Genomic DNA, 72,089 nt, shown 5'->3' with positions numbered 1-72,089 from the left:
TGGGGAGCACAATGTGGGGCTCAGTCCCTTCTCCTTGGGGAGAACCTCTGCAATTGTGATTAACCTCCCATTTGTGGGTCATCTACCCAGGGGTTTAGGTCTTGATTATAATGTACCTTCACCCCTGTTACCCATCTCATTTTGGTTCCTTCTTTATCTCCTTAGTTGTGGAAAATCTTTTCTGCTTGTTTTCAGGTCATTCTCATAGATAGTTGCTCTATAAAAAGTTGTAATTTTGTTGAGTCCATGGGAGGAGGTGAGCCTATGGTCTTCCTAGTATACCATTTCAGCCACTCTTCTCCATTCATCTGTTGTTGGATATTTAAGTTATTTCCATGTCTTGGCTATTGTAAACAATGCTGCAATTAACATAAGAATGCAGATATCTTTTCCAGATAGTGATTTTATTTCCTTTGGATAAATACCCAATACTGGATTTGCTAGCTCTTATGGTAATTCTATTTTTATTTCTTTGAGGAACCTCCATCCTGTTTTTCATAATCACTGTACCAATTTACCTTCCCACCAAAAATGTAAAATGATTTATTTTTTTCACATATTCACTAGCATTTGAGTTGACAAATGTTTTGTGTAGATCACTGTTTTGCCGAAAGACTTACTTTTAGCTTCAGGTTCAGAGGATTCACTGGCAAAATAACCACTCCACACTTTAATAAGCAAAAAATAAGGAAACATTATATTAGTGGTAAGTTACAATAGAGAGAGAGTTAAATGTACATACATCACCAAATTGGGGAAGCACCTACATCCAGATCCAAGCAACGTTGGGAAGTTCCTGGAACAGCGATCTGGAGTCCCAGTTGGAAGGTCCCGGGCAGTGCGTCCATCCCACGGGTGAGACTTCAGAGTACTGCTCAAAGGAGTCCTGCTTTTAACGCTAACCCACAAGCTGATAATCACCAGCTTACGTACAAATATGCAGCTCTGGCTATTATCAGAAATGCTTTGCTCTCTAGCCCTAAGTCTCAGAGTTTTTGCTGATCCCTGGGAACTGGCCAGATTCCTAAGGTCCAGGAAGCTTCGTGACTTACTCCCTTCTTTATCTGTTGGTTCTCAAGACTTGCTAGTGCCATTTCTGCTGACCTGCACATAGTCTAACAGTTTGGCACATAGCTCCCTTTAAGGTCTTTTTCTGGTCAAAGGCCTATTATTGCCTCTGAAGCCTGAACAACACTATTAACTTCCACAACAATCACCGTGCTAGATTCTTTGGGGGATTCAAGAGGAAAAAGTATTATACCTACCTTCAAAGAGCTTCCAATTCAATCAGGGAGAAACTATTCACAGAGCCATAATAGTCAAAAATACTAGAGAGCAGAAAAATATATAATCACTGTATATTACAGGCTAAAATATATTTAGGGATTCTAAGACAAGGTATATCAATGAGGGTTATAATTTACAGTGGAAGATCACAGAAGAATGCTGCAGATTAGAATTTTAAAGTTTATTCTAATTAAGTCTAGCCATTCATCACCCCACAATTACTAAGCTGGGAAAAGAGAAACATAATCTTATGGTTGCAAAAATACTACATGTGAAAAGAGCTATCAATTTATGCATTCTTTTTCTAATTCTCTAGTAAAATATATGCATTTTTGCAAAATATATACAGAAGAGATATAGTTAATTGTGGAAATATATCAGTGACTGCATAACTAATGTTTGTAAATATATAAAGCATGTTGTAAAAGTTTTCTTAGAAATTTAAAATAAATTTTAAAATATACTCATCTAGTTCTAAACAACTTAACATATACTAGACTTATATAAGCAAATATTATACTCAACAAATAGTATTACAGGAAATAAATATTGAATCAATCGCATACATATATACAAGTGTGAAGATGTGTGTGTGTGTGTGTGTGTGTGTGTGTGTGTGTGTGTAGTGGGGACATGCCTATCTACTGTCAATAAAATATATGATACACAATTTAGGATTTTAAAAAATACTTTATTACATAATAAAATAATATAGTCATATACTTTGATTTTGCCTGAAATGGACCAGGCATTGATACTAATCACTGGGTAATTAATCTATGTGGCTGTCATAATTCTATTTGTTTGTTTACCCAGTGCTATCTCACTTAAGACTTGATTATTGTGAATCTGCTGGTTATATAAGAGCCACAGTAAAAAAACATTTTTTTCATCAGATTATTCCTTCAATAACATGCATTACTTAGCAAGGAGATTTCATTAATAGTGGGTGTATGCAGGGAAATTGAGGATTATTGTCTGGTGTTTGCAGAGAAAATTATTATAGGAAGAAAATACAGGTATGTATAAAAATGGATTTACTATGAATGAATGCATATAACTTCTTTAACGTAAAGAAAACTTATATTTGACCTCTGAAATAAATAACACTTTGTCTCAGATAAGCAAACAAATCAGTAATTCCAAAGATAAAGGGATGAAGATATCCTTTGGTGTTGGAATATTTTTTCTCATCAAATCAAGTTATGCATAAATTTACAGCTCAAATGGTCTCCAACTTTCCAAAAAGCCTTCTGTAGTAATAGTGTACTTCTGGAATTGTGTGATTTTGTTAATTTATTCGGTGTGGCAGAGATTGCGTACCTGATCAATATAATTGCTTCCTTTTCCTCTTGCATAGACAGATCAGTTAGATTTCCCAGGCTCTTTTGCAATTAGGTATTAGTACTACTATGGATTGAAATTGAGTTCAAGCCAGTAGAATGTGGCCATAAATGATGAATGCAACTTCTAGGCATGCCTCATAAAAACCTCTCCCATGTTATTATTCACTTTCATTTCCCACTTCTACCAGTGGGACCTTGACCTCCGGGGCAACCTTGGAAGCCAATTATGGCAGAGCCTTCGTAATTATGGGTTCCAGAATGATCGAAAATAATAAGACCCTCTCAACACTTGCTACCAATTAGACTTTACGTGAATGAAAAATAAGTTTCTTACCTATTAAGCCACTAAGATTTCAGATGTATGTTAAAGGAGCTAATGTTTCCACAACCAATGCATTATTTTTAAATTAATGTCTAAATTGAATTTGGTACTGTGCCTGATTTGCTATTTTAATGCTATTTCCCCTGGCTAAAACTTAAATGTAATCAAGACAATTATTTTGAATGGACTATTTAGATTGTAGATAAGCAGTGCCATGCTGGTAGGCCTTTTAGCCAACATGAATACACAATAACAAAATATTTGTTGAGTAATCACTATGTCCAGACATGGTGTTGAGACATTTTGCATCATTGTCTCATTTAACCCCCTACTAAATACAGCTTTATTCCCATTACATAGATATGGATACTGAGTCAATTAAAAGCTAAGTTCGAGTCCAAACTTTTGTAATTAGCAAGTGGCAGAGCTGTAATGTGAAACCACTTTACTCAAAAACTCAAGTTTTGACTATGGCACTTTATTTTCAAAACCTAAGTGTGTCTTGCTCTGAAAAACAAAGATAATTTTTTGGGAATTCACTTATCTGTAATTCATGGTGATAGGAAATAAAATTGAATTAAAGTTTTTGCTTCAAAAATGATGCAAATTATTTGAGTGAGTGAGATTATGTGAGGAAATGTTTCATATACTTAAAGGAACAAGCCCCTTTTGAATTCCAGAGGCACCCAATTATATGCAAGTGAAAATCTTATCTAGTTATTAAAACATATACACTTACTCTGCCAAATAGTTAAGGCAGGAATATGCCAGATGAGAAAAGAGAGGCCCAGAGAAGTCATGATTTTTCACAGGTTTATAGCAGAAATTTATACAACTAAATCAGACCTAAGAGAGGCATGCCTGGAATATACATTTACATCAGGAGAAATACTCCAGTTATAAGGAAATATTCATTTTTGTTTTAATTATTTGCTTTGTTTATATACGCATTGCTTTATTTTTGTATATAAACATGACATTTTTAATGATATAAAGAGAAACTCTGTTTTTCCATTCATAAACATTTCAACACCAAATATGTGTATGTTTTACCCACACCAACCAATTTCCCAACTCTCCAGACACCAACTGAGTGTCTTACAATTCATTTATGACACTAACTACCTGGAGTTAGTGCAGACCCCATAGATTAAGGGCTCAGTCCCACAAGACTGCCCTCACTTCAAGTGTCAGACACAAGTCTCTGGTTGTCATCTGCACATCTGACCAACTACCTATAAATCAGGGGTCCCCACAACCCCCTCCTCAGTTCGGATTATTTGCTATAACAATTCTTAGAACTCAGGCAAACACATTTAACAGTTTATTATGAAGGACTTAATAAAGGATACAGATTAACAGCCAGATGAAGAAGTACATAGGGTGAGGTCCAGAAGTGTCCTGAATACAAAAGGTTTTGTCTTCATAGAGTTGGGGTACACCACCCTCCCAGTATGTGGATGTGCTCACCAACCCAGAAACTCTTCAAACCCCATAGTTTAGGGATTTTTATGGAGACTTTATCATATAGGTATGATCAATTATTACCTCAATCTCCAGTCTCTCTCATCTCCTTGGAGGTTCAGGGGTGGGGTGGAAAATTCTAACCTTCTAATCATACTTTGGTTTTTCTGGTGACCAGCCCCAATCCTAGAGCTATCTAGGTGCCTCAGTCACTAGTCATCTCATTAGCATATGTGGCTGAAAAATGTTGCCCGCCATATTAGCAAACAAATGATGCTATGGCCATCAAGCCATCAGCCACTTCCACTGCCCCCACGGTGAGTCCTGAGGGAACTCAGTATGTAGACAAATTGGCTGCCCACTACCAAGTCCTCAGCCACTGCAGCCACACCCAACGAGGTACCATGAGGGGACTCAGATTGGGAAAGTACAGGATACTGGCTCTAGATAGCTAAGGTGCATATCAAAGAAATGATTTCAGTAAAACCAGACTCTTGCATCTTCCTATACATAGAAAAGCACTAAATTCATTAACTTGAGATGTCTGGTTTTCTTTAATTAACAGTAATCTTTTGATGTTCTGACTACTTGTATTTTTTTGTTTTTTTTTTTTTTGACTACTTGGTTTTTGTTGCAAAAAAACCCTGTATATCCTGGTTCCTCCCTCACCTCTTTGAAGCAGTCACTCAGAGCTATCTGAGAGGCTGCACCCTAGGCTTGAGTCCTCAGAAATTCCACCTGATAAAATATAATTGTCAACTTTTAGGTTGTGCTTTTTTTTTTCAGGTGACACAACAAAATAATTATAAAAGTCTAAAGATGCTGGCACATTAATAGAAAACTATGCAGTCATATTAATTACTCAACCCATCATTATTTCATACGAAAATGTCTCCCAAGATTAGGCCAATTAGGTTTGCAGGTTTTCAATCAGTCTTCTCAGGTTCCAAAAGAAAGCGTAGTCTCAGCAATATATGACTTCATCCTTTCAGGCATCTGGTATAAATGAACTAAGAGATAATATCATCTCTTGCTCTTAGCCTCTTTTGATGTGTTAATGTAATATCGAGTTTCCCTCATTATATAACAGGGAAGAGCCAAATCTGACTACATGTTGGACCTGTTTCTTTTACTTTAACCTTTGCTTTCCACTGCTTTTGTTCACTAAAAGGATACTGTCTATACATAATGGTCTGCCTTGGGGGAACCCTGCCCCTCTGCCTGAATGTTAAACCAAAGTGCCTTTGTTCAGGGAAACATACAGACTCTGTCCACCTGTGGATGGCTGCAATTAAAAAGAAATTAACACATCCCCTCCCTGAGGCTGGCCATTCCAGGGGATATTTGCAAAACTTATGGCCTTTTTATTTTACTTCCTCATCTCCTCCCCCTCTCTGTGCTATAAAAGAAACTGGCATCCAAACCCCGATAAGATGGTTCTTTTGAGACACGAGTCTGCTATCTTCTCTGTCTGCCAGCTTTCCAAATAAAGTCGTATTCCTCGCCTCAACACCTCATCTCCTGAGTTATTGGCCTGTTGGGCGGCAAGCAGAGCGAGCCTGGACTCGGTAACAGTTACATAACCCATTTATTGATTTATTTACTCTTAGCCACTATTTCTCTTAAACCAAACTTTTCTACCTTTGGGAAGAACATTAGGTTCAGCCACTGTGCTGGTCTATATTACAGGCAAAAATACTACTTCTTCTGATGGACATAGACATATCTTACTTTAATGCACCCAAAATTTTTCCGTAGAGATTTCTATAGGGTCATGCCCCATATAGGCATCCCTTCTCAATTGCCAAGTTTCAATTGCTCTTCTGCGTCACCATATGCCCAGGCCATTCGCCACTGTCCACGAGTCAGTATGAAGTAAGTCAGAAAGAGAAAAACAAATACAGTATGCTAACACATATATACAGAATCTAAGGAAAAAAAAAAAGGCCATGAGGAACCTAGTGGCAAGACGGGAATAAAGACACAGACCTACTAGAGAATGGACTTGAGGATATGGGGAGGGGGTGGGGTGAGATGTGACAGGGTGAGAGAGTGTCATGGACATATATACACTACCAAATGTAAAATAGATAGCTAGTGGAAAGCAGCCGCATAGCACAGGGAGATCAGCTCGGTGCTTTGTGACCAGCTAGAGGGGTGGGATGGGGAGGGTGGGAGGGAGGGAGATGCAAGAGGGAAGAGATACGGGAACATATTGTATAGGTATAACTGATTCACTTTGTTATAAAACAGAAGCTAACACACCATTGTAAGGCAATTATACTTCAATAAAGATGTTTAAAAAAAAATTCAAACAGAGGAACTTTCATCACTGTTCAATCATTCCATCTCTGCCAGGAAACAGAATGCAATTTAGCTCACTGAACTAATTTGTTTTTTGTCTTCTTCAATCAGTATTTCCATCCACTGGTCTTAATGTGTAGCTTTCCAAACAGGAAACCATTTCATTCATCTTGGAACTGCTATCTGTAAACCAAGTAGCTCTTTGTTGGTCAATCAAGAGCTGTTCATAGGGTACTGTTCATGTGGTAATCAGTTTTGTAAGCTCCTCAGGTAATTCCATAGTCAATCCTAAAGTAAAACAGTCTCCCTGCTAATTAATATATCTTCTTTGCTTTCCCTCACTAGCATGATATTGTATTAACCATTTCCATTTTATTCTGGAACTCTTCTGGACATTGTCCTTTCCATTAGAGTGTTTTTCAGTTTCACTCAAGACATCATTGGTATTTCAGGCTTCAAACTGGTTTTATGTCTTTCAGTTTTAGGGATAGTTTTAATTAATGTCCAATAGCAAGCTGATTCTTCCTCAAATGGAATTTCTCTCTTTCAAAGTCCCAGTAGCCATAGCTGAGAGACACAGACTTGTGCCATAAGTTTCAGTATAAGTTTTACACAGGGATGTTGTACAGAGAATTTGTTTTTATCAGCACTTAAGCTTCTATTCTACAATGTGTAAACTCAGGCAATCTTAATGGTCTCCAGTTACCATGGTCAAATAATATTGCTTGAAGAACAGGTTTATATATCTTCTGTTTTATACTAGGTAGGGGAAATGTTCCCCAGTCAGACACACTACTCATGCCCATAATACATGCAGGTAAAAGAGGCATTACCACTTCATATAAAGCCTACTCAAACATACCAGTTCCCCCAAATTTTACCTTAATCCCAATAAACCTTACATCCTAAATGTAACCTTCATTGTGACTTCATACAACAACTTTTAGTTTTACAATATCCATTCCCATAAAACATTCAGGTAAGAGAGACACAATTTCTTTACATAAAGCCTGTTTAAACATTCTAATTTTAATAATCCTATCAACTCTTACATTATCTCAATCTAATTGTAGCCCACATCAGGGTTTCATTAATAGTTCCACAGTGCATGAGGCTGCCATATCAAGGGGTCCCAGAAATGTATTTTCTCTACTCCCCAACCATTTACCCACTTGGTTACATAAGGCTTTGGGTTCCCAGCAGGGAGTTGAGCCAAGGAAACTTGGCTCTTTTGTCCGTCTTTATCTTGGTAATCTGCCTGACTATGGTCCCAAGATATAACAGGTCAGGTTTATCATTGTAAGCTTTCCCTTCCTGCTTATTAAATTTCTCCTAACTGGGGTAAATGAAGTGCATTTCTCTGGGGCTCCTTAATGTTGGAGAACTAACAGAGAGTCCTTTGGCCTGCCCAACTTTAGGTGGTACTGTATTAGGACCGTTGTTTCAACTCCATCAATATCTGTTTTGTCGGGGGGAAGGGTTGGTCTCATTTCTTAATAACCATCTAAAGACTTTCATCCTGCTAGGATGAATCTCCACTTTCTTTTTCCTCTTTGTTTCACCTCTATCAACATTTTCTTTATTAACCTTATTTCTTAATAATCATTTTAAAATTACCACTTTGCTGGAACAAGACCTTTGATTCTCCTCTCTGCCTTTCTCCATTCTCTTATTAATTAACCTAATGTTTCATTAGCTTCTGTAAAACCTATGAGGGAAAGTTGAAGCACCAACTTCAATAAGGTTTCTAGAACTGTGGCTTAAGTTTGCACAATAAAGTTATGACGGGGTTTAGGACACGCTACCCCAAAACATGGCACTTTGGCATACTGAATATCTTAAGTTAAAGACATTTGAGAAAACAAAGAAGCAAGAAGATTACTCTGACCTCCCCACCTTGTCCTTCTTCCCTGAAAGTGCGAGATAAGTCTCCCATGTGAAAGATACCCTCCTTGTACCAGGAATAAGGAAGATATCTTTATCATCAGAGATAGAAAATTTAGGGCCAAGAAGATTATATAAACAAACCTTGTTAATTCTTCATTATTTACTTCCCATTGCCCATACCACTTTATCTTGTCAATTCTTCACATATTTATTGTTTCTTTCCCTAAAAGGCATAAAAGCTTCCTCCTTTGGTTGCTTCTTTGAGTTTTCATTCTCTTGTATAGGCTCCCATGTACATGTAAAAATTCAGTAAAATTTGTATGCTTTTCACCTATTAATCTCTCTTATGTCAGTTTCACTCTTCGGCCCAGCCAGAGTCCCAAAGACAGTAGAGGAGGACTTATCCTCCCCTATAGTTCCATGGGGTGTACATTCAAAAGGGGTCTCCTTAAGCACAGCATTTTTTGTTTCAGTTTTATTGAGATTTACTTGGCATACAGCTCTATGTAAGTTTAAGGTATATAGGTATACTGCATAATGACTTGATATACATACATTAAAATGTTTATAAAAATAAGTTTAGTTAACATCTATCTTCTCATATAGTTACAATTGTTTTCTTTGTGATGATAACTTTTAGGGTTTAATCCCTCAGCAATTTTTAAATATACCATGCAGCAGTGATAACCATAGAAATCATACAATACAATACATCACCAATACTTGTTTATTGTATAACTGGAAGTTAATACCTTTTAACCACCTTCATTCAATTCCCCCACCTCTCAGCTCCCATATCTGGTAACCATAAATATATTTTTCCATGAGTTTGATGGGGATTCTTTGTTCTGTTTTGTTTTGTTTTTTAGATTTCACATGTGAGATCATACAGTATTAGTCCTTCTCTGTCTGACTTATTTCAATCAGCAAAATGCCCCCAACCCCAGCCATGTTGAAACTAAGCAGGAACCTGTAGGTCTTCCCCTCCTGGGCACGGGAAGCCTTTCTGTTCAGCCTCCATGACATTCCCTGAGTTCCAAAGCACAGATTCGAACAGTTGCTAATCCAGGAAGAACAGGGATGCAGAGTCAAAGGAGGAAGAGTCAAGAAACAATAGTACAGCCTTGGGGCAGGGTCTTGGTTCCACCTCAAGAGACACATCGTTTTCGAGGGCAGGAGCCCACTGTGTCCCCCTTTGCCTGGCAAAGCAATAAGCTATTCTTTTCTACTTCACCCAAAATTCTGTCTCAGAGATTTGATTCGGCATCAGTGTACAGAGGCTGAGCTTTCAGCATCAATTTTGGCACCCAGCATGGGGCTGATTTGGGGATGGTCCCAGCGAGGGGGGATGGTCCACTCGCTTGATTGGATACTCTGCTGTTTTCTCCATGCCAGCCTCTTTTGAGAGAGTGGAGGGTTGGAGAATTCCTTAGAGGTCAGATTGCCTGGGATCCTTGCCTGGAAAAGCCAAGCCCCAGTCATACCCTATTTAACATCCAGCAGCTGGAACTCCAAGGCAGGAGTAGATGGTGGAAAAAGGGCTTCCCTAGCAGCTGCCAAGGCCATCTTTGCCTTGAGGACGTTCCTCTTTTCCTCCTACCTGTACTGCCCTGGACTTCCTACTCCAAGGAATTATTTTGGGAGAGCAGAAAAGTAGCATTTGGGATGTCACAACACCTTGGCCAGCATTTGGATAAGTCCCCTGGTGTGTACCCAAGGCCCCTTTGGCCCTGTCTGTTTCAGGGAGCCTTGGTTCCCATTTGGGGGATTTCCCATTCCAGGGAATCCCATTTTGAAGGCGTGCTGCTTGGACAGAGGTCATGGGCTAATTGGGGCTTGGAAGCCAATTTGAGGCTTGTGTTGCTTGGTTTTTGGTTTTTGGTTTAAGGCGTCCGTTGCTGGCAAGGATTTTGATTTGTTCTTGGTCCACGTGTGAGTGTTCTATCGATCAAACATGGAAAATGCTTCTTTAATCCTACCTGATAGCCTCCTGGGGAAAAATTTGTCAGGTTGGTCAACCTATAGCTATGAATCTATGATTAAAAAGAATGAGATTCTATTGTAATTCTGTTTGGCCAATGTATATTCCTAAAAGTGAGGAGAGATGGCCTTTGTATGGTAGCCTAAATTATTATCTTCAGGTAGAATTGTATTGTCACAAGAATAGAAAGGCTGGGAATTCTCTCCGCTCCATCTGGACTAGCCACTCTGTGTTCCCTGAGAGCCAACTCTGGGTTTGTTCCCTTTCAAGAACTGAGCCAATATGTTTGAAAGCCTCTGTCTGGGAGTGGAAGTGGAAATTTTAGACTATGCCTCTGATTTTCTGTCTGTGAGGCCATAGCCTATCTGTCATTTGTGGTTGTTTTTTGTGTGTATTGTTTTGGGGTGAGCCACTCTAGCTTGCACAGAGTGAGAAAACTCTACCCGCTCATTGCAAGCCACTTTGAGTCCTCTGACTGGAAATGGAAATGAAGTCTTCAGGCTATACCTTGTCTGATCTTTGGTTTGTGGGACCATGTTTTGTTGTTTGTATGTATGTGTGTCAGTACTTGCATTGACCGGTTGAGATAAATAACAGGGTTCACATGTGACAACACCAGGGTACCCTTCCCTATTGTGTCAGGCTTCGCCTGTGGCAGAATATTGGTTGGGATTTTCTGTTTTGGAATAACATTGTTATGGGTAACCAGAGCTCTGTTCCATCTTGTAACTCTCCCCCCTTGGGTATTTTTACAAAACTGGGAGATTTTCAGCTATTCTCCCATGAAAAGGAGTTGTTATTTCTCTCCTGCTGTACCTGGGCCCTCCAGAACACTTATCTTATCTAGACCATCTCTAGTTCCTGAGACTGAAGAAGAAGGTAAGGAAAGAAGGCCTTTTTAAACTCAAGTTGAAAAACTGTGAGATTTCTGATTCTGGCTTTATGTAAAACTTAACTTGTAAATGAGCTCTATTTAACTGGCTCAAAAGTAAGCACTTACAAATTAAATCTAAATATCTAGAAAATTGGCTAAGATAAATTTTAGGAGCACATGATCTGGGAAATGTTCAGTACTGAATTTATATTTGCTATTGAAGGTGGCTTAAGCTTGTTGGTTTGATTAATATAGACATGCCTTTAGTGTGAACAATGTTAAGTAATGCAAATGAGATAAGAGCTTTTAGGTAAACTCTTTAGGAATGATTATTTTAGGAATGTCTACTTAAGAAAATCCCTTCAGATACTCAGTAACTTAAAAATTTAGAGTTAAGTTAAATGATGGAAGGTTATTGAATAGGTAGGTCATTTCAAAATAAAAAGGAGGGCTTCCCTGGTGGTGCAGTGGTTGAGAGTCTGCCTGCCAATGCAGGGGACACGGGTTTGAGCCCTGGTCTGGGAAGATCCCACATGCCGCGGAGCAACTGGGCCCATGAGCCACAGCTACTGAGCCTGCACGTCTGGAGCCTGTGCTCCGCAACAAGAGAGGCCGCGATAGTGAGAGGCCCACGCACCGCGATGAAGAGTGGCCCCCGCTTGCCGCAACTAGAGAAAGCCCTCGCACAGAAACGAAGACCCAACACACCCAAAAATAAATAAATAAATAAAAATAAAAATAAAATAAAAAGGATACTGAAACATTAATTACTGAGTATTGGCTTCCCTTTGCAGAGAGACTAAAGGCATTTAGGAAACTAAAGGTATTTGGTGCCACCCTGAGATATTCTCTATAAGACAGCACATGTCTTTAGAAATTATTGGCATTTATGTTTATCAATCTACAGAGTCCTGGTGTAGAAGACAATTCATGGATGCTTAAGGAAAGTAGGATGTGTGTTTTGAACAAAATAAGTTATGAGGAATGGCACTGTGTTTGCTTAAAGGAAAAAAAATCAGTGATTTTTTTGCCCTAGAGTTGGTTGCTTTTGAATGGAAAAGAGAGGGCCAAAATAATATGGATACAGAAAGTTGTATAAGGTCTGCAGAAAAGGAAATTTAGTTGGGTAAATGGATTTTGTTGGGAGTGGGCTAGGAACAGATTAAATTTGGTTTCTCCCTCCAAACTTTTCTTGGAATGTTGCTTTTGATAACAGTTTGTTAAGTTCCTTTGCCTTTAAGTGATCTTCATTTGCTGTTGAAATCTTTTCTCTTTGGTTAAATCAGTAAGTATTGTTTGGCAGTTTCTAAAAATTATTTTGACCTCCAGCTAACTTTGAGATGCTTCAGAGGGCCCCTGAGTCATCTCAGAGAGAAATATTTAACTAGGATTATTTGGTATGTTAAATTAAATATAATCAGTTAAATTAAACGTAATTCCAGCTATCGTAACCAAGTTTCTTTACCGATTACATTGTAATCAGATGTTTAACCATACCCTCTTAAGTCTTTCTATCATTTAGAGATAGTTATTGTTGTATTCTGATGCTTTTTCAAAAGTGTTTTATCTTCAAGAAGATTTATGCAAAGGATCCTTTTGACAAATACAGGTCTCTGATAAATTTCACATCATTCCACTGAACTAGGTAAGAAATTTTAAAAATCTTAATGGAGAATCTGATAAATTCATAAAATGTTAACAAAAGGATTAGTTACTGAGTGAACTGGTAAATAACATTTATGATTTTCTAGACATAGGGAAGCCCTTCCTCTCAAGCTACTTATGACTTAGAGCAATTGGGTAAATTACACCTCTGTAGGTAAAATTGAAATATCTTTCTCTTCTCTCTGCCTGGCCCTTCAGAAATTGGAGACTCTTGGGTTATGAAGATGAGGGTAATTTTAAAGAAAAGGATTATGTTTCAATAGATATGAAATTCTAGTTCTGTTAATTGAAGTGTGTATTTATGAAAGTCATTGTATTAGCCACAATTTTGCCCTGATGTTTAGGAGGAAAGGAAAATTTCCTAGAGGAGTTATCAGAGTGTAATTACTCATGATGTATCGCTGCTTGTTTTAGGTCTATTGCTAAAAACACGAGTACAATGCTCATGTGACAATTGGGTATAAATGATAAAATGTATCACTTATAAAGCATATCCTCATTAACATACCTCTGAGCTTGTTCATGATACCTGATCAGTTTTCCTGCAAAGTGGATCGACAAGGCAAACACAAAGAAGACCTAGCACCGAGGGACATGATCTACACCTGGGGCAAACAGCTGAATCACCCCAGCACCAAGGGACAGATATTTTGATCATTGATGTCTTCTGTTGAAAGACTTGCAATCAGAAGTGGAAATGAAAAAAGAAATCTGCATGTATTGAGGTACAGGGAAGTCACTCTGGCCTATACATGGTTTAACTTTAAAAAGCGGCCTGTTTTGTGGCCTTTCAGACATACATTGTACATCTGCTTTGACAGTGAAGAGGGGAATGCATTTAAAAGTCAAAAAGGAGTAATTATGGTAAAACTAGGTGACCACTGTGGATGTGATTTCAGACGCATTCCTGTATTGTTGTACACTTGAATTTTCTGAGCTATGCCAGACTCGAGATGGCACAAGGATTCAAAAATTCCCCCACCTTCTCCAACGAGATTTTTCCTAAGATTTATGAGGATTACACCTGGATCAAGGTTGAGGAGAGGCCTTCCCAGCCAGAACGGAAAAAGCATCGGAAGTGACAAAAGCCCTTCTTAAGGACATTATTCCTAGGTATGGCCTTCCCTCTAACTATTCAGAACAACAATGGATATGCTTTCATTGTAGAAATAGCACTAACAGTAAAATAAAGCTTTAGGTATAAAATGGGAACTTCACTCAGCATGGAGACCCCAATCTACGGGAAAGGCTGAGAAGATGAATCACAGGCTAAAGAAAACTCTCGCCAACCTATGCCAAGAAACTCATCTAAAATGGAAAAAGCTTTTGCCAATTGCTCTCCTTCGTATACGGTGGCCCCTAGAAACGAGCTAGGATTGAGTCTTTATGAAATTATGTACAGGAGACCACACTTTGCTCCTAAGAGTAAACAAAGAAGAGAAATATTTCTAACACAGGAAGTAAAATAAATAAATAAAATAAACAGTATGTACAACAGGTTAATCAATTGTTAACTGCTATGCATAAGTTTGTGTCCCACAGGTCTCCCCCTCACCTGGAAGCTCCCTTGCATCCCTTCAAAGCAGGAGACCGGGTGCTGATGAAAGTTTGGAAAGAACAAGAAACTGAGCAACACCTGGAGGAAAAATGGTAGGGACCATACGACATCCTCCTTACTACTCACACCTCCTTAAAGCTGGATGGAGTTAAACTGTGGATATATCACACTAGAGTAAAAAGATTATCTGAGACCGACCAACTGAGCCTGCCGACAGCAGCTGAACAGACCTCGGGAAGTGGGCATCTCACCCACTGGGAGATCTTAAGGAAAAATGAGAGCTTTATTTCTTTTTTCTTTTTTCTTTTTTTTACAGGGTGATTATAGCAACAGAGGGGGCATGTCCAGGAGGCCACGGGAGCCAGAAAGAGACCGTCCCAGACACTTCATGGAGGAAGTAAAATGACAAAGGTCTAGAAAATGAAGAGAGGCTTGTTAGGTGGAGAGGACTGGCAAACGCAAGTGCACCGAGGGCTGAGGGTAGTTTTGCTTTGCACGCTGCATGGTTTGGTAGGTAGAAGAGAGTGGCTAGATGAGGTTATCTTAGTAGGATGGGTTTGTGAATGTATCACAAAAATAACTGGATTTTCTTTAGTAAATGATAAGATTTTATAAGAATGAAAAAAGTGGCAATCTATGGATGGGGTGGGTAGAAAAAAAGAATGGAGAAAAGGAGAAGTGATCCCTATACTCACCAAGATGAAAGTATGAAAATGGTTAATGGAAGCCCTCTTTTTTTTTCTAATTAATTAATTTATTTATTTTAATCAGTCATCAATTTTATACACATCAGTGTATACATGTCAATCCCAATCGCCCAATTCAGCACACCAGCATCCCCAACCCACCGTAGTCTTCCCCCCTTGGTGTCCATACATTTGTTCTCTACATCTGTGTCTCAACTTCTGCCCTGCAACTCGGTTCATCTGTATCATTTTTCTAGGTTCCACATACATGCGTTAATATACGATATTTGTTTTTCTCTTTCTGACTTACTTCACTCTGTATGACAGTTTCTAGATCCATCCACGTCTCAACAAAGGACTCAATTTCGTTCCTTTTTATGGCTGAGTAATATTCCATTGTATATATGTACCACACCTTCTTTATCCATTTGTCTGTCGATGGGCATTTAGGTTGCTTCCATGACCTGGCTATTGTAAATAGTGCTGCAATGAACATTCGGGTGCATGTGTCTTTTTGAATTACGGTTTTCTCTGGGTATATGCCCAGTAGTGGGATTGCTGGGTCATATGGTAATTCTATTTTTAGTTTTTTAAGGAACCTCCATATTGTTCTCCATAGTGGCTGTATCAATTTACATTCCCACCAACAGTGCAAGAGGGTTCCCTTTTCTCCACACCCTCTCCAGCATTTGTTGTTTGTAGATTTTCTGATGATGCCTATTCTAACTGGTGTGAGGTGATACCTCATTGTAGTTTTGATTTGCATTTCTCTAATAATTAGTGATGCTGAGCATCTTTTCATGTGCTTCGTGGCCGTCTCTATGTCTTCTTTGGAGAAATGTCTATTTAGGTCTTCTGCCCATTTTTGGATTGGGGTGTTTGTTTCTTTAATATTGAGCTGAATGAGCTGTTTATATATTTTGGAGATTAATCCTTTGTCCGTTGATTCGTTTGCAAATATTTTCTCCCATTCTGAGGGTTGTCTTTTCGTCTTGTTTATGGTTTCCTTTGCTGTGCAAAAGCTTTGAAGTTTCATTAGGTCCCATTTGTTTATTTTTGTTTTTCTTTGCATTACTCTAGGAGGTGGATCAAAAAAGATCTTGCTGTGATTTATGTCAAAGAGTGTTCTTCCTATGTTTTCCTCTGAGAGTTTTATAGTGTCCAGTCTTACATTTAGGTCTCTAATCCATTTTGAGTTTGTTTTTGTGTATGGTGTTAGGGAGTATTCTAATTTCATACTTTTACATGTAGCTCTCCAGTTTTCCTAGCACCACTTATTGAAGAGACTGTCTTTTCTCCATTGTACATCTTTGCCTCCTTTGTCATAGATTAGTTGACCATAGGTGTGTGGGTTTATCTCTGGGCTTTCTATCTTGTTCCATTGATCTATGTTTCTGTTTTTGTGCCAGTACCATATTGTCTTGATTACTCTAGCTTTGTAGTATAGTCTGAAGTCAGGGAGTCTGATTCCTCCAGCTCCGTTTTTTTCCCTCAAGACTGCTTTGGCTATTCGAGGTCTTTTGTGTCTCCATACAAATTTTAAGATGATTTGTTCTAGTTCCGTAAAAAATGCCATTGGTAATTTGATAGGGATTGCATTGAATCTGTAGATTGCTTTGGGTAGTATAGTCATTTTCACAATATTGATTCTTCCAATCCAAGAACATGGTATATCTCTCTATCTGTTGGTATCATCTTTAACTTCTGTCATCAGTGTCTTATAGTTTTCTGCATACAGGTCTTTTGTCTCCCTAGGTAGGTTTATTCCTAGGTATTTTATTCTTTTTGTTGCAATGGTAAATGGGAGTGTTTCCATAATTTCTCTTTCAGATTTTTCATCATTAGTGTGTAGGAATGCAAGAGATTTCTGTTCATTAATTTTGTATCCTGCAACTTTACCAAATTCATTAATTAGCTCTAGTAGTTTTCTGGTGGCAGTTTTAGGATTCTCTATGTATAGTATCATGTCATCTGCAAACAGTGACAGTTTTACTTCTCCTTTTCCAACTTGGATTCCTTTTATTTCCTTTTCTTCTCTGATTGCCATGGCTAAGACTTCCAGAACTATGTTGAATAATAGTGGTGAGAATGGACATCCTTGTCTCGTTCCTGATCTTAGAGGAAATGCTTTCAGTTTTTCACCGTTGAGAATGGTGTTTGCTGTGGGTTTGTCATATATGGCCTTTATTATGTTGAGGTAGGTTCCCTGTATGCCCACTTTCTGGAGAGTTTTTATCATAAATGGGTGTTGAATTTTGTCAAAAGCTTTTTCTGCATCTATTGAGATGATCATATGGTTTTTATTCTTCAATTTGTTAATATGGTGTATCACATTGATTGATTTGCATATATTGAAGAATCCTTGCATCCCTGAGATAAATCCCACTTGATCGTGGTGTATGATCCTTTTAATGTGTTATTGAATTCTGTTAGCTAGTATTTTGTTAAGGATTTTTGCATCTATATTCATCAGTGATATTGGTCTGTAATTTTCTTTTTTTGTAGTATTTTTGTCTGGTTTTGGTATCAGGGTGATGGTGGCCTCATAGAATGAGTTTGGGAGTGTTCCTTCCTCTGCAATTTTTTGGAAGAGTTTGAGAAGGAGGGGTGTTATGAGAGCTTTATTTCTATCTATTCTTATATTCCTGGCCTTTCCTCATAACACCATAGAAAATACCTTTTTACAATGGGCCTATTCATATACTGATTCTTTCAATTATTCTAACTGCTGGATATATATGGTCAGCTTCCTCTTTCTGCGTCTTCAGGATTGCCTTGGTGGGTTTTCACCTTACAGGGAATGGTTTGGAAACAACTTACTACAACAAGTCTCTCTGAAGTGCCAGTTCCAGACTGGATTTCAGACTTATTCCCCTGAATTCTTAAGGAAATGAGATCTATTCTGTCTACTAAAGTTCCATTTGTTACTTCTCTTACCTCTAACTGGGTCTGTTCCACTAAAGCAGCAGACCAAGTGGTTGAGATCTTAATTATATAAGACTCAGATCCAGGACTTGGAACTCAAATATTTTTAATTCACTATCCTTTCCCCCAAATTTAGGCAGGACTATGCTCCACTTCAGCAGGAATTAGACAGAACTGTCATTGCTCTGTTCCCTGAAAGATTTGGGGAAAGATAAAACCGAAGTGGGGGTTAAAACTGAGTCTCCCTAAAACCGAGTTTCTCTGCCAAGCTTATGGATAACATCTCTATCTAAAGTGATCATTCTTTATTCTTGTCCGACATCTGTTCACCTCAAGATTGAGGAGTATCAAAGAAAAAGGGGGGGATTGAAACTCAGTAGGACCCTGTAGGGGCTCCTGGGCACAAGGAGCCTTTCTGTTCAGCCTCCATGACCTTCCCTGAGTTCCAAAAGGCAGATTCGAACTGTTGCTAATCCAGGAAGGGAAGGGATGCAGGGTCAAGGGAGGAACAGTCAAGAAACAATAGTACAGCCTTGGAGCAGGATCCTGGTTCCACTCAAGGGACACATAGTTTTCGAGGGCAGGAGCCCACTGTGCCCCCATTTGCCTGGCAAAGCAATAAAACTATTCTTTTCTATTTCACCCAAAACTCTGTCTCAGAGATTTGATTTGGCATCAGTGTACAGAGGCTGAGCTTTCAGCATCAATGTTGTCACAAATGACAGAATTTTCCTCTTTTTTATGACTGAATAGTATTCCATTTATGTCACATTTTCTTTAACCATTCATCTGTTGATAGACACTTAGGCTGTTTCCATACCTCGGCTATTGTAAATAGTGCTGCAGTGAACATAAGGGTGCAGGCATCTCTCCAACATAGTGAATTTGTATCCATTGAATATATACCCAGAAGTGGAATTGCTGCATCATATGGTAATCCTATTTTTAGCTTCTTTGAGAAACCCCCATACTGTTTTCCACAGTGGCTTGTTAAAAGACAAAATTCAACAGAGTAAATTTTAAAGACTTTATTGGTGTACAGCATAGGAAATATAGTCAATAATAATAACTTTGTATGGTGACAGATGATAACTAGAATTATGGGGGTGATCATTTTGTAATGTATAAACATATCAAATCACTATGTCATACACCTGAAACTAATATGGTTTTGTAAGTCAATTTCACTTCAATTAAAAAAAATATTTTATTGGCTTTATGCAATGATTCATGAATCAGGTAGTCTGATGAATCTGCTAGTCTTCAATCTAGCAGACAGGAAGGAGCTCTGAGGAGCTGTACAAAATGAAAAACTTTTACAGGCAGAAGGGAATGGGAGCAAAAAGGAAAAAAAGCAGAATTGTTATGGCAAGGTAACTTTCCTTTAGGGGATAGCGGGAGTCGATCAGGCAGATTACCTAACTAGTGCTGATCAGGTGATTCCTGATTGACTGGATTAAGTTTACATATCTGGAAAAGGCCAAAACTGTGAATAAGTCTTGATTTGCTGACGTGAGGTTTAAGATAAGTGAATCCATTTTGGGTCTGTTTTGTTTTTAACGGGTTTTACCAATTTACTTTTCCACCAAATATGCACAAGGGTTTCCTTTTCTCCACATCATTGCCAACACATGTTATCTCTTGTCTTTTTGATGATAGCCATGCTAAGAGGTGTGAGGTGATATTATGGTTTTGATCTTCACTTCCCTGATGATTAGTCCTATTGAGCATCTTTTTATATACCTTTTTACCATTTCTCTCTGAAGAAATGTTTTTTTCAGAATATCTGCCCATTTATAATTGGATTATTATTGCTTTTTTTGTTACTGCTATTAAGTTGTATATGTTCATTAAATATTTTGGATATTAACCCCTTATAAGATATATGGTTTACAAATATATTCTCCCATTCCATAGGTTGCTTTTTTATTTTGTTGTTTATTTCTTTTGTGATGCAGAAGCTTTTTAATTGATGTAATCTTATCAGTTGTTTACTTTTGCTTTCATTGCCATTGCTTTTGATGTCATATCCAAAGATCATTGCCAAGAGCAATGTCAAGGATTTTTTTTTCCTTTGTTTTCTTCTAGGAGTCTTACGGTTTTGGGTCTTATGTTTAACTGTTTAATTCATTTCAACTGAATTTTTGTGAGAGGTGTAAAATAGGGGTCAAGTTTCATTATTCTTCAAGTGAATATACATTTCCCCATCACCAATTAATGGAGAGACTATCCTTTCCCCAGTTAAATATTGTTGGCTCCCTTGTCAAGTATTATTTGACTATACGCAAAAGGATTTATTTATGGGATCTTGATTTTGTTCTATTAGTCCATGTGTCAATTTTTATGCCAGTACCATACTGTTTTGATTAGTATACCTTTATAACATAGCTTTAAAGCAGGAAGTGTGATGCCTCCAACTTTATTCTTTCTCAGGAATGCTTTGACTATTTGTGGTCTTTTGTAATTTTCTATGAATCCTAGTATTTTTAAATTTATTTCAGTGGAAAGTCATTACAATTTTCATAGGTATTGCATTGAATCTATAGATGGCTTTGGGTAGTATATATATTTAAACAATATTAATTCTTTCTATCCAAGAACACTGGATATCTTTCCATTTATTTCTATCATCTTCAATTTCATTCTTCAAAGGCACAGTTTTCAATGTACAGATCTTTTAACTCCTTGGTGAAATTTATTCCTAAATATTTTATTGTTTTTGATGCTGTTGTGAATGCCTTGTTTTCTTTATTTCTTTTTCAGATAGTTCATTGTAAGTGTGGAGAAATGCAACTGTTTATATAGGTTGATTTTGTATTCTGCAACTTTACTGAATTTGTTAGGATTTTCTAAATATAATAAGTCATGGGAAACAGAGACAAATTTACTTTTTCTTTCCAATTTAGATGCCATTTATTTATTTATTCATGCCTCATTGCTCTGGATAGAACCTTCATTTCTATGCTGAATAGGAGTGATGAGAGTAGGTAACTTTCTTGTTTCTGATCTTAGATGAAAAGCTTTCAACTTTTTACTGTTGAGTATGATATTGGCTGTGGGCTTCTATATATGGAATTTATTATGTTGCAGCTCGTGCTTCTATACTCAGTTTGTTGAGAAGTTTAATCATGAAAGCATATAATTTGCCAATTGCTTTTTCTGCATCATTTGAAATTATCATATAAGTTATCTTACAGTCTATTAATGCGGTGTGTCACATTTATTGATTTGTGTATGTTGAACCATCCTTGAATCTAAGGGATAATTTGTGTATGATCCTTTTAATGTTTAGTTTGATTCAATAACATTTTATACAGAATATTTTTAACTATATTCATCTGGGATATTGGTGTGTAGTTTTCTTTTCTTGTAGTTTTATTCTGGTTTTGATGTCAGTGTAATGCTGGCCTTGTAAAATGAGTTTGAGAGTGTTCCATCCTCCTATATTTTTGGAAAAGTTTGAAAATAACTGTCATTAATTCTTCATTAAATGTTTGGTAAAATTGACCATTGAAACCATCTGGGCCTGGGCTTTTTCATTTGGGGAGGTTTTATTGATTCTGACATAGAGATGTCAGATTTATTTTGACATGAAACCTTAAATTCACAATATTGTGGACCATACTTGCCAAGATACTGAGGTAAGCCATGGAAGTAAATCAGTTTTTTAATAATGACTTAGACACAAATACTCTGGAATTCCCCTTGCCCTTGACATTGAATAACAATGCTCTGTAGTTACTCTATTCTTCCAGGATATTCAGTACAATATTTGGCTAAAAATTCAAAATGAGAGTGTTATAAATCTCAGATTATACATTTCAAAATTAAGACATTCAAATTTAGTTTCTATCATTCATGACAAAGAATCTAGTAATTGTGAAATACACAATAATGTGCTTATTCTTATCCATCATGAAGAATCAGTAGTAATCTTAGAACACATAGACATATTGAATGCAGGTTTATATTGTGTGGATTCATTAGTTTGACAGATTCTGAAAAGCAAAATATTTATTCATTGATTTTTCACTGTAAAATTATATATTTTTATATAATGCCATGGAATCTACTAAGTAAAAACAGTAGCTATATATATATTTGGTTATGACAAATCAATAATCATAGCTATTTGTTTACTCACTAAATACCTTTATTCAGGATTGCTTTTGGCCGAACTTGCTAATATCAGAAATGAAGCAGGGGGCATTCCTTCAAAATGTACAGTTAATTAAAAAGATAATAAAGCAATACTATGAAAACCTTTCTGTTCATTAATTTGTCACCTTAGAAGAAATATATCAATTCCTCAGTAACCAAAAATTACTGCAATACTCTCACTATAAAATAAATAACTTCAATAGCCTTATAACTATTAAGGAAATTCAGTTCATAGTTACCAATCTCCAGAAAAAGAAATATCAACGCCCAAATGGCTTCATTGGAAAAATTTCCCAAATGTTTAACCACCAATCCTACATAATCTGTTTTAGAAAATAGAAGAGAACACTTCCCAAATCACCCTGAGAATCTAGTATACCAATACCAAAACCAAAAAATGGCCACACAAAAAAAGAAAATTATAGGCCGGTATCTCTCATGTACTTAGATGCAAAATCTCAATAAAATATTATCAAATCCAATTGAACAAAAAGTCAGAATAACTATATTCAATGACGAAGTGGGAATCCAGATATACAAAAGTTAAATATCAAAATTTTTAAAAAAAATCAATGAAATCCACAGTATTAACAAGCTAAAGAAGAAAAATCCTTTGATCATATCAATTAAAGCAGAAAAGCATTTGACAAAACCCAGTAATATTCATACTAAAAAGTCTCACCATGTGATAAATAGAGTGGATCTTTCTCAACTTGATAAATAGCATCTATCAAAAAAATTATATGGCTAAAATTATGCTTAATGATGAAAGACAGAATGCTTTACCACTAAAATTAGGAATAAGACAAAGATGTTCACTCTCACTACTTTTATGCAGCATAATGCTGGAAATTCTAGATACTGCAGTAAGACACAAAACAGCAATTAAAAAACATACAGATCAGAAAACATAGTTTTATTTCTTCCTTTTCATTATGTACACTTTTTCGTTCTTTTGACCAAAGATCTAAATAAATGGAAAGCCATACATATCTATGGTTTTGAAGACTCAATATTGTAAAGATGTTAATTGTCCCAAAATTGAGCTATAGTGTTTAATGTATATCCTATCAAAATTCCAGCAAGTTTTTTGTAGACATAAATAATGTTATACTAAAATTTATCAGGAAAGACACAAACCCTAAAATTGATAAAACAGTTTTGACAAAGAAGAATAACCTGAGAGGAATAACTTTAAGTAGTAAGGCCTAATGCATAGCTATGGTAATAAAGAAAGGGTGGTATTGACAGAGAAACATATTGATCAATACAATAGAATAAAGACCCCATTATTCGCCCCATACAAATATGGCTTACTGATTTTTTAGAAGATGGAAAAGGAATTCAGTGGAAGAAGGAAGAACCTTTCTACAAATGGTTCTGGGAAAATTGGGTATGCCTCTGTATAAACAAAACAAAAACAAAAACCATCAACCTCAACTTACATGCCATACCTTATACTACAATTAGCTTAAAATGGATCAAAGGTTTATATGTAAAATTTAAAACTATAAAACACTGAAAACTATAAAACTTACAGAAAAAATCCTGGAAGAAAGTGTTCAGAATCTAGGGCTAAGCAAATACTTCTTAGGCATGACACCGAGTCACAATCTACAAAAAGAAAAGTTGACAAATTGGACTTTAACAAAATTTAAAAGTTTTTTTTCTAAAAAAGACCCATTAATAAGGTGAAAAGAAAAGTTGAAAGAAAAGACTGAGAGAAAATATTTGCAAATTACATTTCCAATAAAGAAATTGTATTCATAATATAAAACAAGCTCTCAAAACTCAACAATTTAAAAATCCAATTTAAAAAATGGGCAAAATAACTGACATTTCACCAAAGATATTTAAATGACAAATAAGAACACAAAAAGATGTTCAACATTATTAATCATTAGGAAAATTAAAATTAAAATCACAATGAGCTATCTCTACACACTTATAAAAATGAGTAAATTAAAAAATAGTGACAACACTAAATGCTAGTGAATATGTGTAGAAATTGTAATGCTCATATATTGCTGATCGGAATGTAAAATGAAATGGTACAGTAACTCAGGAAAACAGTTAGGCAGTTTCTTATAAAACTAAGTATGCAACCCAGAGATAAAACCATCCAACCCAGAGATAGAGCATTTAACCCAGAGATATGAAAAGACCTGTTTAAACAAAAACCTGTACATATTATGTTCACATCAGCTTTATATCTAATAGCCCCAAATTGGAAATAACCCAGATGCCCTTCAATAAGTGAATGGCTAAAGAAACTGTGGTACTTCTGTATCATAAAATACTAGTCAGCAATACAATGAAGAAACTTGATACACACAGAAATTTAAGTGAATCCTCAGGGAATTATTTTAAGTGAGAAAAAGCCTATCTCAAAATATTACATATCATATGATTCAATTTACATAACATTCTTGAGGTGAAAAAAATGTTCAAAAATGAAGAACAGATTAGTGGTTGCCAAGGATTAGTGATTGGGGAGGGAGTTACACTGACCCTTTAGAGAACTGTTCTGCAGTTTGGCTGTGTCAATATCAATATTCTGGTTTTGATATATTTTGCCACTGTGTGAAACTATGTATATGGTACATGAGATCTCTGTGTTGTTTCTTACAACTGCATATGCATCTAAAGTTATCCAAAATTTTTAAATAATTAAATCAGTTAGATAACCTCTTTGCCAGCTTCTCTCAATCTAAAGTAACAATTATTGAATTATACTTGCACTTACAGAGTTCCACATTACAACATCTTTATGAGTATTTTGCTATCTAATTATTATAAATCTATTCCCAAATACCCCAAGGAAGGCAACAGCCACAGGGTATGCATAAGATTATGTCTTCAGGACAATATATTGGTATCTTTAAGGATATGTGTATATATTTAATATTTAGTGATCCCAAGAACTTTTTAACCTTCATCATGTTCAATCCCCTTCTACAGCATCAAGTTACATGAACTCAAACAAAGGCTTATTTTATTATTATCCTGAACAATACACTATTGACAAAGAAACCTATTATTCATTCCATCATCAAAACCATTAAAGATCCAGCATGAATTATTTTATTATTGTCTTTGCCAATCTCCTCTTCCTCCGCATAATTTCTTACATATTTTTTAATAAAGCAAAATAATTTGTTCTTTGCAAGTAACTAGATCTTCATTTCACCACGAACTTCAGTCTAGGAAACCACACCATCTCCCTGTATGCTCCCTGAAAGCAGTATGAAAGTTATTATTTTTAATAATGAGTTTTAGCTAATAATTTTGCAATCTGTCTTCTAGCTGAAATATATTTATACATGAAAATATATTTTGGAATAATTTTAATATATAAAGATTTTATCATTTTTGGAGAAAAATGGGGAATTCTGCTGAATAGAAGATGTAATAATTAAGTATTTACTCTGACAAAGATTAAAAAAGCAATTTTTTACCACATATCAGGGAAGAGAATATTATTTAATAATCCTGAACTAAAACAAGGTGCTATGAACAAATGTCACTTGTCATTGAATTTCGTAGACATGTCTGACAACAAAATGAGTGAAAAAATATTTCTGTTTTCATACCATTAAATGAAAGATGTGCTACTTGGAACACTGAAGAAATAAGAGAAGGTATTCGTGGCAAAATAAAAGATGTATATAAAATTCCAAGGAATTCTGAATTCCAAGATTATGAATGCTAAATCATTTCTTATGTCTTTCTAATTATATACTAATTTATATTTATATTTGAAATTCTAGGAAAAGGAAGAGTAAAATACAAAAAAGGGAGTAATCTATATTTATATTCTCCACAAGGATCACAATAACTACTAAAACAACTTTGGTGAATTCCTTTCAATACATCTGTGTGTGTGTGTGTGTGTGTGTGTGTGCGTGTGACTTGTTATAGTGGTCATAGTGTACTTATTGTGTGTTGCCTCTTTATTTAACTATGTAAGATCAGCAACTTTCCATGTCTATAAATATAACCATGCTACATAGTTTTTAGGAAATGAACAGAATTTCCTTCTTGTGCCACAATTTATTCATTAATTCATGTATTCTTGGACATTTGTGAATGCTCATAGTGTTGAAATTGTGTATAATCTTGTAATATATATTCTAGTATATAAATATTTTTCATGTATCTGATAATTTGCTTACAATGTATTACTGGAGCATGATATATCAAAACATACATCCAGTTTTCAGAATTTTTGTATTAATTTATTATTTGTCCCTCAGTAAAAAAAAAAATTCTAATTTTGTAATCTCACCAACCAGGTATAATATTGCCTATTTTCCTACCCATTTCCCAACACTAGATATAATAATTTGTCAAATCATAATAATAATTGTTATCATTATTATTATTTTACCTATGTGAAATTTCCAATATTTGACTTTTTACCTAAAAAAGCCTATTTCACAAGAATAAATCCATCATATGACAGTTTCATAAAGGAAAACACTGTTATTCTCATTTTAATTTTTATTACATTAATTCCTAATGAGATTGAACATTGCATGTATATTTGACTATTACTTTTATTTTTGTATTCTTTATATTCTCTATACATTTATTTTTATTTGATTGTTGTATTTTTTAGCAAAAAATGTTCCTAAATACTTATTTTGTTTATAACTTTGTTTTATTTCTAATAGCAAGTAATTTTAATTTTTAATACAACGAATATTTTTCAAGTTATTGTTTTTCAGGGGGTATAAATTATATCATCTCCACTTTGATGTCTAACAAACATGAATTTATTTTCTCCTTTTTTTATGTTTTCACACTTTGCTTTAAACTCACGTCAAAATTTTGGGTTATGGTAAGGGATAGGGGATTAATCCCCTCAGCAGAAAAACATATTCATCTCCTTTAATTTTCATTTTGAGGGATTAATTATTCACTAAACTTTGATAAAATATTTTCATGTATTTTAAGTGATAAAATATTTAACTATTTGTTTCAATGAACATAAAAATTTAAAATCACTAAGGAGTGAAAGATTTAATGCCAGGTTAGAAACATAATGGTCTCTAATTTTCCCTTGTATTCTCAGTCTAAATCGTCTCTATTTTAAAGAGCTGTGGGATGGGAGGTTAGAAAGTTTGCATGACATTATGACCCCTTAATGTAATTAAAAGTCAACTCTTAAGACTATCATATGATTTTGACATTTTTAACCAAATTCATCTGACAGTTTCTTATGGCTTACAGTTAAATGATCTTTCAAGTAAGATTACTTGTGTGGTTAAGATTCCACGAATGGAGATAATTGAAAAAGTAACTTCTGCCAGTACAGAATTTCACACCATACCGCTTTGTACTTGGTAAACTGAAGTCTACCTTGTAGATAGAATTACAAAATAGCCAATTAACACTAATGACAGATCTTTCTGCTCTCCAAGTATGTTAAAGAACTAAGGAACATGAATTTTATTTCAAGAAATCAGACTGAGACTATATTATTAAGTAGATACAAGTTTTATTTGATATCTCCAAGCCCTCATTGTATTTTGCCAATCACCTTACCCGAGTATATCCATACTAACAACCTATGCTTGCTCTTTCCCCACCAGACAATAAGGCACCAACGCTTCTTATTTTCTTTTATCTGCCCAATAAACATACTGTTTAATACCTTTTTCTATTACCTGAGGATAATTCCTTCTTATGCAAGCTAAACTTACAGAGTGATTATAAAAATATATTACTTAAAAAATAAAATATAAATATAATAAAGGTATCATATAATAACCCTCACAGATGCTATAGAGAGCAGAATTTTTGCAATGTCTTAAATCAAAAGAGTGAATTAATAACAATCATATAGAGGGTGGGTAATTGAGCCATATTCTGAGCCAACTTTCTTAACATCCCTAATAATGCATTGTACGGGAAACTAGCTTTTCTATGCATTTGAAAGATTGAAATTAAATTTTATAAGTCCTTAGAAAGATAGCAAAGCAAACTTTATAAAATTTATAATTAGATAAATGTAGCAATCATAAAAATCTTTGGGGGAGTATTTGTCCCTGTTGAATTACCCTGTTTCAATTAATAAATCCTAGATAATTTCTATAAGCCCATTGAATAATTATCTGGGGCACCCAGTTTCCAAGGAAATGAGTAAGTCATTATTTGTTCTAAGATATTAAAAATTTTATTTTTAACAACTCAGTAATAAGCAGTTTTGTATTTAAAATGCATTACAAGTGTATATACTTCTTTGAATGAAACTCTGCACAGAAGGCAAAACTGCAGGAAATCCAAAAAGTGCAGTTTGATTGAATATTCAGGTAATACCCTTATCTCCATGCTAAGATGTTTACATAAGCTAGCTAATACTACCAGTCTTGCATGGTTCTCAGTCAACCCCCATACAACTAATCCTGTTGCAAGTGATCATCATTCCATTCAAGTAAATGTAGTAAGTTGTTCACAATGCTAATTGACTTTTATAAGGTTGTCACAAGAAATCCTTTATTAAAATTTTCTTATAAAAGTGCGTTTGCAAACCTTAGCTACTGGAGAAAGAAAAAGAGACTGGCACAATGAATTCTATGTTCTTCTTTATAACCGAGGCACTGCAATTTATTTTACCATAAACCTATCCAGTTTCAGTGATGGATTTATGCAATATACACATTTATGTTTTGAAAGCTTAGGGAGAATGTTACCAATTTCCTTCCTGAACCTTTAAACTCTAGGGCACCAAGTCATGCAATTAGAAGTCAGTTTCAGGAATGTAGAGGGACTTGGCCAGAAATATACCTGAGCTGGTATCAATGAATTATTATGGACCTTGATTAAAAGTCCAGAAAAATAGATTATCCTCAGTTCCCTTTAGATTTAGGTTTACATGATGAAACATTATTTGAAGTCTTCTGTAAGTGTAATATTTCTCAATGCTATTTATTATGAAATCAAAGTCCCTATTTAAATTGTTTATAAAAAATAATGGCAGATAATATAAGCAATGATGTATCTGTTTCAAACTTAGTAAATTAAACAATAACCAATATAATTATGGCCAACATCTCATAAATATAAGCATTTTTATTGACAAATTGGACTCTATTGCCAAATTATCAATTGGATATCTTTACTGACTAAATACTTTCAAGGTTCTTTCTGTAATCTTGTCCAGAAATAATATTTTCAGATTTTATTTTAAATGCAAGACCTCAAGAAAGAGAAACAAAAATTTAAAAGAGGAAAAATAAGTAGCATAGATTGAGAGCATTGAGGTAAACAAAAGATAAATGTGGTTCAAGTCATAGATTATATTAAAAAATACTGTAAACCATGGCAGGTCTTGTCAATATATTTACTAAGAATTCTGTCTAAAATGGAACACGGTATGAATCATGACAAAATAGAAATTTTATTAATAATTTTGCATTATATTTAAAATTGAAAAGTAAAATGTGGATCAAAGGGAATTACTTGATCAAAAAGCACTCTGCAAATTAATGTCTTTTTCTCTAAAATATATTGGCTATTTACAAATATCTTGTTTTGTTCAAATCATTGCTACATTATTTGCTTTATTTTGTGTGGTAAAAATACTTTTTTTTTCTAAAATAAGGATAATTGAAGTTTAGCTTTCAAATTTTAATGGATATATTTACTGTTATAAACTTACAATCCAGTAAGCATGAGAGAAGAATCTTAGATTCATGTCCTAATTTCTGTAATGTTGGTTAGTCAAAGCTCTGAAATTTGTGTTATTTTTTAAACAATGTAACTTCTGCTCTAGAAACATTTTAAAGCTGCAGTAATCTAGGTCCCCCTTGCTGTTGACCATCAGTAGTAAATGCCAAGATTTCCTGCATTGAAATATCATGAAAGCAATTTAAAATTTAGGCTTTCTTTTAAGATCTGTCACACCCAAAGAGAGGTTGAGTTATTTTTTAAATTTTTCATAAACTTGAATTTTACAGTTTTGAAAATAACAGAAGGAAGGACCCCAGGAGACTAAAGAAGTACATGAAGTTTTAGCACCAGCAAATCTGTCAAGCAACAGGCAGAGCAAGATGCAATTTCCACAAGAGCCTCAAAGGGGATAGATTTGTAAATTTTGTGAAATGGGATTACCCTGAACAGTGGTAGGTCAGGTTTAAAAATGTAAAGTAGGGTTGGTTAAATATGTCCCTGCTTCTTGATTTTGTACGATGATACCTCTTGGTGGACAGAACTATTTGGTTTGAATTATTTTATGGTTATTGATTATTCATGTAAAACAAACCATTTTCAGCATTTCTGCCTTTGCTCATGGGTATCATTTTATCAGTTATGCTGGATATATTTTTATGTATATAATATTCACCATAGTGAGAATGCCTTTAAATTAAATATGAGAATGTTCTGAGCTAGACTTTACTTAATTTGAAGTTAGCTCTTTAGACATTGCATTTGTTCTGATGCTCAAACACTCAGCTCTGAGAGCTCTCAACCCTGCATTTTAAAGCCAATCTTAATATTGTCTTTTATTTAGTTTGCTCTTAAGACAAAGCAAGAAATATAACACGCTTGGTAATTACTACATAATGAGTGAGAAGGTACATTTTCTTGCTTTTTACTATTATGTTATTTTTTCTCTGTGAATATATCTTTTTAATTTTGATTTTAATAACAAAGCCCTCCTTTTTCTGGCCTTATTTTTTTCTTTCATCTTTTATATTTCCCCAACCTTTGACAAGTCTATGAGCATACTTAATCATTTAGAAGATGCCTTCAATTGCCAAGATGCCATAAAACCCTATTTTTATTTATACCTGCATTAAATTTAACTCCAGGCTCACATTTCACAAAGAATATGCATTGTTGCAAAAGACTCTCACTGCAGTAAATTAACGGTGCCACGCTCATGCAAAAAATTGACACAAGGTTATGGGGGCATATATAAAAGCAATTATTTGTGACTGGATGTGATCTTTACTATATGATGTGCTAAAACTGAACAATCTAAAGACATTTTTGTGTTATGTGCTCTTGATGACACTACCTTAGGAGACAATTGATGGAATTATGCACTATTCTTACCACATGAAAAATGTAACAATTAATGTGTCACTTAATCTAATCAAGATAAACATCTACGCAATGAGTTGTCTGCCTTCTGATAATGAGCTAGCAACGTTAAGGCTGAAATCTATTTTTGGCAGTCATTCTGAGATGATTTCCAATGCTCACAAAAGAACGTAGAATTTAATCAAACTTTAGAAGGCACACTATCTTCTACAGAGTTGAGAGCATTAGTCATCATCATATTTGGAGTATTTTTTTTATCATAATGATTTGCAAATTCTTGGAAATGGAAAGAGAAAATGCTGTTTAGACTGCCTCTGTACCTTTATAATTTGTGGTGTACTAAAAAGTACAAACAAATAAATAATTGTAAAAATTATGATGGTGCTTTTTTGGACCCTCTATGGTGACCAAATTGACAAATAGCTATAAGTGAAGTTCCACCCCAATGTTTACATACCTATACATTGTAGGAAAAAAGAAGAAATTTGATTGATGGAAACAGTATCTAAAAGAAGCCAGTATTTGAATTGATTCATTTTCCTATCCTAAATAGCATTCTATTTTTCTCTATTATTCTCTGTTGTCTGCTCAGGGATCAGCAATTCTAGCATCTTAACGGAAGCATGAAGATTGTGATGTTCAAACTTGGGTTAAAAACATGCAAATCAATTCATAATTCTTTCTTTACTTCTTATCATATGTTCACTGAAATATTTCTGTAGTACCTATCATGCATAAAACATAACAAGAAATACAATAGACATATTACTAAAGAGTAACATGCTTTTTACTCTGCTTTTTCTTTGTATCCATCATATATATAACTAACATATTTATATCACCCTCAGTCTTCTGTTATTTGGCAGGTAATAAGAAATATCAAATTAACCACCAATAACTTTTTAATCTACATATGTTAAGTTACGATTTTAATGAAAAGCACACTAGAAGTAATTAATAGCAGAACAGATAAGTGATCTGGAAGATAGAGTAATGGAAATCAGCTAATCAGAACAGCAAAAAGAAAAAATAATAATAATAATAAAATGAGAACAGTTTAAGAGATCTCTGGGATAACATGAAGTTTATCAACACTTGTATTATAGAGGTCCCAGATGGAGAAGAGAAAAATGAGGGAGTCAAAAATGTACTTGATGAAATTATGTCTGGAAACTTCCCAAACCTGAAGAAGGAAACAGATATCCAGGTGCAGGAAGCTCAGAGGGTCCCAAAAAAGATGAACCCAAAAAAGCTTCAAACAAAGACACATCATAATTAAAATGGCAAAAGTAAAAGATAAAGAGAATTCCAAAGTCAGCAACGGAAAAACAAAGATCCATATACAAAGGAACACCCATAAGATTATTAGTTGATTTTTCTGTAGAAATGTTGAAAGCCAGAAGGGAGTGGAATGATATATTCAAAGTGCTGAAAGGAAAAAATCTGCAACCCAGGATACTCTACCCAGCAAGATTAATTTTTAGATTGGAAGGAGAGATAAAGAACTTCTCAGGAAAGCAGAAACTAAAAGAGTTCATCAATACTAAAACTACCCCCTCCCAAATGTTAAAGGATCTTCTCTAAATAGAAAAGAAAAGGCTATAACAAGAAACAAGTGTCTATAGAAAAGGAAAACTTCCACTATTAAAGGCAAATATATGGTAAAGGCTAAGGATCAACTACTTAAATAAACTTTTACAAAGAGTAAAAGACAAAATATTGTAAAATAAACTATAAGTACAATAAAAAGTGAGGGGATAAACATGAAGATGTAAAATATGACATAAAAATCACAAAATATGAGGAATGGGAGTAAAAAAAATGTAGATCATTTAGAATGTGTTTGGACTTAAATGACTACCAGTTTAAAACAAGTATGTAAAGTTATAGGTCAACCCCATGGTATATGAGCCCCATGGTAACCACAATTCCAAAACCTACAACAGATAAACAAAAACTAGAGATAAAGGGGCACAACCATACCTATAATGAAAAATAATCAGAGTACAATGGAAGAAACAAAAAGAAAAAGAAATGAACAGACAAGAACTACAAAAACAACCGGAAAACAAGTAATAAAATGGCAGTAAGTACATACTTATCAATAAATACTCTAAATGGCAATGGACTAAATGCACCAATCAGAACACATAGGATGGCTGATTGGATAAAGAAATAAACAAGACCCCTCTATATGCTGCTTGCAAGATACTAACATTAAAGTGATAGACACAGACTGAAAGTGAGGGGATGAAAAAAAATATTTTATGAAAATGGAAGTGACAAGAAAGTGGGAGTACTGATAAGTAGGAATACTTATATCAGACAAAATAGTAGGGGACTTTAACACCACACTTACATCAATTGACAGAAAATCAAAAAGACAACAGTGGTCTTGAATGACAGTTGGACTTAATAGATATCTAAAGGATATTCCGTACAAAAACAGCAGAATACAAATTCTTTTAAGAACACAGGGAACATTTTCCTGGGTAGATCATGTGCTAGGCCACAAAACAAGTCTCAACAAATTTGAGAAGATAGAAATTATATCAAACTTTTTTTTTCCAAACACAAAGATATGAAACTAGAAATCAAGTACAGAAAGAAAAATGGAAAAATAACAAACAAACACATGGAGACTAAACAACATGTTTCCTAAAAAACAATTGGTCAAAGAGGAAATCATAAAATACCTTGGTACAAATGAAAATGGATACAAAACTTTCCAAAATCTATGGGGTGCAGTAAGAACAGTTCTAAGAGGGAAGTTTATAGCAATACAAGCCTACCTCAAGAAAGAAGAAAAATCTCAAATAACCTAAACATCCATCTAACTGAATCAGATAAAGAAGAACAAACAAAGCCTGAAGTCAGAAGAAGGAATGACATAATAAAATCAAAGAGGAAATAAATAAAATAGAGATTAAAAGACAGTAGAAAAGAACAATGAAACCAAGAGGTGGTTTTTTTAAAAGATATACAAGATTGATAAACCTTAAGCCAGGCTAATAATAAAAAAAGTGTACACAAATAAATAAAATAAGACACGAAAGAGGAAAAATACTAACCAATACGAGAGATACAAAAAGAATCATAAGAGAATAGTATGATTAGGTGTATGCCAAAAGTTGGACAAACTAGAAGAAATGGACAAATTTCTAGAAACACACAACCTTCCAGACTTAATCAAGAAGAGACAAATAATCTAAACAGACTAGTCACTCATAGTGAAATTGAATATGTAACAACAACAACAAAAAATCTCTCAACAAACAAAAGTCCATGACTGGATGGACTTTCCAAATTTCAATTGGAAATTTTACCAAATATATAATGAAAAGCTAATACCATCCTTCACAAACTACTCCAAAAAGTTGAAGAGTATGAACACTCTCAAATTCATTCTTTGAGTCCACCATTACCCTGATACTAAAACCAGACAAAGGCACTGCTAAAAAAGAAAATTACAGGCCCATATCTTTGATGAATATAATGCACATATCCTCAACAAAATGTCAGCAAATCAAGATGAACAATATATAAAAAGTGTGATCTATGATCAAGTGTGATTTATTCCATGGATGCAAGGATGGTTCACAAATCACAAATCATTGATTTGATTCATAAATCAAACAATGTGATATATCACATTAACAAAAGGAAGGATAAAAAATCACATGATCACATCAATAGAGGCTGCAAAAGCATTTGATATAATTCAGCATCATTTTATCATAAAAATTCTCACCAAAGTTGATATAGAAAGAATGTATTTCAACATGATAAAGGCCATTTCTGACAAACCCACAGCTAACATCATACTTAATGATAAAAAGCTGAAAACTTTTCCTCTAAGATCAGGAAAAAGATAAGGATGCAATCTCTCACCACTTCTATTTAATATAATATTGGAAGCCGTAGTCACAACAATCAGACCAAAAATATATATATATCATCCAAATTGAAAGGGAAGAAATAAAACTGGCACTATTTGCAGATGACATGATACTCTATAGAGAAATCCCTAAATTCACCATCAGAAAGCTATTAGAACTACAAAATGAATTCATCAAAGTTGCAGGATACAAGATTAACATACAGAAATCTGTTGCTTTTCCATACACTAGTAATGAACTATCAGAAAGAGAAAGGAAACAAACCCATTTACAGTCACAACAAATATAATAAAATATTTTAGAATAAACATAACCAAGGAGGTGAAAGAACTATACTCTGAAAGTTATAAAACATTGATGAAGGAAATTGAAGATGATACAAAGAAATGGAAAGATAGCCAATGCTCTTGGATTGGAAGAATTGATATTGTTTAAATGGCCATACTATCCAAAGCAATCTACAGATTTAATGCAATCCTTATCAAAATATCCATGACATTTTTCACAGAACTAGAACAAATAATCCTAAAATTTGTATGGACCCACAAAAGACCCCAAAGTGACAAAGCAATCTTGTGGAAAGAAAAATAAAGCTGAAGATATCACTCTACCAGACTTCAGACTATACTACAAAGTTACAGTTATCAAAACAGCATGGTACTGGCACAAAAACAGACACATAGATTAACGGAACAGAACAGAGAGCCCAGAAATAAACAAACACACACTTATGTCCAATCTACAACAAGGGACACAAAAATATACAATGGAGAATATACAATGTAGAAAAAAACAGTCTCTTCAACAAGTGGTGCTGTTGAAAAGTGGACAGCTTTATGTAAAAGAATGAGATTAAAACATTTCTTCACACCATATTCAAAAATAAACTCAAAATTGTTTAAAGACCTAAATGTAATACCCAAAACCATAACGCTCCTAGAAGAAAACATAGAAAACTCTTCAATGTAAATTGTACCAATATTTCTTTGAATTTGTCTGCTAAGGAAAAATAAATAAATCTAAAATAAACCATCTGGATCTAATTAAACTTAAAAGCTTTTGCACAACAAAGGAAACCATCAACAAAACAAAAAAACCTACTCAGTGGGATAAAATATTTGAAATGGCTGATAAGGGGTTAATATACAAAATACATAAACACTTCATACAACTCAGTATCATAAAAACAAACCACTAAAGTTAAAAATGGGTAGAACACCTAAGAGACATTTTTCCAAAGAAGACAGATGGCTGACAAGCACATGAAAAGATGCTCAAAGTGCTAATGATTAGAGAAATGCAAATCAAAACCACAATGAGATATCACATCACACCTCTCAGAATGGCTATTATCAAGAAGTCTACAAATAAATGTTGCCAAGGATGTGGAGGAAAAGGAATCTTTGTACACTCTTTTTGGGAATGTAAATTGGTGCAACCACTGTGGAAAACATCATGGAGTTTCCACAAAACTAAAATAGAACTACCATATGACCCAGAAATTCCACTCCTGGATATATATCCAAGGAAAACAAAAACACTAATTTGAAAATAAACATGCACCCCAATATTCATAGCAGTATTATTTACTATAGCCAAGATATGGAAGCAACCAGAGTGTCCATCAACAGATAAATTTATAAAGATGATGCAGTATATACATACAATGCAATATTACTCAGTCATAAAAACGACTGAAACTCTGCTTATTGGAAAAATGTGGATGGACCTAGAGAACATTATGCTTAGCAAAATTAGCCACATAGAAAGATGAACACTGAATATTATCACTGGATACTGTAAAACTCTTAGAGGAAAACATAAGCAGAACACTCTGATATAAATCACAATGTCTTTTTGGATCCACATCCAAGAGTAACGAAAATAAAACCAAAAACAAATGGGACCTTATTAAACTTAAAAGCTTTTTCACAAAACCTAAAAGCTTTTGCAAAAAAACCATAAACAGAACAAAAGCACAACCCACAGAATGGGAGAAAATATTTGCAAGTGAAGCAACCGACATGGGATTAATTTCTAAAATATACAAACAGCTCATGCAGCTCAATGTCAAAAAAACCAAACAACCCAACAAAAAAATGGGGGGAAGATCTAAATAGACATTCTCCAAAGAAGACATACAGATGGCCAAAAAGCCTGTGAAAATATGCTTGACATTGCTAAGTATTAAGGAAATGCAAATCAAACTAAAATAAGGTATCACCTCACACTGGTCAGAATGGCCATCATGAAAATGTCTACAAATAATAAATGCTGGAGAGGGTGTGGAGAAAAGGGAACCCTCCTACACTGTTGGTGGGAATTTAACTTGGGAAAACCACTATGGAAAAGAATATGGAGGTTTCATAAAAAACTAAAATTAGAACTACAGTATGATCCAACAATCCCACTCCTGGGCATAAATCTGGAGAAAACCATGATTCAAAAAGATACATTCACCCCAATGCTCATTGCAGCACTATTTACAATAGCCAAGACATGGAAGCAACCTAAATGTCCATTGACAGAGGAATGGATAAAGAAGATGTGGTACATATATGCAATAGAATATTACTCAGCCATAAAAAGAATGAAATAATGCCATTTGCAGCAACATGGATGGACCTGGAGATTATCATACTAAGTGAAGTGAGTCAGACAGAGAAAGACAAATATTATATGATATCCCTTATATGCAGAATCTAAAAAAAAAGAATGATACAAACGAACTTATTTACAAAACAGAAACAGACTCACAAACTTAGGGCAGAAACTTATGGTTACCAAAGGGGAAAGGTGGTGGGGAAGGATAAATTAGGAGTTTGGGATTAACATATACACACTACTATATATAAAACAGATAATCAGCAAGGACCTAGTATATACCACAGGGAACTCTAAACAATATTCTGTAATAACCTATATGGGAAAAGAATCTGAAAAAGAATGGATATATGTATCTGCATAACTGAATCCCTTTGCTGTATACCTGAAACTAACACAACATTGTAAATCAACTATACTCCAGTATAAACTAAAAATTAAATTAAAAATTAAAAAAAGAAAGAGATAGAAACTACTATGTTAAGATTAGATAAGCAACAGGATATATTGCACAGAACAGGGAAATATAGACATTGATTTTTAATAACCTTAAATGGAATATAATCTATAAAAATGTTGAACCACTATGTTGCACACTTTAAACTAATACAATATTGTAAATCAACAATACTTAAATTAAAAATAATGATAAATAAAATTGACTATTTCACACCAAAAAAGAATTCTATTATAGTCAATGCCATAACTATAAACCAAAAATGTAATTGCAGTATTTAAAGACTCAGTTGATAACCTGAAAATATACATTGTTCTACATCAAAAGGAAAAAAAAAAACTGATATAACATGTATCATCAAGAAGTATTTTTGGGCTTCCCTGGTGGCGCAGTGGTTGGGAATCCGCCTGCCAATGCAGGGGACACGGGTTCGTGTCCCGGTCCGGGAAGATCCCACATGCCGCGGAGCAACTAGGCCCGTGAGCCACAACTACTGAGCCTGCGCGTCTGGAGCCTGTGCTCCGCAACAAGAGAGGCCGCGACAGTGAGAGGCCCGCGCACCGCGATGAAGAGTGGCCCCCACTTGCCACAACTAGAGAAAAGCCCTCGCACAGAAACGAAGACTCAACACAGTCATAAATAAATAAATAAATAAATAAATTTATTTAAAAAAAAAAAAGAAGTATTTTTGCTCATTTGTTGGATAGTTTTTTTTTCTGTCTTTCTTTTTTTTTTAACTTTCCTGGAGTTCTGGAAATGTTCTGTCCCACTTCCCGTTACCTACACTGTTGATATCTTGAAACATTCTGGGATCTGGAACTGTCCAGGGACCCTAATATTATCCTCATTGATAATGGTTATAATATAAAAATAATTTTATATTACATAAGTTAAATATTAAAATTAATGGTAAAAAATAATCAATGCTAAATTTTCACTTTAGAAAGAATATTCCAAGTAGGTGATGACCCTTATCACCACAATCTTAGCAAAGTCAGGGGTCTTCTTGTTTCAGCTCTAATATGAAAAGAACTTGTGAGTTGTCAAAGCTGTCCTTTCAACAGAAAAAAAAAAGAAAAACTAGAAAAAATGAAATCAGTTACTTTGTACATTTCAGAGAAAATTCAGGCAAAGCTGCACTCCAAAATATGGAGAGACAGGTGTTTCCAGAGAAAATACAGCTACTGAGATCTGTTTATCTACAGCAGAAGCTAGTGGAGCCATGAATTGGTAGGAACTCTTAAATGGTACTTTTCATAAATTGCTGGAGGCTGGTGTGGCCTAGCATGAGAGTAAAAAGCTTCTGATGCCCTTGGTCCCTTAGAGGGACCCCCCTCACTTTACCATCCAGTTAACACAACAGTTTTTATAAACAGGGAAACAATAAAGATCCCCTGTTGCCCTACCATGGAGACAGGACAAGTAAATATTGTGAAAGATGCCCAGAGAGAAATCTCTATAAAAAAAAGGTTACTCTCCAGGGTGGAGAACTTCTTTAAACAGTGGTTCTGAAACTTCATCCTATTTGGAGAAAGGAATTCCTTTCCACTGTACAGCTTTTAGAAACACCAGTCTTACCTAAGGAAAAAAACAAAAACAAACAAACAAACAAAAACATTTAACAGAGGACAGGACTTCTAGTAAATACATTTTGAAGGAAGTAGGAATCAGGGGGAAATGGCTAAACCACTGGAAGATGGAAAGAAACATTTGGAAAGGCTGCAGTCCCAAAACACAGACATGGTAATGGAGAATTAATTAGCATATTATAGAGCAATTCTCTTTCCCCACATTATATTACTACAACAGCAGGTTGTTATAATAGTATATTGTAATGGTATATTTTAGCTTATAATACTGCAAGGCATAGTTTCTCCCTGAGTAGCAGCAAATAGAAAAGCCATAAAGCCAAGAAAGGAGACCAAAAAAAGGACACTGCATTTCCAATGAAAATTCAATTAACAGTCAAGTTAATAAAAATATGGGAATTTTATTTGAGCCAAACTGAGCATTATAACCTGGGAAACAGATTCTCAGAAAGCCCTGAGAACTTTTCCACGTGTTAGAAGTCAAAGGCAAATTCATATACATTTTCAAGACAAAGGATCATACATCAAAATGACATACTGATATTTTACATAAAGTTCACCAATGACACACAGTGCAGTTAAGTATGTACAGAGTGAGCAGCAAGTCACTATGGACCCCTAAAGAGTTGGGAAATAATGCTATTCTTTTAAGAGTTTACATTGTTAGTGTTAGAAGAAAGAAAAAACATTGATTTTGATGGTTGAGCAGTCATCCCCATCTTTGACGAGCTCTGGTTAATGTGTAATGCAGAGGCACACAGCACATTAGGGAGGGAAGAAGGCCCAAATAAAGAAGAGAGAGAATTTTAAGTTTAAGTTTTCTTGTCTTGCCTTAAAATATAAAATTTATTTCATCAACATAAATTTGAAGCCTCTGGAAACTACAGCTACAACAAACATTAAATACACAGCTATTCCTAGCCAGATTATCATAACTCCTTACAATGAAGACCTATTTACCTCAGTTCCTGTTACCCAACAAACATGTTTAGTTTTCAACAAAACATTAAAAGAAATATAAAAATACCAGAACAATACATTTATCAGAAGATTCCGACATGACACAGAGATAGTAATTATAAAATAGAAACTTTAAAATAACTAGTATTAAGTGTTAAGAGTTCTAATGGAAAAAATAGACATCATGCAAGAACAGATGTGTAATGTAAGAAGAAATAAGGAAACTTCTTAAGAAAGAATTTAAATAAACAAATAAAATATAGGACAAAGAATTAAGAATGCCTTCAATGGGCTTATCAGTAGACTCAACATGACTGAGCAAATAACCAAGGAAATTGAATATAGATCAATAGAAACTTCCCAATCTGAAACCCAAACAGAAAATAATAGAATTAAACATTCAAGAACTTTGGGCACAATATCAATAAATGTAATATATACATAATCTGAATATCATCTGGAGAAGAAATAGAACCAGGCAAAAGAAATATTTGAAGTAGTAATGACTGCAAACTTCCTGAAATTAATTACAGACATCAAACCACAAATACAAGAATCTTAGAGAGCACCAAGAAAAATAGCTATTAAAAAACTTACATCTAAGAGCATCATATTCAAAGTTCAGGAAACCAAAGACAAAAACAATATCTTGAAGGAAGCCAGAGGCAGGGAGGGGAAATGCCCTACCTATAGAAGAACAATAAATAGTTACAGTGGGCTTCTCATCACAAACCATAAAATCAAGAATAGACTGAAGAATTATTTTAATTGTTGAAAGAAGACATATCAACAACTTAGAATTCTATAACCTGTGAAATTATTCTTCAAAAGTGAAAAAAATTAGAGACTTCATCTTACAAAGAAAAACAGGGAATCTATAATAAATACATTGCTCTACAAGAAATGTTAAAATAAGTGCTTTTCAGGGAGAAGAAAATGGTACAGTCATTAATTAGGTATACCTTGAAAACAAGAAGAATATTAGAGCATGTATAAATAAAGTTAAAGTAAAGTTTTCTTATTTTTATTGATCTATAAGATAACTGTTTTACAAAAGCAATAACTGTAGCAAACTGTTAGGTTAATGTTGCATATAGACAAGAAGTGGAGAATGCTGAGAGGGGAACAGTGAGTTTTCTGTGTAAGTTGCCTACATTATAGGTGGATGGGTACAGAGGTATGTGAAGTAGACAATAATTGGTTAAAAATGTATACTGGAAAATCTTGACAACTATTTATTAAAAAAATAAGCATGAATGATACATTAAGAGAAGACAACTAATTGAAAAATACAAAATTTTCAATGATAACAAGTCAGAAAACAATGGCAAAGAAAAAAATGAAACAAACAGTAAATGCAATAAATAGAAAATAGTTACAAAGATGGTATATATTAATTCAATTATATCAATAAGCACTTAAATTTGAATGGTCTAAATCCAGCAAGATAAAAACAAACATAATGTTAGACTGGATAAAAAAAATCAAAACAAAAACAAAAACCAACTTAATATTGTCTAAAAGAAACATTTTAAATAGAAAGATTGAGATGTAAACTGATAGAGAAAAATAAGCCATACAAACACAAATCAAAAGTAATCTGAAGTATCTATATTTATTTCAGATAAAGCAGTGAAGATTATGAAGTATAAAGAGAGTATTACAAAATTATAAAAAGGTCAATTCACCACAAACATATAACAATATTAAATATATATGGATCAAATGACAAAGAATCAAAATGCATGGTATCAGGTCTTACATTTAGGACTTTAATCAATTTTTTAACATCTTTATTGGAGTATAATTGCTTTACAATGGTGTGTTAGTTTCTGCTTTATAACAAAGTGAATCAGCTATACATATACATATATCTCCATATCTCCTCCCTCTTGTATCTCCCTCCTAACCTCCCTATCCCACGCCTCTAGGTAGTCACAAAGCACAGAGCTGATCTCCCTGTGTTATGTGGCTGCTTCCCACTAGCTATCTATTTTACATTTGGTAGTGTATATATGTCCATGCCACTCTCTCACTTCGTCCAGCTTACCCTTCCTACTCCTCGTATCCTCAAGTCCATTCTCTATGTCTGCATCTTTATTCCTGTCCTGCCCTTAGGTTTGTCAGAACCTTTTTTTTTTTTTGATTCCATATATATGTGCTGGCATATGGTATTTGTTTTTCTCTTTCTGACTTACTTCACTCTGTATGACAGGCTGTGTCAATCCACCTCACTACAAATAACTCAGTTTTGTTTCTTTTTAGGGCTGAGTAATATTCCATTGTATATATGTGCCATATTTCTTTATCCATTCATCTGTTGATGGACACTTAGGTTGCCTCCATGTCCTGGCTATTGTAAATAGAGCTGCAATGAACAATGTGGTACATGACTCTTTTTGAATTATGGTTTTCTCAGGGTATATGCCAAGTAGTGGGATTGCTGGGTAGTATGGTAGTTCTATTTTTAGTTTTTTAAGGAACCTCCATACTGTTTTCCATAGTGGCTGTATCAGTTTACATTCCCACCAACAGTGCAGGAGGGTTCCCTTTTCTCCACACCCTCTCCAGCATTTCTTGTTTGTAGATTTTCTGATGATGCCTATTCTAACTGGTGTGAGGTGATACATCATTGTAGTTTTGATTTGCATTTCTCTAATGATTAGTGATGTTGAGCATCCTTTCATGTGTTTGTTGGCAATCTGTATATCTTCTTTGCAGAAATATATATTTAGGTCTTCTGCCCATTTTTGGATTGGGTGGTTTGTTTATTTGATATTGAGCTGCATGAGCTGCTTGTAAATTTTGGAGAGTAATCCTTTGTCAGTTGCTTCGTTTGCAAATATTTTCTCCCATTCTCAGGGTTGTCTTTTCGTCTTGTTTATGGTTTTCTTTGCTGGGCAAAAGCTTTTAAGTTGCATTAGGTCCCATTAGTTTAGTTTTGTTTTTGCTTCTATTTCTCTAGGAGGTGGGTCAAAAAGGATCTTGCTGTGATTTATGTCATAGAGCTTTATGACTAGGTTTTCCTCTAAGAGTTTTATAGTTTCTGGCCTTATATTTAGGTCTTTAATCTATTTTGAGTTTATTTTTGTGTATGGTATTAGGGAGGGTTCTAATTTCATTTTTTACATGTAGTTGTACAGTTTTCCCAGCACCACTTATTGAAGAGGCTGTCTTTTCTCCATTATATTCTTGACTACTTTATCAAATATAATGTGACAATATGTGCATGGGTTTATCTCTGGGCTTTCTATCCTTTTCCATTGATCTATATATCTGGTTTTGTGCCAGTACCATACCGTCTTGATGACTGTAGCTTTGTAGTATGGTCTGAAGTCAGAGAGCCTGACTCCTCCAGCTCCATTTTTCTTTCTCAAGATTGCTTTGGCTCTTCAGCATCTTTTGTGTTTGCATCCAAATTGTGAAGATTTTTGTTCTACTGTGAAAAATGCCATTTTTAGTTTGATATGGATTACACTGAATCTGTAGATTTCTTTGTGTAGGATAGTCATTTTCACGGTGTTGTCTCTTCCACTCCAAGAACATGGTATGTCTCTATCTGTTTGTATCATCTTTAATTTCTTTCATCAGTGTCTTATACGTTTCTGCATACAGGTCTTTTGTCTCCTTAGGTAGGTTTATTTCTAGGTATTTTATTCTTTTTGTTGCAATGGTAAATGCGAGTGTTTCTTTAATTTCTCTTTCATATTTTTCGTCATTAGTGTTTAGGAATGCAAGAGATTTCTGTGCATTAATTATGTATCCTGCTACTTACCAAATTCTTTTATTAGCTCTAGTAGTTTTCTGGTAGCATCTTTAGGATTCTCTATAGTATCATGTCATCTGCAAACAGTAACAGCTTTACTTCTTCCTTGCCTAATTGGATTCTTTTATTTCTTTTTATTCTCTGATTGCTGTGGCTAAACCTTCCAAAACTATGTTGAATAATAGTGATGCTGTGGACAAGCTTGTCTTCTTCCTGATCACAGAGGAAATGATTTCAGTTTTTCACCATTCAGAATGATATTGGCTGTGGGTATGTCATATATGGCCTTTTTTATGTTGAGGTAGGTTCCCTCTATGCCCACTTTCTGGAGAACTTTTATCATAAATGGGTGTTGAATTTTGTCAAAATGTTTTTCTTCATCTATTGAGATGATCATATGGATTTACTCCTTCAGTTTGTTAATATGGTGTAACACATTGTTTGATTTGTATATATTGAAGAATCCTTGCATTCCTGGGATAAACCCCACTTAATCATGGTGTATGATCCTTTTATTGTGCTGTTGGATTCTGTTTGCTAGTAGTTTGTTGAGGATTTTCACATCTATGTTCATCAGTGGCATTGGCTGGTACTTTTCTTTCTTTGTGACATCATTGTCTGGTTTTGGTATCAGGGTGATGGTGGCCTCGTAGAATGAGTCTCGGAGAGTTCCTCTGTGTGTTATAATTTGGAAGAGTTTAAGAAAGATAGGTGTTAGCTCTTCTCTAAATGTTAGATAGGATTTGCCTGTGAAGCCATTTGGTCCTCGGCTTTTGTTTGTGGGAAGATTTTTTTTTTTTTTTTTTTTTTAATGAGGATCTTGAATCAGATGCGTATGTTTGATTGATTGATTGATTTTGGCTGTGTTGGGTCTTCGTTTCTGTGCGAGGGCTTTCTCCAGTTGTGGCAAGCGGGGGCCACTCTTCATCGCGCTGCGCGGGCCTCTCTCGTTGCGGAGCACAGGCTCCAGACGCGCAGGCTCAGCAGTTGTGGCTCACGGGCCCAGCCGCTCTGCGGCATGTGGGATCTTCCCAGGCCAGGGCTCGAACCCGTGTCCCCTGCATTAGCAGGCAGATTCTCAACCACTGCGCCACCAGGGAAGCCCTGTGGGAAGATTTTTAATTACAGTCTCAGTTTCAATGCTTGTGATTGGTCTGTTTATATTTTCTATTTCTTCCTGGTTCAGTCTCGGAAGGTTGTGCTTTTCTAAGAATTTGTCCAGTTCTTCCAGGTTATCCATTTTATTGGCATATAGTTGCTTGTGGTAATCTCTCATGATCCTTTTTATTTCTGCAGTGTTAGTTGTTACTTCTCCTTTTCATTTCTAATTCTATTGATTTGAGTTTTCTCCCTTTTTTCTTGATGAGTCTCACTGATGGTTTATCAATTTTGTTTATCTTCTCAAAGAACCAGCTTTTAGTTTTATTGATCTTTGCTATTGTTTCCTTCATTTCTTTTTCATTTACTTCTGATCTGATCTTTATGATTTCTTTCCTCCTGCTAACTTTGGAGTTTTTTTGTTCCTCTTTCTCTAATTGCTTCAGGTGTAAAGTTAGGTTCTTTATTTGAGATGTTTCTTTTTTCTTGAGGTAAGATTGTATTACTATAAACTTCTCTCTTAAAACTGCTTTTGCTGTGTCTCATAGGTTTTGGATTGTTGTGTTTCCTTTGTCATTTATCTGTAGGTGTTTTTTGATTTCCTCTTTGATTTCTTCAGTGATCTCTCGGTTATTTAGTAGCACATTGTTTATTCTACATGGGTTTGTATTCTTTACACTTTTTTTCTGTAATTGTTATCTACTCTCATAGAGCTGTGGTCGGAAAAGATACTTGATATGGTTTCAATTTTCTTAAATTTACCAAGGCTTGATTTGTGACCCAAGATATGATCTATCCTGGATAATGTTCCATAAGCACTTAAGAAGAAATTGTATTCTGTTGTTTTTGAATGGAATGTCCTATAAATATCAAGTCCATCTTGTCTAATTTATCATTTAAAGCTTGTGTTTCCTTATTTATTTTCATGTTGGATTATGTGTTCGTTGGTTAAAGTTGGGTGTTATAGTCCCCTACTATGATTTTGTTAGTGTCCATTTCCCCTTTTATGGCTGTTAGCATTTGCCTTATGTATTGAGGTGCCACTATGTTGGGTGCATAAATATTTAGAATTGTTTTATCTTCTTGAATTGATCCCTTGATCATTACACAGTGTTCTTTGTCTCTTGTAATAGTCTTTATTCTAAAATCTATTTTGTTTGATATGAGAATTGCTATCCCAGTTTTCTTTTGATTTCCATTTTCATGGAATATATTTTTCCATCCCTTCACCTTCAGTCTGTATGTGTCCCTAGGTCTGAAGTGGGTCTCTTGTAGACAGCACATATACAGGTCTTGTTTTTGTGTTCATTCAGCCAGTCTGTCTTTTGGTTGGAGCATTTAATCTATTTACATTTAAGGTAGTTATCGATATGTATGTTCCTATAACCATTTTCTTAATTGCTTTGGGTTTGTTATTGTAGGTCTTTTCCTTCTCTTGTGTTTCCTGCTTGAGAAGTTCTTTTGGCATTTGTTGTAGAGCTGGTTTGGTGGTGCTGAATTCTCTTAGCTTTTGCTTGTCTGTAAGGTTTTAATTTCTCTGTCAAATCTTAATGAGATCCTTGCTGGGTAGAGTAATCTTGGTTGTAGGTTTTTCCCTTTCATCACTTTAATATGTCTTGCCACTCCCTTCTGGCTTGCAGAGTTTCTGATGAAAGATCAGCTGTAAACCTTATGGGGATTCCCTTGTATGTTATTTGTTCTTTTTTCCTTCTGGCTATTACTATTTTTTTTTTGTATTTAATTTTTGGTAGTTTGATTACTATGTGTCTTGGGGTGTTTCTCCTTGGATTTATCCTGGATGGGACTCTTTGCACTTCCTGGAGTTAATTGACTATTTCCTTTCCCATATTAGGGAAATTTTCAACTGTAATCTCTTCAAATATTTTCTCAGTCCCTTTCTTTTTCTCTTCTTCTTCTGGGACCCCTATAATTCTAATGTTGGTGCGTTTAATATTGTCCCAGAATTCTCTGAGTATGTCCTCAATTCTTTTCATTCTTTTTTCTTTATTCTGATTTGTGGTAGTTATTTCCACTATTTTATCTTCCAGGTCACTTATCCGTTCTTCTGTCTCAGTTATTCTGCTATTGATTCCTTCTAGAGAATATTTAATTTCATTTATTGTGTTGTTCATCATTGTGTGTTTGCTCTTTAGTTCTTCTAGGTCCTTGTTAAACGTTTCTTGTATTTTCTCCATTCTATTTCAAAGATGTTGGATCATCTTTACTATCATTCCTCTGAATTCTTTTTCAGGTAGACTGCTTATTTCCTTTTCATTTGTTTGGTCTGGTGGGTTTTTACCTTGTTCCTTCGTCTGCTGTGTGTTTCTCTGTCTTCTCATTTTGCTTAACATACTGTGTTTGGGGTCTCCTTTTTGCAGGCTGCAGGTTCATCATTCCCATTGTTTTTGGTGTCTTCCCCCAGTGGCTAAGGTTGTTTCAGTGGGTTTTGTAGGCTTCCTGGTGGAGGGGACTCATGCTTGTGTTTTGATGGTTGAGGCTGGGTCTTGTCTTTCTGGTGTGCAGGACCACATCCGGTAGTGTGTTCTGGGGTTCCTGTGACCTTATTATGATTTTAGGCAGCCTCTCTGCTAATGGGTGGGGTTGTGTCCGTGTCTTGCTAGTTGTTTGGCATAGGGTGTGCAGCACTGTAGCTTGCTCTTCATTGAGTGGAGCTGGTTTTCATCGTTGAGATGCATATCTGTGGGAGAGCTTTCACTGTTTGATATTACGTGGAGCTGGGATGTCTCTGGTGATCCAATGTCCTGAACTCAGCTCTCCCTCTTCAGAGGCACAGGCCTGACACCTGGCCAGAACACCAGGACCCTGTCAGCCACGTGGCTCAGAAGAAAAGTGAGAACAAAGAAAGAAACAAAGAAAAAAATAATAAAATAAAAAAGTAATTAAAATAAGAAATTTATTGAAAATTTAAAAAAATAAAAATTAATTTTAAAAAAGGAAAGAAAGAAATAAGAGAGCAAGCAAACCAAAAAACAAATCCACCAATGATAACAAGCACTAAAAGCAATACTAAAAAAAACCAAAAAAAGCAAAAAAAAAAACCGGACAGACAGAACCCTAGGACAAATGGTAAAAGTTAAGCTATACAGACAAAATCACACAGAGAAGTATACACATACACACTTACAAAAATAGAAAAAAGGAAAAAAAAATATATCTTTATATTAGAAAAAAAAAGGAAGAGAGCAACCAAGTCAATAAACAAATCTACCAATAATAATAAACTCTAAACACTAAACTAAGATAAACATAAAACCAGAAACAAATTAGATGCACAAAGCAAACCCCAAGTCCACAATTGCTCCCAAAGTTCTCTGCCTCAATTTTGGGATGATTCTTTGTCTATTGTGGTATTCCAGAAATGCAAGGTACATCAAGTTGATTGTGGAGATTTAATCCACTGCTCCTGAAGCTGCTGGGAGAAATTTCCCTTTCTCTTCTTTGTTCACACAGCTCCTGGGGTTCACCTTTGGAACTGGCCCTGCCTCTGCATGTCGGTCTCCTGAGGTCACCTGTTCTTCACTCAGACAGGATGGGATTAAAGTAGCATCTGATTAGAGGGCCCTGGCTCCCTCAGATCAGGGGGAGGGAAGGGTATGGAATGCAGGGCGAGCCTGTGGCGGCAGAGGCCTGTGTGACATTTCAACAGCCTGAGGCATGCTGTGTGTTTTCCCATGGAAGCTGTCCCTGGATTATAGGACCCTGGCAGTGGTGGGCTGCACAGGCTCCCTGGAGGGGAGGTGTGGATAGTGACCTGTGCTTGCACACAGGCTTCTTGTTGGCTGCAACAGCAGCCTTAGCCTTTCATGACCGTCTCTGGTGTCCACGTTGATAGCTGCAGCTCACACAGTTGTCTGGAACTGAGTTAGGCGGTGCTCTGAATCCCCTCTCCTTGTGTCCCCTGAAACAATGGTCTTTTGCCTCTTAGACTGTTCCAGACATTTTCCCAGACTCCCTCCCAGCTAGCTGTTGTGCACTAGTCCCCTTCAGGTTGTGTCCACAGAGCCAACCCCAGTCCTCTCCCTGGGATCAGATCTCCGAAGCCAGAGCCTCAGCCCCCACCTGTCACAGCAGCTGAACAGACAAGCCTCTCAAGCTGGTGAGCACTGGTTGGCACTGATCTTCTGTGTGGGAATGTCTCCACTTTGCCCTCTGCACCTCTATTGCTGTGCTCTCCTCAGTGGCTCTGTAGCTTCCCTCCCCCACCCCCCAGTCTCCACCAGTGAAGGGGCTTCCTAGTGTGTAGAAACATTTCCTCCTTCACAGCTCCCTCCCAGAGGTGCAGGTCCCGTCCGTGTTCTTTTGTCTCTGTTTTTTTCTTTTGCCCTACCGAGGTAGATGTGGAGTTTCTTGCCTTTTGGGAAGTCTGAGGTCTTCTGCCAGCGTTCAATAGGTGTTCTGTAGGAGTTGTTCCACATGTAGACGTATTTCTAATGTATTTGTGGGGAGGAAGGTGATCTCCACGTCTTACTCCTCCACCATCTTGAAGGTCTCTCTCTTTAATCCATTTTGAGTTTACTTTTGTGTATGGTGAAGCAACCTAAATGTCAATTGACAGATGAATGGATACAGAAGTTGTGGTACATATATGCAATGGGATATTACTAAGCCATTAAAAAGAATGAAATAATGTCATCTTCAGCAACATGGATGGACCTAGAGATTATCATACTTAGTGAAGAAAGTCAGACAGATAAAGTCGAATATCATATGATATTGCTTATATGCAGAATCTAAAAAAGATGATACAAATGAACTTATTTACAAAACAATAACAGATTCACAGACTTAGAAAACAAACTTATGGTTACCAAAGGGGAAAGGTTGGGGGGCGGGGGGCAAAGAAGGATAAATTGGGAGTTTGGGATTGACATGTACACACTACTATATTTAAAATGCATAACAAATAAGGACCTACTGTATAGCACAGGGTACTCTGCTCAATATTATGTAGCAACCCAAATGGGGAAATAATTCAAGAAAGAATAGATACATGTATATTTATAACTGAATCACTTTGCTGTACACCTGAAACTAACACAACATTTTTCATCAAGTATACTCCAATATAAAATAAAAAGTTAAAAAATAAAAGGCTGATAGTAAAGAAAACCTTGACCAGAATTGGAGAGAATAAGCTAATCTCAAGTTTTGAAAGCCTGGACTCTAGGGACATATTTCCCTTAAGGGCATTTTCCAATCCCAAAATAAGTGATGGAAAAGCTAACCAATGTTTGACAGTTTTGTGTGGCTCAGGGGAAAATAATTTGAAGCCCTGAGCCTCTCAAATGTAGAAAAATGTCTAATAAACTCTCTACTATTTCATGTGGGGAAAAAAAGCTACCTTTTTTCCTTTTCCTGCCAGCAGAACAAGGGGATTTTTCTCCAGTCTTCACTGTAAGAATCTGATAGGACACCTGAAACTAACAGAACATTGTTCATCAACTGTACTCCAATATAAAATAAAATTTTTAAAAATGCATTAATAAAAATGATGGAACTTCAAGGAGAAATAGGCAAATCTACTATTATAGTTGGTGAGTGCAACACCCCTTTCTGAGTAATTGATAGATTCAGACGGCAGAATTTCAGTACAGATAAAAATGACAGTAAGAGCACTCACCATCAACATGACCCATTGATATTTATAGAATCTTCCATCCAGCAACAACAGAATACATATTCTTCTCAAATTCAAATCTAACTGTCACCATAGTACACAATTTTGGGTATAAATGCACCTTAACAAATTTTTTAAAAAATACAAATCATAACAAATATGTTCTGAGAAAAGTGTAATTAGGTTAGAAATTAATAACTGAAACTTGAAATATCCCAAAATATTAGAAGATTAAGAAACACTCTTTTTTTCTTACTCTTTTTTTAAACTTTTATTGGAGTATAGTTGATTTACAATTTTGTGACACTTTTAAGTAACAGATAATTTAAATATGTCTCAAGAGAAATTAAAAATATTTCAAACTAAATGTAAATGAAAACTGATTTGTCAAAATTTGTGAGGTGATTCCCACTTCCAACATGGCAACATAAGAATCTGCACAGACTGCTGTCCTACAAAACTAGATTAATGTATTAAGAAAAAAAAAACACCCAAATATTTGAGATGAATGTCTTTGAAGTGAATTCCTCAGTAACCAAAAGCTTAATATCAGCCTTTTATATTATAATCAAAAATATTTTTGTCAAGCACTTACATTAGACACAAACATAATTTTTTAAAAGCAATTTTATGTTCACAGAAATACTCCATGGAAATTGCAATTTCCATATACTAATATTTCCCCTACAAGAATTCCTCAATTGTAACAATTGATAAACAAACACTGATACATTATTATTAACTGATGTCCATAGTTTACATTAGGATGTAATATATATATAACCAAAATATAATGTCGTTTCCACCATTTGAGTTTCACTGCACTAAACAACTCCAATGCTCCACTTACTCATCCCTTCTCTCTCTGCCTGAACAAAACCCCACTCATCTTTCTACTGTTTTCATAGATTCGTCTTTTCCAGAATATTTTATATTTGGAGTCATGCACTATGTAGACTTGTCAGACTTGATTCTTTCAATTGTGAATAGGAATTTAGCATTCTTCCATGTCTTTACATGACTTAATAATGCAATTATTTTTATTGCTGAATAATATTACATCGTATGGATGAAGCACAGTTTGCTTATCCATTCACCTATTGCCATAAATTTTGGATGATTCTAGTTTTTGGCAATTATTTAAAAAAAAAGCTATAAACATTTTTGTGCAGGTTTTTGTGTGGATGTAGGTTTTGAACTCTTTCGTGTAAATACCAGGCAACAAGATTGCTGGATCATATGGTAAAATTATGTTTATTTTTGTAAAAATCTGCCATACTGGCTTCCCAAATTGCTGAACTGTTTTGCATTCCCAGTAGCAACAGTTAAGTGTTTCTGCTGTTCCACATCTTCACCAGCATATGGCATTGTCAATATCTTCCATTGTAGCCATTCTAATAGGTGTGTAGTGGTATCACTTTGTTATTTTAATTTGAATTTTTCTAATGAGATATTTTAAGCAGCTTTTTTTCTGCTTTGAATGTTTTTACTATGTTTGATTTGGAGAATATGACAATTTCTGTTTATTTTCTGTGAATTAGTATTTGTATTCTTTACCTATTTTTATTATGGATGATTCCATTTTTGTTCCAATTGTTACTGATTTTTTAAGAAGCTTTATTATTTAGAGCAGTTTCACAGAGAATTGAGTGGAAAGTAGAGAGAGTTCCCATATACCCCCCATTCCCATTCATACATAGCCTCACTCATTATTAACATCCCCCACCTGACTGGTACTCTTGTTACAAATGATGATCTTACACTGACACATCATTATCACCCAAAATCCATGGTTTACATTAGGATTCACTCTTGATGATGTACATTCTATGGATTTAGACACATTTATAATGGCATATGCCCACCATTATAGTATCATATAGAGAAGTTTCACTGCCCTAAAAATCCTCTGTGCTCTGCAAATTCAGGCGTCCCTTATCCTTAACCCCTGGCAACCACTAATATTTTTACTGTCTCCATAGTTTGTCTTTTCTAGAATGTCACGTAGTTAGAATCATACAGTGTGTAGCCTTTCCAGATTGGCTTCTTTCATTTAGTAATATGCATTTAAGTTTCCTATCTGTCTTTTTCATGGCTGAATAGCTCATTTCTTTTTAGTGCTGAATAATATTCCATTGTCTAATGTATCATAGTTTCTCCATACATCTAATTAAGGACATCTTGGCTGCTTCCAAGTTTTGACAATAATGATTAAAGCTGCTATAAACAAACATCCATGTGCAGGTTTTTGTGTGGACATAAGTTTGCAAGTTCTTTGGGTAAATACCAAGGAGGGTAATAGTTGTATCATATGGTAAGAGCATGTTTAGTTTTTTTAAGAAACTGTCAAACTTTTTCCCAAAGTGGCTGTACCATTTTGCATTTCTACCAGTAATGAATGACAATTCCTGTTGCTCACACCCTGACCAGCATTTGGTGCTGACAGTTGTCTTAGTTTGTCCAGGCTGCTATAACTAAATACCATAGAAGGAGTAGCTTGAAACAACAGAACATTATTTCTCACAATTACACAGGTTAGGAAGTCAAAGATCAAGTTACCAGCATGTTCAGGTGAGGGCTTGCTTCCTGGTTCATAGCCAGCAACTTGTTGCTGTTTCCTCACATGGTGGTAGGGGCTAAGGAAATTGATGGGATCTCTTTTGTAAGAGTATGAAGTCCATTTATGAGAGCACCACAGTATGACTTAATCATCTCCCCAAAGCTCCCACCTACTCATACCTTTGAAAAATATCTATATCTATATCATCTATATCTATATCTATATCTATATCTATCTAAATAAACAAACAAATATATAAATAAAACCTTTGAGGTTTGGGATTTCAATACATAAATTTTGGGAGAACACAAATATACAGACCATAACATCAGTGTTCTGGATTTCAACCATCCTAATAGGTGTGTTGTGGTATCACATTGTTGTTCTAATTTGCATTTCATTAATGACATATGATTTGGAATATTTAAAATGCTTATTTGTCACCTGTATATCTTTTTTGTAGAGCTGTCTGTTTAGGACTCTTGCCCATTTTTTAATCAGGTTGTTCATGTTCTTATTGTTGAGTTTAAGAATTCTTTGTATATTTTGGGTAACAGTCTTTTATCAGATGTGCTTGTAAATATTTTCTTCCAGTCTGTGCCTAGTTGCTTTTTGTTTTTCTTTAAATAATCTTGACAGTGTCTTTCATCAAGCTGAAGTTTTATATTTTACTGAATTCCAGTTTATCAATTCTTTTTTTTCATGGATAATGTCTTTGGAATTATATAAAAGTCATCACCAAACAAGGCCAAGGTCATCTAGATTTTGTCCTATTATCTTCTAGGAGTTTTATAGTTTTGTGTTCTACATTTAGGTCTGTGATCCTTTTTGAGTTAATTTTTGTGAAGAGTGAGTGAAGAATGTAAGGTCTATGTCTACATTTTTTTTTTTTTTTTGGCAAGTGAACATCCAGTTGCTCTTAAAGCTTAAGTGAGTCTCTTGTAGGCAGCATATAGTTGGGTCTTGTTTATTTTTATCCATTTAGCTACTCTATACTAGAATTTAGTCTATATATAAAAGTATATAATAATTACATATAAAATAATTATTGATAGGTAAGAATTTACTAATGCCATCTTAGTTGTTTTCCGGCTATTTTGTAAATTCCTTGCTTCCTTCTTCCTCTCCTATTGTCTTCCTTTGTGAATAAATAATTTTCCAAAGTGGTATGCTTTGATTTTGTTGCTTTTGTCTTTTGTGTATATACTGTAGGTTTTTGTTTATAGTTCCCTTGAGACTTACATAGACTATTATAGTCTGCTTTAAGCTAATGATAACTTAACTGCTATCACATACAAAATCTCTACCTTTTACTCCCTTTGTTCCTTTGGTGGTATCATAATTCCCTGATTCTTCATAAATCCTGTATACTTGCATAGGTACCTACACATTTGAAGAAGCAGTAACCTGTTCCAGATTTTATGTCCTGACTTTTTGTCAATAAAAAGCCTTTACCTGCATGTGGTGGCATGCTGGAGTATGCTGTAAACCTGGGTTTGGTAGTGTAAGATGCCAAGTGCAGAGTCATTTGGTGGATCCAAGTCCAGAGGAGATGTTTTATGGGTCAGGTCACTGCAGTCCACAACATTGACAATTTCATGATCCTTGGAAAGAACTGCATGGGATTTGCAGTGGCTGCAAGGACTGTTGGGATCCTCAACTGCATCTCCAGATACAACAGCTAAGAATTAGTTCAGGCAGTGGTATTGGCTGAAACTGCGGGTGTGCACATACCTGGCTATAGGTGGAAGCTGCGGTTGCCTGTGTGGTGGCAGAAGCCGGCTGCAGACAAAATGTAGTGGCAAGGGCATTGGAAAATAGCAGGGGCTGGGGCCAACTGAAGGCACACTAGAAGCCCAGGCTGTTGTCATGCACTTGTGTGGTTGCAAGGGCTAGTGGCAGGAACACTCGTGATAGTTGAGATTAGTGATGGGGGTCAGGTCTATGGCATGCAGGTACACAGGTGCAGGGGCTAACCACAAGTGCAAGCATAGCAGTAAGGTCAGCTGAGGGGGTCTAGTCTGCAGTCTTGCACGTGCACAGTGACAGAGGCTGGAGCTGGCTGCCAGTGTGGGTCCTGGCCTGTGTCAAGAGGGATGAGGGAAAGTGGTGAGGTCTTGGGCAGCTGGTGTCTGAAAACATGAAAACATTTGAAGGAAAACTTCAGCATAGTGGTCTGTGGTGGCTGTGCTGGCCATTGGTTTCTTGTATAGTAAAATCTGCTGGGATTCTCTACAGGGCAGTCTGTGGGGTCCATAATGAGGTCTTCAGTGATGAGTTCTGGAGGGGTCTACAGCATCTGCAAGTGTTGTTGAGGTCCTCAGCCACTGAGTGGCCAATTCTGATAGCTCCTGCCCTTCTTGTTTGTTCCTTATCATTTCTAGATGTCTCAGTTTTGCTGGTCTCTGTACCAGGTAAAACAAAAGGAGTCCTTCTTGCAGTGCCCCAAAAAGCCAGGAAAGTTGGTCATTCATCCCATTCTCCTTTTCCCAGTGAGGGAAACTCTTTTGGGCTGGGTAGTTCCCTCTTGGTGCTGAACAGTGATAGCCTGGGGATGGAATGATGCAGGAAAAATAGTACTCCTCTTTCTACTCCTTTTGTAAGGTTATTATCAGTGTTTTGGGGTTTTTTTTTGTTTTTTTTTTTCTACTACATTGTTAAAGATTCCTAGGTGAACTGCTGAACTCTCCCAGAGCATTTTTGTTCATGGATAGCTGTCTAATTGTTCATCTTTATGGGAGAATGAAGGCTGGGATCTCCTACTCTGCTATCTGGTGATGTCACTTCACTCCTCATTTATTTATTTATTCAATCATTTATATGACTATAGACTCATGGATATTTATTTTGTACTCTTGGTTATAATCTCACACTATACTTTCCTAAAAGTATACCGGCTTTGACCATTGGCAAATGTTTTGATTGCCTTCTATGTGCATTTGGCAGATTTCAACATTATGGATTCTTTTTATCTATGTATCTATCTATGTATGTATCTATCTATGTATCTGTCTATCTACCTACCTATTCTTTTTTTCTTTCTTTTTAATCTTGAGTGCTTTCTTATTTTCTAGTACTAAAGATGCTCCAGGCTCATCTCATATATTACCTGCTTCAGTCCTAGAATCACCAGTTTCACCAAGAAGTCCTTGTTCCTTTTATTGGAGAATGGTATTAGAAGCCAAAATTTGGATGCTAACTTTTCTCCTTGCTACAGGAGGGTCCTCATTTCCAGGCCCTCTCAGGTGATATATAAAACAAATAAATATATGTATATAATAACTTGTGTATATACACATATCTCAATCGCTATATCTGTCTATCTTTATCTGTATCAGTATTAAGCTACACATGTGTTCATACTGATGTATCCAACTCAAATTCATTATCACAATCATTATTCTAGGCTGCTCCACTTATTCATCTGCAACTTCCCACTCCACAATACATGGATGGTGGATTTTATTTATTTATTTATTCATGGCTGTGTTGGGTCTTTCGTTTCTGTACGAGGGCTTTCTCCAGTTGCGGCAAGCGGGGGCCACTCCTCATCGCGGTGCGCGGGCCTCTCACTGTCGCGGCCTCTCCTGTTGCGGAGCACAGGCTCCAGACGCGCAGGCTCAGTAATTGTGGCTCACGGGCCTAGTTGCTCCGCGGCATGTGGGATCCTCCCAGACCAGGGCTCGAACCCGTGTCCCCTGCATTGGCAGGCAGATTCCCAACCACTGCGCCACCAGGGAAGCCCTGGATGGTGGATTTTAAATTGTTAACCTCAACATCATGGGAAAAATATTTTTTCAACTAAAGTGCTCATGTGCGCTTCTGTTTGTCTTCAGTCTTACAGATTCCACTAATTTTCAGAATGACTTAAGTTAGTACCTTTTCCTTCCAAACATTTCAGTAATTTCACATATCTGTAGTAAAGTTAGATAGCTATACTACATTCTATAATGCTGTGATTCTCAAAACTCCTAAGTAATTTTTTATAATTTGGATACATTGTCATTCTTTGTGCTATAAATTTTTATGTGTTTAAAAAAAATATATTGTCAAATATCCACCATTAAAGCTTCATGCAGAATGCTTTTACTGCCTAAAATTACCCCTCTGCTTCCCGTCTTCAACCTTTCCTCCATCTGAACCCCATGCAACTAATGATTTTATCGACATTATAGTTTTGCCTTTTTCCAGAGTATTTTATAATTGAAATCTAGCAGTATGTAGAATATTCAGACTGATTTTTTCACTTAGCAATATGTATTTGCAACTCATCCATGTATTTTCAGTGCTTAATGGGTCATTTGTTTTTACCACTGAATGACATTCCATTGTATCCATGAATCACAGTTTATCCACTGATATATTAAAGGACATCTTGGAGGCTTTTGGTTCCAGCAATTATGTACTGTGTATAAACATATGCATAAAGCTGCTATAAACATCAATATAATTTTTTAAATCAATTGGGTAAATATCTAGAAATGCAAGTGCTGGATTATATGGTGTATCAGGGTTCTCCAGAGAAACAGAATCAATTGGAATTGTTTCTGTTTCTCAGGAGAACCCTAATCTATTAAAAAATAGATTATATATAATATACTCATCATTAAATATATATTATATATAATATACATAACTGTTACATATATATTTATTTATTATAAGAAATTGGTTAATGTGATTATAGAGTCTGAGAATTCCAAACTCAATAAAGCCAATGGGGTAGTGCCAGTCCTAATCCAGAGACCTGAGAACCAGGAGAGCCAATAGTGTATGTTTCAGTGTGGGTCTGAATCCAAAGGTAGAGGAAGACTGATGTCCCAACTCAAAGATAATCAGTTACTATAAACAGCAAAAAGAAACCAGGCTACGCCTGCAACACATCACATGGAAATCTCATCAGCTAAATATCCAAGTTCATCGCTTACAAATCTTACCACACAGTTGTAGGACACAATTCAGTTAAGCATTCTGCCACTATGTAAAAAGAGCTACCTTACCTCCAGTTTCTAAAACATTTTTATTTATGTCTGATACCTCACCAGCAGTGCCTTTAACATTCATATTTATGCATCATTCTGTTATGATAATATATGTATTCTCTGAGATGATATATATGTCCTCTTCTATGTTTCTCACTTCCTTCTCAGCCCTCACCAGCAACACTTTTAATATACAAATTTCTACCAACATTATATTTAAGGCAAGGTGGGATTTTTATATCAAGCACTTCAAAATTCTTCCAGACCCTGGAAATATCCAATTTCTGAGCCACTTCCATAATTTCAGTTATTTGTTAGAGTAGCACCCCAGTTTCAGGTACCAACATCTGTGTTATTTTCCTGTGGCTGCTGTATCAAATTACCAAAAACTTGCTGTCTTAAAACAAGAAAAATTAGTTTTCTTGTAGTTCTGGAAGCCAGAAATCAAAAATCAGGATCACTGGACTTAATTCAAAGTGTCATCAGGGGAGAATATTCCTTACTTCTCCCAGTCAAACAATTAAGAAGTCAAAAATTTATTTATAACTATTATAAACTACTGGGAAAATGAGTTTTTAAGAATAGCCTATAAAACTTTGATTCCAAAGAAAAATAATGGGTAAAGAGAGCTAATTACCTTATTTTTTGTGGCTAGTTATATAAACATAAAATTTACCATTTTAACCATTCTTAACTATACATTTTAGTGGCATTATGTATATGCACATTGTTGTGCAAGAAATACCACCATCCATTTTCAGAACTTTTTCTTCTTCCCAAACTGTGACTAATTCTGTTTCCATGAAACAATTCCCCATTCCCCACCTCCCAGTGCCTGTTAGCCACTGTTCTCCTTTCTGTCTCCATGAATTAACTAATCTAGGTAACTTAGTAATTGAAATCATACAGTATCTGTCCTTTTATGACTGGCATATTTTACTCACCATAATGTCTTCAAGGTTCATCCATGTTGCAGCATGTGTCAGAATTTTCTTCCTTTTTAAGACTGAATAATATTCCATTGTATGTATATGCCACATTTTGTTTATCCACTCATCTGTTAATGGACATTTAGGTTATTTCCACCTTTTAGCTATTGTGAGTAATGTTGCTATAAACAATAGTGTACAAATTTCTGTTTGCATCTTTAGTTTCAATTCTTTTGAGTATAAACTCAGAAGTAGAATTTCTGGATCATATTGTAATTTTATGCATAAATTTTTAAATAATGGATTACCTTATTGAAAGTTATATTGTATTTGCTTGTTATGAAACTTCAATAAAAATATTTAGAATTTACTGAAATATAAATACTCAATGTGATAGAATAGACATAAATGGAAACTGGAATTTTATTTGATAAAGAAGCCCTTCAAATCAGTGGGGAAAATTTAGTCAGTACATGGTGTCAAAACATAAATTCTATTTAGAACAAAGAAGGATCCCTATTTCATCATTCACATCAAAGTAAATGCCAGATTAAGTAAATATTTAAATAAAATATTTGACACCTTTCGATTACTTGACAGAAACCTACAAGTGAATTTCTGGATAACCTTGTAGAGAATGCCCTTCTAGGAATATGAGATGCACACTATCAATATTCACTAATATCTGATTATAATCTTCTTTGGGCTACACAGTAGGGTTTCACTTCCCTTATATTTTGAATTTAGGAGTGACCTTGGGAATTATTTCAACTAGAAAATGTGGGTGATGATAGCAATTAAAAGGCTTATTTGATTTTCAATATATTAAGAATTGGAGAGAAGATTCTTTGTTTCTGCCATGTGTCTAGTGGTTGGATTTTCCCTGCTGTGGTTCACTCTTTACTGTGTCTCTGTGTACTTATGTGAATATAGCTGTAACATTTATTCTTAGATGTGGGTTTGGTTTGTCTAAAGAAAAGTGCATTATAAATTTTTATGGAAATAACCAAGTAGCCCTCTATAAAAACTGCATCAATAAGTCTGATAGATAAATTAAAAAGCATGTTAAAATAGGAAAGTAAAGCATAATTTCAAATTACTCATTAGTCAAATAAACACAATAGACATTTTAAATTAATTTAAAATAAATGATAATTAAAATAATATATATCAAAATTTGTGAATTGTAACTAAAAAATATGCCAAGGTATAATGTATAGACTAATGCTTGTACTAGAAAATAAGAAATTAAGCATACAACTCATGACAATAGAAACAGAACAACAGCAAAACTCAAGGAAAATGGAGTAAAGTATATAAAAACAATTAGAGAAAAAATAAAGAAAAATGAAATAAAAATAAGAAGGTAAAAAATGACCCTAAACTGATGCTTTGAACAGACTAACAAAATATAAAATTTAAAAAACAAACAAAACACCAGGAGGTCATGGCAAAGGCATCCCAGAGCAGGAGGACCCAATGTTATTCCAGTGCAACAAAGGACAGAGTGATGATTCTGACATTTGGGATGATACAGCAGTGATAAAAGCTTATGATAAAACCATGGCTCCATTTAAGCACACTTTAAAGAATGGTGATATTTCTGAATCTTCAGATAAACCAAAAGGCACACCTAAAAGAAAACCTGGTTAGGAGAATAAAAGCCAAAATAAGAATACCACAACTCTCTTGAAGCAGTGGAAAGTAGGTGGCAAACGTTCTGCTGTTTTGTCAGAAGACAGCTGCATTCACACAACTAACATTGCTTCAGTTGATTTTAAGAGAGAAACTTGTATTGTGGTTTACACTAGATATGGAACTAGGGAGGAGCAAAATCTGTCTGATTTACTTTCCCCAACCTCTGAAGTAGCTAATAATATAGAACAGAATATGCAAGAGACTGGAAATGAAAGTCAAATTTTGACATATGAAAGTGAGAACTCCTCCAGGTCTGCTGGAAATAAACCAAATAATATCAAGTCAAAAGCTGTTCCATGAAAGTCTTCTCTCTCTCCACCTCATTCTCCCATGACAGCATCAAGACGTGGCCCAGGAAAGCAAATCAACCACCATCACCACCACCACCCTTCCTATCATGCTGGCTGCCTCCATTTCCTTCTGGGCCACCAATAATTCCTCCATCACTTCTCATATGTCCAGATTCTCCTGATGATGCTGATGCTTTGGGAAATAAGCTAATCTCCTGATACATGACTGAATATCATACTGGTTACTCTATGGGTTTCACACAAAATCAGAAAGAAATAAGGTGCTCACATTTTAATTAAGGAGTAATTCATAGAGTGTTCTTTAATAGATGCAGCTCTCTCCCAAGAACAGTATTTTTATGTGCCTTGGTCCATGTGAACAAAAGTTTCATTATTTTCATCATAAACACTTGGTTGGGTGGCACAATCATCTGCATTTGCCCTTATTGTATGTTACTCATGCTAAATAATCAACCAGGTATTTTTAGGTATTAATCAGTTTGAATAACTGAACAATGAAAATGTGAGTTATTAAAAGAAAATCAAGGACACATATAGTTCAGAAAAGTCAATCTGTCAGGCTTGTGTAACTTTCTTAGTATGTTAAAATTTTTATTAATGTACTTAAAAATAAATAATAAATCTTTAAGTAAAACCACCTTTCATCAAAATCATTAAGAAAAAAATAAAAGGAAAAACAGTATGAAAAATATAAGAGAAGCAGGGGAATGGCCAAGATGGCAGAACAGGAAGACTCTGAGCTCACCTCCTCCCATAGGCACACAAAAATTGCAACTATTAACTGAGAAACTGTCTATGAGAACAACCTAAGCACTAGCAGAAAATATTTTTGACAGCTAAAGATAAAAAGAAGAAACCACAATGAGACAAGTAAGAGGGACAGAGACATAGAAGAGTCATGACACACACCAAGTTAGGCAACCCACAAATGGGAGGATAATCACAATTGCAGAAGTTCTTCCCAAGAACTGAGGGGTCCAAGACACACATTGTGCTCCCCAGCCCAGTGGTCTTGCATCAGAAAGAGGAGCTTCCAGAACATCTGGCTTTGAAGGCCAGCAGGTCTTACATATGGGAAAGCCTAAGAGCTGTAGGAAACAGACTCCACTCTTAAAAGGAATGTGCAAAATCTCACATGCTCCAAGTCACAGTGCAAAGGCAGTAGTTTGACAAATCCTGGGTCAGACACACTTGTTGATCTTGAAGAGCCTTCTGGAGATGCAAGAGGCAATTGGTAAACTACTGGGGGATGAAGATGCTGCCAGTAGCCATTTTGAGGAACTCATTCTACTGTGAGGGCACTGGTGCTGGCAAGCAACAATTTGAAGTCTTCACTCTAGCCAATTAGTGCCAGGGGCTTACCAACCCACCAGCCACAGAGATCTCTGGGTCCCACAGTTAGCCACACAGGGACCCAGTCCCACCCACCAGCCAACTGGCACCAGCCCTAGGACCACGCAGGATGCAGGCAGCCAAGCAAGACACAGACCTGCCTACCAGTGGACCAGCAACCACCAAACAAGGCAGGGCATGATAGCCAAAAATGTCAGGGATCATACTCGCATACTAGTAAAACCACAGTCAACCCAACCACAAAAGGAGGGCCATGCAGCCCACATAGAAGCCCCCCCCTCCCAAGAGCATTAAGCTCTGGTGACCACAGCAGAATGGGCTTCTGGGACCCATAATGTGTCTTCTACTTAAGGCCACTTCTTCAAGATTAGGAAAGGTAACAGACCTATAAAATACATAAAAATAACACAGAGAATTAGGCAAAATGATAAGATAGAGTAATGTATTCCAAACGAAAGATCAAGAAAAATCCTCAAAAAAAAAAAAATTAAGTGGATATAAGCAATCTAAAATGTTCAAGGTAATGATTATAAAGATGTTCAATAAAATAGGGATAAAAATGAATAAACACAGTAAGAATTTAAAAAAGAGATAAAAAATAGAGAAAAGAACCAAACAGAGCTGAAACATATGAAAACTGAAATAAAAAATGCACTAGAAGAAATCAACAATAGATTAGAGCATATAGAGGAACAGATCTGCAAATTGAAAGATGGAGTAGTGGAAATCACCCAAGCTGAGCAGAGATATAACTTCAACAAATTATATCAATGTTAGCAATAGCATTAACTCCATTTGTAATGTGGTATTAATCTTTGATCAGTTTAATTGGATAGATTAGATTTTAATGTATATTCAGATTTTGTGTATAGAATTGGTAAACCTCCTGGGGATGGAGAATTTAGAAGTGAAATTAGGTTATTGATTGAGTTTTGCCATTATGAGAGCTTATAGTCTTATCAATTGAATGGATAAGCGCTTTATCTTTTTCTATGTTTTCCCCCCCCTATATTCTAGAAATAGGAAAATTGGAATAATTTGCTCCTTGAGGCTTAAATACTGTTTGGCCCGTAAAGCCATTTTGCTGTAGTACATTTTGTGGGGCAAATATTTTTGACAATTTATTATGTTCTTTTAGGATTATTGGATTCTTATTATTTTCTTATTGAATTACTTTCAGTAATTCATTTTTATATTATTTAAAATACAATTCAAACTTTTCAACAGAAAATTTGTTCATAGCATTGTTATACATTTTAACTCTTTCCCTATGCTTTTCATCATTCTGATGCAACACATTTATGTTTTAGTTCGTTTTTATTTTGTTTTATTTTATTTTATTTTGGTTTTGTTTTCCCCAAAATATTTCTCAATTACTTTCATCAAGTTCAGAATATCTGAATCATTTTTGCACTCTATTTCATTGTGTCCCTTTAATATTTTTCATTCCTCTAAATCTTGTGATTATTTTTCCTTATGAAGATAAGTAATTTTACAAACATGAAGATAATTATTGACTGCATTAATCAATTTAATTAAGCTCATGTTATTGTCCCTATTATCCCTAAAACCTTTTACAGTGGAAAGTATAATGTTAAATAGAACTCATTCAAGTTTAGGCTCAACCAAATGTGGAGCTCTCAGGTATATGAATTGGCATGATTCTGTAGAAGAATAAAGACTTTTACTGATTTTTATCAATCAATCAATCAATCAATGCAATATAATAAAGCATTTTGCTATACAAACACCATTTTGATTTTATTTTACAAATGTATGTATTTTAAGGAAACAAAATTATAAAGAGATTCTGTTAAACTAACTAAATGTTAGATAATTCTTCATTTGATGAACATTTACGGTAAGCATAGTTAAACCAAGTGGACAGTAGAAATTGAAATTCGTTAGAAGAATGATACTTTAAGTCAGTATCGCTTAAAAATCTAGGAAATAAAATAGTAAGTTTTGGTAAAATTCATTATACTTGACCAAAGCAGTTTATCTTAGAGGTTTCAAAAATAAAACACTTTCAGATACAAATCATTTTAAGGAAAAATGTACCTAGAGTAATACATAAAATTAACATTGTATAAGATAAAATTTTACAGTGGTTGGTTTCTCTATGATTAATTTAGAAAGAAAATATGTAGGCAATTTGCCCTTTATAGCAACAAATATAAATTTACATATTTAAATTTTCTTTATGAAATTGACATGTGTGCATTACATACAACCATGAAAAATACAATTAAGGCTTTAGAAAGAGAATGTTTAAGAAAAGCAGCCTAATAACTTAAATGTGGATTTTAAACTTATTTATTTTAACAATCAAATATAAATTTGCATTTATGCATTTCAGATTTCATGCCAGTTTCTAGATATGTAGCACCTAAATAACCCTTTCCCATTTAAAATTCTTGCAAAATACATATTCTTGGTCTTCAATTAATTTATTCGCTTTTGTCTTCTCTTTGATTTAGTAGCATACAGCTTATAAAAATTATTTCAGCTATAGCAACTGTCATGAAGAATCTCAGAAAAGTTACAATTTTAGAATAACATATTACTTAAATACAGATTTAATTAATTCCCTATTGATCATTATATTATAGTTAGGATACATTTTACTTAAAGTTGCTGCACAGATAATGAAACACTAAGTCTCTGAGTAATTTGAGCATATAACTGCATTGATTTCACTTTTTAGCTACTATTATTCTGAGGATAAAATGATTTTATGAGTAAAACAAACCAAACCGGCTCAACAACTATGCATCCTTTATTTTAGTTCTAAAACTAAACCAAGTGGAAGTTTATCCAATTATTTGACTTACTTTTGAAAAAATTCTCTAAAGATATAAGGTTGTATTTAGAAAGATTGAAGCCTATTATTATATAAATGTTTAGGTTTGTTTTCCAAAGGAAATATTAAGATACTGCTATCAATACTATTTTTAATATGATGCTTTGATTTCCTGTGTTTTATCTATTTAGGTTTTTCTTAATTTCCTACCCTAAATTATGTACCTCTTATTCTTTCTCATATTATTTTATTCTTACTCACTTGAGGTTAATTATAACATACTATAAATCAGAAGTGCATTTATTGGTTTACTTTAGTAACTGTCTTCCTAGTAGACTGAAAAATCTATGAGATGAAGGGATATCCTAATATGACATAATGGAAAGAGTCTGGGCTCTAGAGCAAGGCTACCTGTTTTTTAATCCTAGCTGTATCATTTGTTAGACATGCAAATGTAAATATGTTATTTAACTTCTCTGTGCCTCAATTATTCATGTGTAAAACAAAGATACAGTACATCTTCCTCAAAGTGTTGTGAGAATTTAATGATTATATTTAGTGCATAGAAAATTGCCTGACACAGTGTAAGAACTATGTAAGTGTTAATTATTGCTGCTGTAGTTTTAACTATTTTGTCAGTGACTAGCGGAGTGTTTGGCAAATAGCAAGCATAGAGTGAAAATTTATTGAATGAATGAATAAACAAACAAACAAATTTTATCTATTCAGCACCTATCATCCTATATCTGTGATGGTGCTTTGCTAAAAGATGAAAGCAGGTAAAAAAGATGTATGAGTAGGCAGTTATAACATAAAATTACAAGAATAACAATAAAAGATCTATTATATATCAGAGGAGATATTATCTCTACATGGAAAGACAGGGATGGTCTCTGGAAGAATATAATAGGAGTAAAGTAGATTAAGAACCAGGCTAATACTGAGAGAACCTGGTTTCTATTAAACATTCAATCACTTTCTCTTTGGAAATTTGGCAATATCACTAGATCTATTAGTCTTTAGTTTTCTGTTTAAAAAATAGAATTTTGACTGCCCTACCTATTTGGGGGAGGGGAGACACTGACAAGAGGAAATACTTGCTGAAAGTCAATATAAACTATAAAGTACTATGTAAGCATAAGGTTTCCTTTTTGGTGGTATAAATGTTTATAATGCAAGAAAGCATCTCAGTTGGCTGAACATGCACTACTCTTTCCTTTTAACCTGTTTTAAAACCACTTCAAAAATGATAATAACAAGTGTATTATTATTCCTGTCTAGTTGTTATTTTTTCTCTCTTTACTTCATTCATTCTTTAGCTTCTTTTGAACTTGTCTTTATTAAAATTCTAACTCATATAAATTATAAAAGTGACTTTTACCTTTGTATTCCAAAGTCTAAAAGAAGAAGAAGAAGACAAAAACTTAAGTTTATATATAGGTAGCTATAAAGTAGAATGCTTTCCAGATGTGTTAACAACAGTAATTATTTTATAACCATATAAAAATAAAAAATTTGAATTATTTTATTCAAATCTGTAGGGATGCATTTTTGAGGTGCTTTCCAACCAGTAAATATTTAGTTCCAAATAAAGCAAATAAAGGTGAAGTTAAAATTAAGATGATTTCAAGTCTCCAAAACTCTCAGATAATCAAATCCTTCTATTCTGTTGATCTAATAGTTGACACTATTTACCTCTCAAGTAAATGGTTTCATATGGCTACAATGAAAAATAATCCCACATTTCTCAAAACATTTTTTTCCCAGTACCAAGTATTCAGAGATACATTTAGGGTCTGTGTATGTCAGCTGAGTCTAGCAATGAAAAAATCAGTGGCTAACAATCCACCTAAGGGTAATTTTTCTCCCTAACAGCAATCTTGGCACTGAAGTATAATCAACCATTTGCTCTCCTTCTTGTGTGTGTCTGTTTTTATTTGTTTGTTTGCTTGTCTTGGTGAGTTCGCATCCTTCCTATTATAAATCACTATATTTGGACTAATGCTGTACTATTTGATATGCATTTTAACATTTTCAGAGTACTTTAGAATACCCTAATATGTGGTTCCATACATTTCACAAAATGTTGCTCATTATTCTTCTATATATTAATATAATTCTTCTCTCTATTAAGAAACTTCATAACTTTCTTAATTCTGCTTAGACAGAGAACATTTTAAAATAGAAGCCTCTATATATTTAGATTTTGATTCAAATAAAAAGCTGATTTAGGGACATCCAGTTTCTGGTTCAATGCATATGAAGCTTAGAAGTTGTCATTCTGTTTTAACAACAAATAAACAGCTGAAAAATCAGTAACTCTTCTTGGATCCACCAGAAATGAGAGAACCCAGGACAAACTGCTGCTTCCAAAATTGGAGAGACAGAAAGGCAAATACAGAAAATCACAACTTACTGATGTAGTAACCAATGACCAGAAACCTCCTTGGGAATGAGTCGGGGTGGAAAAACTTAAATTGTAATTGATGAATAGCTAGAGACCTAGTGTGGACAAGTCGGAGACTTAAAACTCCAGGGAGACTCACTTAGAGGTGTGCCCTCACATTTATGTAAGTTTTACTTCCAAGAGCTAGACCAGGATCTCACAGTGAATATATGTAATATAATATAATATAATATAATATAATATAATATAATATATTCATTATTATGATATAATTAATATAACATAATATATAAAATGAATGATACAAGTGATACAAGAAGAGGAAGGAAATGTGATATTTTTGGTTATTATAAGGTACTTGCACCACTCCTGAAGTAGAATAGTGTTATTTAAATGAGACCCTAGATTATTTCTCAATGCATATTGCAAACTCTAGGGTAACCACTAAAATGCATTAAAAAAAAGAAAAAAGACATGTAACTAATATGTTAACAAAGGAAAAAATCGGGAATCATATAAAATGTTTGATTAAAACCACAAAAGTAGGAAAAAGTGGAAGACAAAAATGAAGGACCAAAAACAATGGCAATGAGTAAAAAATAGTAACAAATATGGTAGATATTAATCCAGTTATATCAATAAACAATTTACATGTCAATGGTCTCAATATACTAATTAAAAGACAGAGATTATCACAGTGGATCATAAAACAAGACCCAGCCTATCCAAAACCCATTTGAAATATAAAATATTAGATTTTATATATGTATATGCATGGAGAAAGATATACCATGCTATCATTAATCAAAAGAAAATAGAGTTGATATATTAATTTTAGACACAATAGAATTCAGAGAAAGGAAAGTTATCCAGGATAAAAAGTGGGGCATTGCACAATGATAAACAAACATATCAATTATCCATGAAGACATAATCAACCTTAACATGCATTGCCTAACAACAGAGTGTCAAGATACATGAAGAAAAAAAAAGAAATATAAAGGGAAATAGATAAATCTTCTATTAGAGGTGGAAACTTCAATACCTTTCTCTCAGAAATGGACAGGTCCAGCAAGCAGAAAACAAGTTAAGGACACAATTGCATTTAAGAGCACCATAAACAACTGGATATAATTAACATCAACTACTTCATCCAACAACAGCAGAATACAAATTCTTCTCAAGGTCACATGGTATATTCACTATAAGTAGACCACATTCTTGGCCATAAAGCACTCCTTAAAAAATATACATTATTAAAAAATAGATATTGTACAAGGAATGCTCTCAGACAACAATGGAATTAAACTAGAAGTAAATATCAGAAAGAAGTTAAAAAATCCCAAAATACTTAGGGATTAAACACAGGTTTCTAAATAACACATAGATCAAAGAAGAAATATCAACAGAAATTTTAAAATTATTGAACCAATTGAAAATAAAAATAAAGCTAATAAAAAATTGTAGCATGCATAAAAAACAGTGCTTAGAGGGAAATTTCATTGTGCATGAAATTTATATGCATGTACACTCAATATGTATATGTATGTAGCACTGAATGAATACATAGAATCAATAATCTAAGCTTCCACAATAGGAAACTAGAGAAAAAAACAAATTAATTTTAAAGTAAGCAGAAATAAAGAAATTAAAATTAGAGAAGATATCAATGAAATTAAAAACACAGAATCAATAGAAAGAGTCAACCAAATCAAAAGCTATTTCTTTGAAAAAAATTTTTAAAAAGCCTCTATCTTAGGTTACCAAGAACAAAATGGAGAAGTGACAAATAATTAATATCACAAATAAAAGAGAAAACATCACTAAGACTGAATGAACATTCAAAGAATAATAAATGTTATGAATAATTCAATGCTTGGGGGCTTCCCTGGTGGCGCAGTGGTTGAGAATCTGCCTGCCAATGCAGGGGACACGGGTTCGAGCCCCGGTCTGGGAGGATCCCTCATGCCGTGGAGCAACTGGGCCCGTGAGCCACAATTACTGAGCCTGCGCGTCTGGAGCCTGTGCTCCGCAACAAGAGAGGCCGCGACAGTGAGAGGCCCGCGCACCGCGATGAAGAGTGGTCCCCACTCGCCACAACTGGAGAAAGCCCTCGCACAGAAACGAAGACTCAACACAGTCATAAATAAATAAATAAAAGAACGTGAATTTCTTTAAAAAAAAAAATTCAATGCTCTCAAATTTTATAATTAAGGTGAAATGAACAAATGTTGAAAGACACGATCTGCCAAAATTTACACAAGAATAGACAATCTGAATAGGCTTATAGCTATTAAAGAAATTGAATCAATATATCATAATCTTACAAAACAGAAGAACCAGACTTAGATGGGTTCACTGGTATATTCTACTAAACATTTAAGAAAGGAATTATACCAGTTCTCTACAATCTCTTCTGGAAACAGAGGGAATACTTCTTAACTCATTCTCTGAGGACAGTTTTCCTAATATCAAGCAAAGACTTGACAAGAAAAGAAAAAAACTACAGACCAATATTTCTCAAGAACATAGATGCAAAAATTCTCAACAAAATATTAACAAATTGAGTCTGAGGTATGTAAAAAGAATTATCCACTATAATCAAGTGTAAATTATTCTAATTTTCAAGACTGGTTTAACATTCAAATGTCAATTAATGTAATCCATCACATCAACATATTCAAAAGAAAAATCACATAATCACATTAATAGATGCAGAAAAGCATTTTAAAAAAATCCAACACCCATTAATGATAACAATTCTCAGTAAACTAGAAATTGAGGGGAATTAAGTCACCTTGATAAAAAATATGTAAAGAGGAGACTGGCCAAGATGGCAGAGTAAGAAGACTCTAAGATCACCTCCTCCTACAGGCACACCAAAATTGCAACTACTTACAAATCAACTATCCATGAGAGCAACCTGAAAACCAGCAGAAAATATATTCTACAGCTAAAGATATAAAGAAGGAACCATAACAAGATGAGTAAGAGGGGCAAATATGTGATATAGTAAAGATCCATACACCTGGGTAGGCTACACACAAACAAGAGGATAACTACAATTGCAGAGGTTCTCCCCAAGGAGCAAGGGGTCCAAGCACCACATTGGGCTCCCCAGCCCAGGGATCATGAACCAGAAAGATGAGCTCCCAAAATATTTGACATTGAAGGTCAGAGGGGCTTACTTTCAGGAGAGCCAGAGGATGGTGGGAAATAGAGACTCTCCTCTTGAAGGGTGCATACAAAATCTCATATGCTCTGAGATCCAGGGCAGAAGCAGTAATTTATTTATTTTTTTAATTTTTACTTTATATTGGAGCATAGTTGATTAACAATATTGTATTAGTTTCAGGTAGGTGTACAGCAAAGTGATTTGGTTATACATGTAAATATATCTACTTTTTTTCAAATTATTTTCCCATTTAGGTTGTTACAGAATACTGAGCAGAGTTCTCTGTGCTATACAGTAGGTCCTTGTTGGTTATCTATTTTAAATGTAGTAGTGTGTACATGTCAAT

General features: G+C 34.8%; 1 pseudogene; it reads left to right on the top strand.

Moving 5' to 3' along the window:
• Positions 1–14,083: 14,083 nt before the first annotated feature.
• LOC103006527 (survival motor neuron protein-like) lies at positions 14,084–62,284 on the top strand (annotated as a pseudogene).
• Positions 62,285–72,089: the final 9,805 nt, after the last annotated feature.

The sequence above is a fragment of the Balaenoptera acutorostrata genome, chromosome X, assembly GCF_949987535.1.
Source record: "Balaenoptera acutorostrata chromosome X, mBalAcu1.1, whole genome shotgun sequence".
NCBI lineage: Eukaryota > Metazoa > Chordata > Mammalia > Artiodactyla > Balaenopteridae > Balaenoptera > Balaenoptera acutorostrata.
The sequence above is the reverse complement of the archived record's forward strand: the minus strand, read 5'-3'. Positions and strand labels throughout refer to the sequence as shown.